This window comes from Plasmodium coatneyi, chromosome 8, assembly GCF_001680005.1.
Source record: "Plasmodium coatneyi strain Hackeri chromosome 8, complete sequence".
NCBI lineage: Eukaryota > Apicomplexa > Aconoidasida > Haemosporida > Plasmodiidae > Plasmodium > Plasmodium coatneyi.
Genome location: NC_033563.1, coordinates 7,275 through 68,222, shown reverse-complemented (window position 1 = coordinate 68,222; position 60,948 = coordinate 7,275). Strand labels below are relative to the sequence as shown.

General features: G+C 35.4%; 8 protein-coding genes across 8 annotated transcripts; 4 read left to right on the top strand and 4 right to left on the bottom strand.

Annotated features, from left to right (window-relative positions):
• Nucleotides 1-10,892: 10,892 nt before the first annotated feature.
• PCOAH_00019400 (KIR protein) lies at nucleotides 10,893-12,702 on the top strand (the record flags this gene model as incomplete). Its single annotated transcript, XM_020058749.1, has 4 exons — nucleotides 10,893-10,904; nucleotides 11,103-11,888; nucleotides 12,172-12,420; nucleotides 12,694-12,702. The coding sequence occupies 4 exons, from the start codon at nucleotides 10,893-10,895 to the stop codon at nucleotides 12,700-12,702; spliced, it is 1,056 nt and encodes a 351-aa protein (XP_019914382.1).
• Nucleotides 12,703-12,987: 285 nt separating this feature from the next.
• PCOAH_00019390 (SICA antigen) lies at nucleotides 12,988-15,374 on the bottom strand (the record flags this gene model as incomplete). Its single annotated transcript, XM_020058748.1, has 5 exons — nucleotides 12,988-13,356; nucleotides 13,880-14,010; nucleotides 14,343-14,432; nucleotides 14,681-15,263; nucleotides 15,336-15,374. The coding sequence occupies 5 exons, from the start codon at nucleotides 15,372-15,374 to the stop codon at nucleotides 12,988-12,990; spliced, it is 1,212 nt and encodes a 403-aa protein (XP_019914437.1).
• A 5,049-nt stretch (nucleotides 15,375-20,423) lies between these two features.
• On the top strand, nucleotides 20,424-22,019 carry PCOAH_00019380 (Variable surface protein Vir7-like protein; the record flags this gene model as incomplete). The annotated part of the gene is made up of 4 exons (XM_020058747.1): nucleotides 20,424-20,453; nucleotides 20,714-21,512; nucleotides 21,769-21,818; nucleotides 21,909-22,019. 4 exons carry the CDS (start codon nucleotides 20,424-20,426, stop codon nucleotides 22,017-22,019), a joined length of 990 nt encoding a protein of 329 aa, XP_019914506.1.
• Nucleotides 22,020-23,362: 1,343 nt separating this feature from the next.
• PCOAH_00019370 (KIR-like protein) lies at nucleotides 23,363-27,179 on the top strand (the record flags this gene model as incomplete). The annotated part of the gene is made up of 4 exons (XM_020058746.1): nucleotides 23,363-24,205; nucleotides 24,354-24,488; nucleotides 26,001-26,723; nucleotides 26,904-27,179. The coding sequence occupies 4 exons, from the start codon at nucleotides 23,363-23,365 to the stop codon at nucleotides 27,177-27,179; spliced, it is 1,977 nt and encodes a 658-aa protein (XP_019914329.1).
• A 1,177-nt stretch (nucleotides 27,180-28,356) lies between these two features.
• Nucleotides 28,357-29,795, top strand: PCOAH_00019360 (KIR protein; the record flags this gene model as incomplete). The annotated part of the gene is made up of 3 exons (XM_020058745.1): nucleotides 28,357-28,365; nucleotides 28,498-29,313; nucleotides 29,526-29,795. The coding sequence occupies 3 exons, from the start codon at nucleotides 28,357-28,359 to the stop codon at nucleotides 29,793-29,795; spliced, it is 1,095 nt and encodes a 364-aa protein (XP_019914448.1).
• A 592-nt stretch (nucleotides 29,796-30,387) lies between these two features.
• On the bottom strand, nucleotides 30,388-30,659 carry PCOAH_00019350 (hypothetical protein; the record flags this gene model as incomplete). Its single annotated transcript, XM_020058744.1, has 2 exons — nucleotides 30,388-30,493; nucleotides 30,538-30,659. The coding sequence occupies 2 exons, from the start codon at nucleotides 30,657-30,659 to the stop codon at nucleotides 30,388-30,390; spliced, it is 228 nt and encodes a 75-aa protein (XP_019914565.1).
• Nucleotides 30,660-30,665: 6 nt separating this feature from the next.
• PCOAH_00019340 (SICA antigen) lies at nucleotides 30,666-33,729 on the bottom strand (the record flags this gene model as incomplete). The annotated part of the gene is made up of 5 exons (XM_020058743.1): nucleotides 30,666-31,052; nucleotides 31,604-32,425; nucleotides 32,638-32,773; nucleotides 32,900-33,519; nucleotides 33,679-33,729. The coding sequence occupies 5 exons, from the start codon at nucleotides 33,727-33,729 to the stop codon at nucleotides 30,666-30,668; spliced, it is 2,016 nt and encodes a 671-aa protein (XP_019914526.1).
• Nucleotides 33,730-35,413: 1,684 nt separating this feature from the next.
• On the bottom strand, nucleotides 35,414-36,343 carry PCOAH_00019330 (KIR protein; the record flags this gene model as incomplete). The annotated part of the gene is made up of 1 exon (XM_020058742.1): nucleotides 35,414-36,343. The coding sequence occupies one exon, from the start codon at nucleotides 36,341-36,343 to the stop codon at nucleotides 35,414-35,416; it is 930 nt and encodes a 309-aa protein (XP_019914617.1).
• Nucleotides 36,344-60,948: the final 24,605 nt, after the last annotated feature.

The following is a 60,948-nucleotide window of genomic DNA, read 5'->3' as shown; positions in this document are numbered from 1 at the left end:
GTCTTTATATTGTTTTCCAACTTCGGTAACTATCATTATATTTCTCATCGTAATTTTACAAAAATATTCATACCTGTCCAGACCTATGTTCTTATCATCGTTCACAGGATCACACAAATCTAGCATACTTTCCAGTTCCTCATACTGTGTCTTGTCATCATCAGACACATTCCTCGAAAAATGTGTGAACCATTCCCAAATCGTGACTGTTAAAGAAGAGTGAAAGATTGGGTGGGGCGGAAGGAAGGGTGCACCATATACAAGTACGTTGCACTTAACTTCCATACTTTTACACATATGGAAGGAAAACGGTAACACTATCAAATGTGTATGCATAATGTCTATGTGAGACACCACCTAATCATTCCTTACGTTCTTTCTCATCATCAAATACACTAGCGGAGGTACTCTTAAGGCATTTGTATTGAACACCTTTTATTTTTTTTTCTCGTTCATCTATTCTTTCCTTCACTTTCTGCAATACGGTTTTCACTTTTTCCTCCTTCATATATTCCCCTTTGTTCATTACATCCTGCAATTCCTTTAACTGCTTCTTCCCCTCTATCCATTCCACAAGATTATCTTTAGGTTCCGTGACAGTAATTTTCTCAAACGGGTAGGTACAGCTTTCTGAACCGGTTTTCCCACCTGCCATTAGTGAGTGTAATCCTTTTATAGCGTTTGCGCTCTTTTGGGTTGCTTTGTCCTTTTCCTCCTTTACCCATTTTTCCATTTTCTCCCCAATTAATTGTGTTCCTATTTTTTGACTATTAAAATCTACCCAACTACATCTACTACTGCTATCCCCTGCTCTGAACCCTTCCCTCAATATTGATATTTTATCAGAAATATATTCTACAAATGGTTGTAAATCACACCTCTGCCCAAACATCTTTAACATAGCCGCCCTTCCTACAACACATCGTAAATATGATTTTAAATCTTTCTCATTCCTATCTTCATCGTCCTTCTTTTCCTTTCCTGTTTTGGGATCCCACCATTCCATGAAATAGAACATTTTCATAAGGGCTTTGCACAAATCTTTGTTCCTTTTAATGAACTGCGTTGTGTTTCCGTCTTCCCCACTGCATGAGACTTGTATAATCTCAGGATCCGGAGTCATGTATGCCGCCAACTCTTTGAATAGGTCATCCAGTTCATCCCATAATTTGCGCTATAATATTAAGGAAAGAAAGGAAAAGTGTGTGTGTGTATTCCCACGAATGCGTGTATTCCCACGAATGTGTGTATTCCCACCAATTTGTGTATTCCACCAATGTGTATATATTCTACCGCTATAGAAAACTTCCTACAACACCATTAGTACACAAATACATGTATTCCCACACACACACTTTTCTTTTCTTTTCCTTTTACTTTGCCCTTCTATTCTCCTACATACCGTAAATTTCTCGTCATTCTGTATTTGCCTCTTTTGCATCCATTCTACTAGTAATCGAGACAGTAGTTCAGCCATGGTGAATTTACATTAAGATCATAAAATACACATATATTTTCCATATGAATATTATTATAGAATATTCCTATAATAACAAAATAGATCACTTTTAATTTATGCGCTCCTCCCTTTTTCCCCTTTTTCCTTCTGTAAACCTTTGTTATCCTGACTTTTCTTTCTATTTTCCTTTCTTTTTTTTTTTTTTATACCACCCTTCGGGTGTACAAAACCTTAAACAACTAAATACCAGGCCATATTGCTGTTCTTACGCCCTACCCACACACCCTAAAACCTACTCTCACAAACCTAACCCTATATTCTAGTACCCCTACACCCTACATCCACACCCATAACTCTTCATTCTAACACCCCTAGGAACCTCCCTTTCACCCCTAATACACCTTCATTCTGATACCCCCAGGAACCTCCCTTCCACCTACCACCCCCACGTGCACCATCGTGCACACTTTCCTTCTTTATCTTTTATTTTCTTTCTTTTTTTTTTTTTTTTTTTCTTTCTTTCTTTTTTTTTTTTTTTTTTTTTCTCCTTACTTTTCATTCTTCCCCTATGCCCTTCTCCTCTACGGTACACCAGCATGCACACTTGTTTCAACACTTTCCCTCTATGTGCACCCTATCACCTGAAAACTTTTCTTCTAACACCCCTTCCATCCACCTACCACCCCTAAGTGCACCACGTGCACACTTACTACCTCCCCCCCAACAATTCAATTCCACCTTCCTTCCACCATAACACCACTAACAACCTTCCTTCCACCATAACACCACTAACAACCTTCCTTCCACCATAACACCACTAACAACCTTCCTTCCACCATAACACCACTAACAACCTTCCTTCCACCATAACACCACTAACAACCTTCCTTCCACCATAACACCACTAACAACCTTCCTTCCACCATAACACCACTAACAACCTTCCTTCCACCATAACACCACTAACAACCTTCCTTCCACCGAGCACCACCCCTAACAACCCACCTACCACCCTAACCATCTTCCACCTAGCAACCCTAAGAACCTTCGTTCCACCACCCCTAACAACCCACCTTCTACCCCTAACAGTAACCACCTAACAACCTTCCATCCAGTCTTAATACACATAACAACCTTCCTTCCACCAACCACCTAACACAAACTTCCCTTCCACCTACCACCACCCTTAACAACCTTCCCTTCCACCAACCACCCCTAACAACCTTCCTGCACAATTCCCTCAACATACTACCTTCCAACCCCCAAGCCTTCATTCTGATATCCTTAACCCTTCCACCTACCACCCTAACAACCTTCCTTCCACCCCCAAAACAACGGTTCTCCTTCCACCCCAAACAACCTTACATCGACCCCTAAGAACTAAACCCCCCTACACACTATCCTCGCTTCCCTTCCTTTTTTTTTTTTTTTTTTTTTCACTTTTCTTTCTTTTCCTTTTTTCTCTTCTCATTTTTTTTTCCCTTTTTTAATATTTTCTTCTCAAAAAAAAAAAGAGCAACCTTTCCTTCATCCTAAAACGCAAATCTGCACCCCCTTGCATACTTCCCCTATCATGCTTCCTTCTTTCCATTCCTAACACTCCCTTAGTGTTCACACCACTAACAACCTCCTTTCCACCCCAAACAAATTTCCTTCCAACCTACCACCCCTCACACCTAACAACCCACCAACCACCCATCCACCTAACAACCCACCTACAACCCTACCACCTAACAACCCACCTACCACCCTACCACCCCCAACAACCTTCATTCCACAAACAGGGGCTCCTCCCAACCGTTTGTAGGTGTTTTTAACGATTTGTAGCGGTTCCGTAGCGGTTTGTGACTGTTCGTGGCTGTTCCTTAAGCGTTCCAATTTGTTCCTAAACGTACACACAAAAATATACTTCCCATAAAAGCAACAATGGCAAAACCAGTTTGCATCCATGCATAGGGTGGTGGCGAACTGCCTATAGAAAGTGCAACAATCAAACCAACACAACACAAAGCTAAGAAATACAACACAGAAATGGTCCATACGAGAGGTGATGACAAGAACGGGGACAGGAATGCTTCTCCTTTTATTGTCGCTCTTCTTTTTATAGCATACAACAATTTATTAAAAAATCCTCTAGGTCGACATCCCCTGGTTGGGAATACCCTAGGTTGGAATTCCCCTGGGGGGTGGAATACCCCTATTCTCGCTTCATGTTGTGTTTTATTTTTTATATATGGTGTTTGATAATCATCATAATGATAATCATCACTTCGCTCCTCAAAGATACTATCCATAGAACTGTCCAGGGAAGAACTGCTATCCATGGAACTCCTGTCCATAGAACTGCTATCTATGGAGCAAGTGCTATCCAAAGAGCGGTCTATTGCACCGGAGTGGCGACGGTTCTTCCAAAAGTGGTGATAGGAAGCACCAGCATAATCCGTTTTGGGACGTTCATTGTTACCATTGTTACCACTTCTTGCTGCATGGAGTCGATGAAATAATTTTTTATCGTTAAATAATTTTTTATCGTTCTGATCAAAGAAAGCGTCTATTCTTTCCGTCCTTAAAGAAACGACGTCATCGTTGTTGTTGTTTGATGTATCATCATCATCCCTCCACTTGGATTTTAGTGTTTTTACACCTGCGCCTAGAAGATTTTTCTTCTCAGTTGTGACATTTTTTGATGTGCTTATGGCAGTCGCCTAAAAAAAAGAAGGAAAGAGAAGGGTTGTTAGTGGTGGTAGGTGGGTTGTTAGGGGTGGAAGGTTGTGTTAGGGTGGTGGAAATTTTTCTTCTCTTTTTTTATTTCTTTTCAATTTTTTAGTGGAGAAAGTAAAGAAGTTAATTATATTAAATATGTGCGCCAAATATTTTTTTTTATATAGGTGTGTGTAAGAGTTGCTGTTCTTATCTTACGTAGTGGTGGTGGGGATATTGCGCCCAACAGCAAAGTATCAAGATGAATAGGAGGTATTTTGCGGAGAACGTCATTTTGATTCGCTTTTCTTTTTTTCTCTCTTTAATGTGAAAAATATTTTAATTTAAGTCGTTTGTAAAGTTGTTCGTGAAGTTGTTTGTGAAGTCGTTTTTGAAGTCGTTTGTGAAGTTGTTTAATTTAAGTCGTTTGTGTGCGCGGAATTTGATTAACTGCTTTTTCATTTCAAAGGTGTGTGTGTATGAAAATGTAACATTCTATGTAAACTTTTTCTTTTTAAAATTTTTTTTTATCTTTTTTAAATTTAAAAATTAGAATGTACACTAACACATGTGGAAGGTGTTATGTAATAATACAAAATAATGATAAAGAAGTTTATTTTAATTATTCATATAATTATAGTATTTAAATTTAGTTAAGGTGGTTAGTATTCTTTTTTCTTCTAAGAAGAGAAGAGAAAAAAGAATGTAACACCCCCACACACGGAAATGCATACTAACCACCCTTACGCCCCCTCCCCACACACATACTCTCCCAACCCCTCCTAAAAAACCTGCATACTAACCCCTTACACCTAAAAAAAAAAAAAAAAATTCCACCCTTCCACCATTCCTTTCCAACACAGTCCAACATGCAAAAAAGAAAAAAAAAAGAAGAGGGGGGGAAGAAGGGGTTAAAAATGTAGGAAAGGAATTATTATTAGTATTATTATTATTATTGGTCCACTATTAAAAGAAAGGAATGTGTATTATAAAAAAAGTTTTGTTAGTGTGGTGGTGTTTATATAATCTTTATTCATATATATAGTGAATACAATTTTTCTTTTATATATTATACCCTTCCTTTTCATTTAATAAATACATACTCTCCTTTATAAGGAATATGTATAAACATACATAAGGAACAACAGCACAACACACAACTTCCAATATAAACTTATTATATACATATATACAACGGAAGAAAATATATACACACACGAACACACGCACAAGCACATTAACAATGTCAGGAGGAGGAGATCAATTTTTAAAGGTTACTTTACATTATTGAAGGAGTGCACATTTCCATACATGTGGAATGAAATACTATAGTGCATGCTTACACCACTAATGTAATTTAAAATAAAAAAATAAAAGGAGTGGAAGTATAAAAATGGAAATAATATGTCCACATATATATAACATACATATATACATACTATATACATATATAACGGCATATATGTATGTATATTCAATTTATAGAAAGAACACGTCCAACAACTACCCTCAAAAAAAGCATACGACGCATTCGACCATACCCAGAATGGCTATAATGAATGTACCACTTATGGTGTTAATGTGGGAGATGCAGCTTCTCGACTGAGTAACGCATTAAATACCCATCAAAATATTAAAAACGAAGCCGAAAAAATTGTAAAAGCATGGTGCTATGCATCTTCACAGGCGGGGTCAGGATGGAGTCCATCCTATACTGGGCTTTGTCTATGCTTTTATTATTGGTTAGGAGGTATTGTATGGAATAAAGGGAAAAGTGTTTCGAGTGTTACTACATTTTTAAGTCTTATGGGTGACATTTACACTGCATTGCATGAATTTAAGGTTCCAAACAATTGTACACTTTTTTACAAAGAGAATAGTGAAATCACCGACGACCTCTTCCAAAAACGAAGAACTGTGTTCGACTTCTCCTTTGACTATAAAAATATAAAGCAGCAACTACAACTCCATAACCACTCCTGTGACCAAGATTATTACAACCACCTAAACCAAGCTAAAACAGCATTTAAAGAGGTCCTTGACGATTGTGAGGGCAAAATCGACCTATATTGTACCGAATTCAAAAATACATTTGAAACGAAAAACAACAACAACAATAGTCAAAACCCACTCATTTTAAAACATGGGAAAATACAAGAATCAGGGACAACTCAAGTTTATAAGGACGTTCAATTAGAATTAAAGTATGCCCCACCTAAAACTAACACAGCAATGACCGCCACCATTTCGTCCATATTTTCTATAGGAGCACTTGGATTCGCTGCTTCCCTGTTGTATAAGGTAATTACGTATATATATATTAAAAATGTGCATATTAGGAAATGCATATTAGGGGAGCAATATGTATGTATGTATGTATGTATATATATATGTGTATATATACAACACACATTTTTACACCCTCCCCCGTTAACAATTTTTAGTATAATCTTTTACCCTCCTGGTTTGGTAACTATTCTGGTGGAGGAGGAAGGAAGAATTCCCTCAGAAGAAAGAGAGGAGCAACAGCAGTTGACAGCGACTTTGATACAATAACAACAGAAACTTCTACAATAGGTTCAACCACCATAGCTGACCCATCAGAATATTCTATTCCACCGTCTAACAGAGGAAGGGGAAGGGAAACGAATAGGACAAGAGCAGGAAAACATATACTGCACCAAGTCGCCGGACAAATATACGTTATCATCCCTAGGTGAAAAAAAAGAAGGTTTCCTTCCTGCCCCACAGAGGGGACATAACTAACCATGCGGTTTTTGCTGTATAGGAAGGAGCTGATATTTTTCTTTTCTATTTTTTCCTTTTGCCTTATTTTTTTCTTTATTCTTTACTCTTCACATTTTCTTTTATTTGCATGTGTGGTCCCTTAAAATATAAGGGAATGTACTCTCCCAAACGAAGGAGGAGTGCGAATGAAAAAAAGGAAAATTTGCTGACATTTTTGGAAAAATATTTGTGTATTTAAAAAAGGAAAAAAACCATTATTATATTCAATTTAAAAAAAAGAAAAAATTGCACAAAAAAAATAAAATCTTGTAAGGAAAAAAAAAAAAATAAGAAAGGAGTTATTGTGACTTAGCAATCACATAAAAGGAAAAAAGAAAAAAAAGAGAAGGGTAGTATATAGTACAAAAAATGTACTACTTTTATGAAAGGTGCATATAAAATTGTTCCTACATACACAGCTAATACAAGTTCCATGGATTTTTTTATGTACTTTTTTCCATTGCATTCATTCCATAAAAATGTACACTCTTCCCCTCCCTTTAATTAAATATGAATGAATGTACGCACAATGTGCAAAAAGGGAGGGGAGGAAGGAAGAAAAATCTGTCGTATGGTAAACTGTTCTATATATATTAATTACTAATAATTATGAATAATTGCTAATAATTTGTAATAATCCTTTTAAGAGGCAGTAAAATACAAATTAGTAGTGTACATAAAAAAAAAAAATTTTTCTTCCAAAAAAAAGAGGAGGAGAATGATGCGCTTCCCCATATATACATAATAATCGAGTAGAATAAGTAGTAATATAATACTCAAGGGGGTGGGTGGATGGCCTCCATAAAAAAATAATAAGGTACGTAAATAAATGAAGGAAACATATATGAGAAAAAGTTTAAATCATTCATTTCCCCTTCCCCTTCCCTTTATATATTTTATTTCTTCCACTATAGGACACTTTTGTTAATATTATTGCCTGCATTATGTGTACAGTGTGATTTCATACATTTACACGTATGCGTCACAGTCACCTGAAAATTTGAACAATGTACACTATAGGAGGAAATAAAAAATTTCATATTCATAATCACTATTAAGCGGCCAAATTTCCTATACTGGCACACGCCCCTACTCTAAATACAAGAACAACACCTAACACAAATTCGTTATACACATATATATAAAGATGCACATTTTTAACGTGACAACGTAGCATAATATAATAAAGGAAAATAACAAAAATGGTAAAAACAATCGTAAGAATACCACTTCCCAGGCTAATTTTTTTTTCTTTTAAATGAAACATAAGTACATATGGTGTACATATAATATTTTATGTACACAATGTAATAGAAGTACGGCAGTACATACGTATACATTTATACATATTGCCAATTACATTCATAGGACCTGCAGTGCAAGGTGGAAGATTTACCTTCCAAAAAAATATATAAAGCATTCGAAGAAAAAAACCAACATCAAAATGGGGACATCAGTCCTTGGGTAGATGAAATAGAGAACATTTTGGGAATTACATTGAAGGACATCGTGAAATATCGTGGTGCAGATTATACAACGAGAATTACGCAAGCCCGGTGTCTTCTATCTATCATAGAGTCGAAGAAACCACCATGTAAAAAAATGTGTGATTATTTTTATTATTCTTTGGGAAGTATATTGTCTGACATTTTGAAGGGTACTGTTTCATTTAAGACTACTATGGACACAATATGCACTAAACTACAGAGTCTTGGCGGTCAATGCACCTGTGGAACTTTGGACAGCTCTATTGGTCCGGACTTCTTCAAGCAACGAAAAACAATGTTTGATTATTACTATGACTATAAAACGATATGGAGGAAATTGAAGGATTCCGGACCAGATAAGTCTTCTTGTTTTCAGAACTATAAGGACTATCTAGTTGGAGATGATGGAAATGGAGGAGCTAAACAAGCTTATGGGAGAGTAGAAGCAAGCTGTCCCGTTAATAAGGGTGATGATAACTTCTGTACCAACTTCTGGAATAAGAACTTCAAACAAAGTGGTAATGGTCATGATAGTGGTGGTAGCAACAACCCTATCCCAAAACCATCAGAATTGCACTCTAAAGCTACGGGAGGGGAAAACCCCCCTCTACCATCAACAGACGAAGGGGACGAAGCAAATCTCCTTTCCTGTTTAGAATCTCTGTCTTCACAAACTTCAGCAAGTATTGCAACAATTACTTCATCACCACAGGAGGGTGGTGATGCCGTTGCATCTGTTGCTGTTTCTAGTGGACTTGCTGCAGTAGGATTACCAACATTGGCATTCTTCCTATATAAGGTAAATAAAGAAAAGAACAAAAGAAGAACAAATTTTTTTTTTTTTGCATATATATGTATATGTAAGTAATAAAATTCATATGCATTGTCCTTTTTTATGTATAAACAATATATATAGAATAGAATGTTTGAATTTTATGTATGTATGTCCATAAATATATACGTACATATATACACATATATACATATAGGGAAGTAAGCCATGTTACACATGTTTCTACTCTTCCCTTTCCTCTTTTTATTGTAGTACAAGCTGCTACCTGATTGGTTTAGTAACCAATTTGGTAACCAATTTAAAGGAAGAGACAGAAGGGGAAAAAGATCCATTAAACAAAACTTTGACGAATTGTTAACAGAAACGAGTTCCACACTAGATGGTGGAACAACGGAATATTCTACCACCATAGATTCAACAGCAGATATAACAGACGATCCATCAGAATATTCTGTTCCACCCTCCAGAAGAACAGGAAGAACAGGAGCAGGAACAAATAATGGTAGAAGTAGTGCACGGCAACGGAATGTAGGTTACGGTCGCATGTGATGCGTTTCTCGCTAATGAATTATGAATAGTGTATGTAATGTCCAACCCCCCTCAGAACTATAATGGAGTGCAATACCTTCATATATAAAAAAGAGCATATGGTACCATTATTATGCATAAATTGTATACATAAACTGTACACATAAACTGTACACATAAACTGTACACATAAGTTGTACACATATTACAATAAATGAGCAACACTGTCCTCTTCACACACATATATACATACATAGGAACCATTTCCTACTTCACCTATATACGTACACGAATCATTCCTAATACATGTAAACCATTTACTTATTTATGTTTAGTGTGCCCGCTCCACCGCCCTCCCCCTTTTTCTTTTTTTTTTTTTTAATATTATTATTATTTGATATGCACAAAAGTGGTGTTTACACCCTTTTTTCCTTCCTTAGAACCCTTTTCTTTCCCAATCATATATATATGTAAATTCTTTATCCAAAAAAAAAAAAAAAAAGGTGACACACTAATATATATATATAATAATGGAGGGAAGTAAATATATAATTATAACATCCCTCAATAGTCCATAACACCTCCAGTAATATCCATGAGTACATAACGGGATGTATATGGGAAGAAATTGCGCCCCTCTACCCTCTTCCCTTTCCTTGCCCCTTATTTTGTTATTACATGCCTACTTATTCCCATTTCTGTATTAACTGTATGTATGATTGCTCACTGTGCACATGTAAGTAATGTGTCATCTATGCCTTAAAAAATTGAACCGTTTACATAACTTTGTGTAGGGGAAAAATAAAAATTCCATATTCATTTATTCACCTATAATCATATATATAGAGAGAAACGGAGGGACGGGGAAAGAATTTTATAATTTCTTTGTTAAGTGATTAATCAATTCCTAAAATATAACATATATACAAAGAAGAATGTTTATATATACCACAAAAGGATTAGAGAAGAAAATGAAAATTCCACAATCACACTTACCATTCATCCACACTTCCACATTCCATACACTTACAATCATAAAGTGGGCAAAATTTTTGCATACATTCTTTATATTAAATATATAAGCAATATTTAAAGTAAAAAATATATACAAAGAAATATATGTGTACACATATAAAACATGGCAGAGAAGGTAATGACCATTACAGGTTTGTCCGCCTTTTGTGTACAGTATAAAAGGAAGCATAATGAGCATGAAGCATTTTATACATGCTGTCATGTAAAATAAAGGAAAAATATACATATATATACACACACATATATATATATATATATATATATATATATAAGGTATATATATGTCCCACACACATAACACCCACCTCGGCAGACGTGTAGAATAGGGTCAATTACTGAGACATTAACCTTAGATAACTCTTTCTATTCAAATTTCGAGAGTAACACGGAGGGATATAGCGGTGATGGGGGTACCGAAGGTAGTGGTGTTGCACAATTAAAGTCCCAATTAGGGATTACCTGTTCGCACTGTACGAAAATTATTGATGATGCTGCAAAAATCGACAACGCTTACTTATACGCATGTCAGCAGAATGGGAAACAGGATTACGGGGATGCACCCTGCCGCCTCTTTTATTATTGGTTCGGACACAAATACTGGCCTCACTTAAATGGTAAAACACTTTCGGAGATTTTGGATAAAATTTACACTACGCTGGAAAACACTTCTTCCTGCACTAGTGGAACGAAGTGTAAATTTAAGTACGAAGAAATAGACGAAACTACATTCGAGCAAATGAAAGGAGTGTTCGGTTATTACCACGATTATAGTGAGGTACAGAGGGAACTAGGTACAACTGCTATCTCCTGCGCAAAGGAATGGGCCAACTATTGGACCACCCTTTCCACAGCATGCAAAACCATGAAGGATAAGTGCACAGGTGACTCCGGCCATAACGTGAAATCATATTGTAAAGACTTCAATACTACCTATGCTGTACATTGTGATATAGCTAATCTCCACCAAGAAATGGAAGTACTAATAAAAAAGATCCAACGTGAAGCAAACGAAGCCCGAAATAAAGCCACCACCACTTCCTCCCTTTCTTCTATATTCGGCATCTTAGGAACAATTGGTGCTCCATTACTTCTATATAAGGTAATAATTGCACATCATAATTACAATTATAATTAAAATTGAAATACTAAAAATATAACACCCCTAACAACCTTCCTTCCAGCACCCTTACAACATCATACTACCACCATTACAACATCATTCTACCACCTAACAACCCACCTGCCACCCCTAACAACCTTCCTTCCAGCACCCTTGCAAAATCATACTAATACCATTACAACATCATTCTACCACCTAACAACCTTCCTTCCACCCTACCACCCACCACCCTAACAACCCACCTACCACCCCTTCCCTTCAGTATAAACCATGGTCTTCTTGGTTTGGTAACCATTCTTCTGGAAGCAGCGGAAGAAGTAATAGAAGAAGAAGATCCACCATCAGGAATGGGTTCGACACATTAACGGAAGCTTCAGCCACAACAGTTTCAACCATAGCAGATTCCACAAAAATGTCTACCATATATGATAGATCACCACCCAAAAGGGGAACAAGAGCAGGAACAAATACGACAAATAATAATACACCAGGTCATCATCAAAGAACGAATGTAAGTTACGGTCGGATGTAACACCGCCGTTGTGTAACACTTTGTAATGTAACACTCATTTGGAATGTTGAATGAGTGTGTGCCCCTTCGCTCAAGAGCGGGAGGGACAAAATAACACTGTGCACAGTTTATATATATAGTGTAAGGAAAGATGCAAAATGACCATTCTTCCTTTCTTTACCTTTCCTTCTTTTTTTTTTCCTTCCTTCTTTTCTCCATATTTCATTAATTTTTTTCTTTCTTTCTTCTTTCTTTTTTCCCTACATTTGTAAGTTTGAATAAGCACATAAGGAAAGAATACTCCCAAGTGGCTGGCGCGGAAAAAGAAAAACGTTGCTCACCTTCTTTAAAGAAATATTCTTGTATTTTAAAAAAACAAAAAAAAAATTTATGAAGTTAAAAAATTTTATAACAGAATGAATAAGCATTTTTTTTAATCTGGAATAAAAAAAAATTATCCCAAACAAGTCAAAATGAAGCGAAAAATTTTTTTCACTTCCACTTATATCACATACACATGAACCTAAAGACTTCCGTACAATACGAAAAAAACAGGAAAAATATTTACTACACCCTAAACCCGGAATCTGAACTTTGAACGTGTTCCTTAGGAACAAAGTCTTCCTCCCTAAACCCTAGTCCCATAAATTCTTCCACAATGATTTCAAAAAAGTCCTCCTTCGTCGAATGTAGGTCCCCTTTTTGACATTCGTCTAAGACTTCTAAATGGATATCAATAATCATGCGGCGACGAACGGCACGTTTTTTCCTCCTGGTTCGAGCTGATCTTGGTTTGCGTTCCTTTCCTAAGGTATATGCATGTGGACCATTTGCCTGGTCGTCCACATGAGCAAGCGTTTGTTCTTGTACTGTTGGACCACGTGCTTGATAAGCTCTTCTGTAACGTTTTCTTGACTTACCAACAAGGGAAAAATACTGAACCAAAAAAAAAAAAAAAAAAGGAAAGAGAAAAAAAGGTTTCTTTAATAGGGGTGCGATATGTTTGTTCACACGCAACAGTAATTACTCCTTCAAACCCTAAAATGTAAAATCCTACACATACACCCCTAAAATGCGAAATCCTACATACACACACCCTAAAATGCGAAATCCTACATACACACACCCTAAAATACGAAATCCTATACATACACCCTAAAATGGGAAATCCTACATACACACACCCTAAAATGGGAAATCCTACACATACACCCCTAAACCCTGAAATCCTACACAAACACACTCCTAAATTGTGAAAAACTCTACACATACACCCCTAAAATGTGAAATCCTACAAACATCCTTAAAATGCGAAATCCAATACACTGAAACGCGGAACTTAAGCGCGGAATCCTAAACCCTTTTTTTTTTTTTTTTTTTTCTTTTCTTTCCGAAAAAGTATATATATTTTTTTATTTTTTCGCGGAAAAAATATTATTTTTTTCTTTTGTTTTCTTACCTTCCAAAGGAGATAACTCATAATAGAAATACCAAGCACGGCAGGAGCAAGAGGAAGGTATGAAGTAAGTTTAGCGTGGTTTATCCGATGACTGAGTTGGGCAGGAGCAGCTGGTCCTGCAAGAGCAGTTTCTGAAGTTGAAGTAGTGAGTGAAAGGAAGAAAATGGAAGGGTGGATGTGTTGTTTTCATATAGTTCAGTGCCATAGTATGACCCTAAAATGTTGTAGGTGCACCCTTTCCTGGGTGCACGCAATTCTTGCGCAAGATCAAAGGAAGTGCAGGTTCATAGGGGTGGTAGACGGAAGGTTGTTGGGGGTGGTAGAATGAAAGGGTGTAAAGAAAGGAAGTATTCACTTCCTTTCTTCTTCCGTTCCTTCCTTCCTCCTTCTGAGGAAGGTTTCGTTCCCTTTCCCTTCCTTCTCTCTTAGGAAGGTAATGTTCCTTCCTTTGAAGTAATATTACCTTGATCATTGGGTTGAGGAGCCGGAGCTTCGGGACCATTTAGGGAGGTGTCCTCACCGGATCCCTTTGAATTTGGATCTTCACTGGTTTCTGCAAGGAAAGGGGCCATGATTGGAAGGATCGGGATCATTGGTAACATGAACTTTTTCTCCTTAGAATCTGTGATAATGTCGACCTGAATATGAGCACGCACCACCAGACTCAATCATCCAAGGCACACAACAGGATCATCTTCCATTTTTGGGGGGTGAGCATGTTTTGTTATTATCGACATTTCCGAAAGTTCACAACCCCCCCCCACACACACTCATCCCCTTTTGAACTTCCACTCTCCTTACCTGTTTCATCGGGTAGCTGTTCTTGGTTTGTGATAGTTTCTGGGCTCTTAGACTGCGCCTTCGCATTCTGCTTACATATGTCCTCCAGAGTTTGTTCTATTTCGCTGTTTTTGCTATTGTTCTCGAATAATTCTTTCAACTTGATCCCTAGGTTCTGTTCACCTACTTTGCAACCTTCATAGTTTTCTTCCCTCTGGCAGGGAACACATGGGTAAGTTTTCTCACATTTTTTTCCTTTAATTTGATTCATGAATCCGAAGGCCTGTTTTATGCTATCCTTCGTGTTAGGACACTTATCTTCCATTTGTTTTGCGAATGCATTTAATAAAAGACATGCCATAGTTTGTTGAAACCATTGGTTCAGAAAAGGGTTCTGCTGATCTTTCTCATCATGAGACAAGTCAATACCATAAATATGCGTTAAACCTTTAACAATAAGTTGGCATGCTTTTTTATTTGCATCCTTCTTTCCACTAGATTTCTTTGCTATGCCTTCACACAGACCATCATCATCTGTGCTTTCATCAGTTATAGCCTTAGACAGCTTTTCCAATATATCTGGGAAGTCAACCCAAACTGCACTCTGTACATGTAGGACGGGAGAGGGGAACATGTACATATATATATTTAATACGGGTACAAAGTATTAATTCACATTTCCTTCGAACATGCATTTCGCTCTTTTTATATTCATTGTGTATTGTTAGAGTGTAAGGAAAAAATATATAAACTGCCCCCTTCTGACCTCTGGCTTCTCTGCGCGTCCATGTGATCTAATTTTACTCCATGTTTGTGTTACACATTGTGCACGTTTACATAAGTTACCATCGTTACACTCTACAACTATAAGAAGGAAGTAAGACAGGAAGAAACGGATTGAGTGAGTGAGGGAAGGAGTTTGAAGGAAGGAGTGTGCGTATGAAAGAGTGGTGGTGGTAGGGTAGATTCTTCTTTCCTTCTTCTACCCTCCTCTCCTTCTTTCATCTTCTTCCTTTTCTTCCTTTCCTTTCTTTCTTTTCATTCCTGCCATTTCCTCCTTCCTTTCTCCTTTCTTCTACCTTCCTCTTCTTTCATCTTCTCCTTTCCTTCAACCTACCTTTTATCTTACTCTTTCCTTTCCTCCTTCCTTCTCTTTTCATCATTCTCCTTCTTCTTTCCTTCTCCTTTTTCTTATTTCTTTTTTCCACATGCACCCTTTCCAGGGTGCACTCCAAATGTTGCTTCTTGTCCGGTTGCTCCTTATCCGGTTACCCCTTATCCGGTTGGACGCGGTGCCTGGTTGAATCCCCCTGTCCGGTTTCTTTCCCCGGTTTTCCGGTCTCTTTCCCCCCTTGTCCTGTTTCCTTTCCTCCCTTCTTCCGGTTTCCTTTCCCCCTTTGTCTAGTTCTCCACTTCCCCTTGTCCGCTTGGACACAGTTTCTGGTTGCCCTGTCTGCGAGGAAATATTCCTGGCAGGCTCCTCTTTTAAATTATCGGAGGTTGGTTTGTCTGCGAGGAGATCTCCTCTCTCAAAAACACCTTTTATTTTTTAAACACCAGGATAAAAAACCCTGAAACCAGAACCCTGAACCCTATACGCAAAAACCCAGAAATCCTAAATCCGAACACTAAACAATTAACTCTAAACCCTGAACTCTAATCAATGAACCCTATCCTCATAACCTAACACCTACTCTTACATACTCAACCTTCATTCTATACCCGGAACACCTAATTCTCCACGCTGAACCTTAACTCCTATATCATTGAACCCACTTCTACATCCGGAACCCTACTCTCACACCCTGAACCCTTCATTCTAATAACCCCAAACCTACTCTTACGCCGTGAACCTTCACTCTAACAACCTTCAACCTTATTCTCACACCCGCAAACTTCACTCTAATACCCTTACACCCTAGTCTCACAACCTCAACCCTACCCTCATATCATAAACCCTATCTTAATACTCTAACCCATACTTGTACTCCCTGGACCCTAGACCCTGAACCCGAAGTCTTATTCTCCATTTTTCCACTTATTCTCCACACAAGACACCTATTTTCCACCTTACCCTTAACCCGGAACCCACCTTCGCTGAACCCTAAATCTAGAACCATACTTCCTTTTTTTTCTTTCATTCCTTTTTTTTCTTTCATTCCTTTCTTTCCTTTCGTTTTTCTATCTTTCTTTTCTTTCCTTCCTTCCTTATACCCATTCTTTCTTCCTCCTCCTTAGACCACTTCATCCCTTCCTCCTCTTTAGACACCTTCTTTTACTTCCCTCCTTATTCCTTCTTTCCTTTTTTCTTTCCTCATTCCTTCTTTTTCCTTCTTTCCTTCTTATTTCTTCTTTTCTTCTTATTCCTTCTTTCCTTCATACCTTAAAATCCTCTCCCTTCTGTATTTGCCTCTTCTCCACCCATTTTACTAGTAGGTCCACTAATAGCTTCGGCATGATGAATTTACATGGAGCTGATAAAATACGTAAATATTTTCCCTATGAATATTATTATAGAATATTCCTATAATAACGAAATAGTTCACTTTTAATTCAAGGGCTCCTTTCCCTTTTTCCTTTTTTCCTTCTTTAAACCTTTATTTTCCTCAATTTTCTACCTATTCGTTTTTCTTCTTTTCTTTCATTATTACAACCTTCGGGTGTGCAACCCCCTTAAACATTAAAATAGCATGCTATATTGCTGTTTCTTAACCTAGTAAGACCCTACCTCAACACACTTAACCTTTCATTCTAATACCCTTACACCCTATCCCTCACACGCCTAACCCTTCATTCTAATACCAATAACCCTCTTATTCTAATACCCTTACACCTACACACAACACCTCTAATCCTTTTATTCAAATACCCTTACACCCTGCCCACACACCCTAAAACCTACACTCACACCCCTAAACCTTCATTCTAATACCCCTAGCAACTTTCATTCTGAAACCCTTACACTCTACACCCATAACTCCTCATCCTTATACCCCTATGAATCTCCCTTCCACCCCTACACCATAACCACAAACCCCTTATACCCTTTCATTATAATGCCCCTAGGAACCTTCCCTACACCTACAACCCCTAAGTGCACCATCGTGCACACTTTCCTTCCTTTTTTTTTTCTTCTTCCTCTTTTATTTATTTCCTTCTATTTTTTTTGTTTTCCTTCCTTTTCTTTCTTTCTCTGTGGCTATCTTCCCTATCGTGCACCTTTGTACATACTTCCTTCAACAACTTCCCTCCAGGTGCACCTTCCTTCATACTTCCTTCCACGCCTAATACCCAAATCTGCACCCAGCTGCACACCTTCCTCCCTCCCCATTTTTTTGTTCTTTTTTTTTTTTTTCTCCTTAAAGGAAGTGCCCTTCCTTCCATTCCACCCCTAACAGAACCTTACTCCTACCCGAAAGAACTGCACCCCCCTACACACTATGCTCGATTCCTTTTTTTTTCTTTTTCCTTTTTTTTCTTCTTTTTTTCTTCTCATTTTTATTTTACTTTTTTAATATTTTCCTCTCAAAAAAAAAGCGAGCAACCTTTCCATCCGCCTAACACAAACCACCTAACAACCTTGCTTCTACACCTAAAAAATCATTCTAACGCACCTAACAACCTTCCATTCCACCAACCACCCCTAACAATCTTTCCTTCCACCAAACACTCCTAACAATCTTCCTTCCACCCCTAACAACGGTTCAATACTGTTCAGTGTGGTTCGACACGGTTCAGTTAACGGTTCCTCCGAAACGGCTTGGTTCGGTTTGGTACGGTTCATTTTGTTCCTAAACGTACACTCAAAAGAATACATACCATAAAAGCAACAATGGCAAATCCACTTGTCATCCATGGATAAGGTGGTGGTGGACTGCCTATAGAAAGGGCCACAATTAAACCAACACAACACAAAGCTAAAAAATATAACACGGAAAGAGTTAATACGATAGGTGATGAAAAGAACGGTGACAGGAATGCTTCCCCTTTTCTTGTCCATAATCTTCTTTTTATAGCATGCAACAGTTTATTAAAAAGTCCTCTACGTCGAAATCCCCTAGGTCGAATGTTCATGGGTTGGAATTCCCTAGGTTGGAATAACACATTTCTTCTTCTGTTATTTGCTTTTCCATTTTTTATATGTGGTGTTGTTGAATAATCATCATAATGATAGTCATCACTTCGCTCCTCAAAGAGACTATCCATGGAGCAAGTGCTGTCCATGGAGGAACTGCTCTCCATGGAGTAAGTGCTTTCCATGGAGGAACTGGAACTGTCCATGGAGCAAGTGTTGTCCAAAGAGCGGTCTATTGCACCGGAGTGGCAACGGTTCTTCCAAAAGGGGTGATAGGAAGCACCCTCATTATCCATTTGGGGGCTTCCATTGTTACCATTTTTCCGACTTCTTGCTGCATGGAGTCGGTGAAATAATTTTATATCGTTCTGATCAAAGAAAGCGTCTATTCTTTCCTTCTGTAAAGGGACGTCATCCTGGTATGATGTATCATCATCACTCCACTTGGATTTTAGTGATGTTTTTACACCCATACCAGGGGTGGTACTTCTCTTCTTAGTTTCGACACCCTTGGATGATGAGCTTAAAGCGCACACCTAAAATAAAAGAAAAAGGTTGTTAGGGATGGTAGGTTGAAGGAAGGTTGTTATGGTCGTGGAAAATTTTTTTTTTTTTCTTCCTTTTCTTTTTATATTTTTAATAAGGACCATAGAAGTTAGTTATAATAAATGTGTGTGCGTCGAATTTTTTTATAGGTGTAACAGTTCTTATCTTACGTAGTTGGGATGTTGCCATAAGCACAAAAACAGGAAGGATAGGGTACAGGTGAGTATTGAATGTTTTGTAAAAGGAGCCATTTTTTTACTTTTGCTTCTTTTTTGTTTGTTTTATTCTTTTTTTTAATGTAAAAAAAGAATGTTTAAAAGTGGCGATGTTTTTATTTTTTATAATTTTTTTTTTTTGAGTGTGTGTGTACAAATATATATTTTTTTAAAAGAAAGAAGTAATTAAAATGTGCACAATAAATATGCATATAGGATTTATGGTAATTTGAATCAGGAGCGATATGGTTTTTAGTTCTATTCTATACAATTTATGATGATAACATCCTTAATAATTCTATTCCCTTTTATGAGAAAAAAAAAAAAAAAAAAATGTAACACCCCCCCCAGCCACTACACAAATACATACTAACACCCCCTACACACGAAGATGCATACTAACCCCCCATACACACTCTCTCCCACCCCCTCCCAAAAAACCTGCATACTAATCACCCTTACACCTAAAAAAAAAAAAAAAAATCCACCCTTCCAGCATTCCTTTCCAACACAGTCCAACATGCAAAAAAGGAAAAAAAAAGAAGAGGGGGAAGAAGGGGATAAAAATGTAGGAAAAAAATTATTGTTATTATTATACATTATTATATATTATTATTATGTATTATTATTATTATTATTGTTGTTGTTGGGCCCACTATTAAAAGAAAGGAATGTGTATTATAAAAAAAGTGTTGTTAGTGTCGTAGTGTATATATATATTTCTTCCTATATAGTGAATACAATTTTTTTCTTTTATATTATAACCTTCCTTTTCATTTAATACATACATACTCCTGTATAAGGAATATGTATAAACATACATAAGGAAGAACAGCACACATACAACTTCGAATATAAACTTATTATATACATATATACAACGGAAGAAATATATACACACACGAACACACGCACAAACACATTAACAATGGCTGGAGGAGGAGATCAATTCCTAAAGGTTACCTTACATTATTCAAGGAGTGCACATTTCCATACATGTGGAATGAAATACTATAATTTATGCTTACATTGTGGTAGAAATAAAAAAAATAAAAGTACATAAGAAATGAAATAATACATATGTGTAAAACACACATATACATATATATACACATATATATATACATATATATACACATATATAACTACATATATATATATACATATATATTTATGTATACATACATATTCCTACACTTCCAACCACCACCTCTACAGGTAGGGGATTGGGAGAAGCGAGATTCAAAGATCCGTTTCTATAAGGACCTCGGCGAAAATTCATCATACTGCATTTATACTGATGAAAAAGGAAATGTGGAGTCCAAATTAAAGGCATGCCAAGAAATTAAGAGTGAAGCCCAAAAAATTGCAGATGGCCTCTGCTATATACATTCAAAAAGGCAGGATGAGTCGGACGAATCAGTGCGGGATGCATTCTGCCATGCCCTCTATTATTGGTTAGGGGACTTTGCATGGAAAAGTGATAGAGTTTCGAGTGGTACAAAATTCATAGAGGTTATGGGTGACATATACAAAGCACTTTCCGAATTCGGTGTTAGTGACAATTGTAAAAATATGTACAAAGACAATAGTAACATCACTAAGGATCTCTTCGAAAAAAGAAGAACTGTGTTTGATTTTTCTTTTGACTACAAAAACATAAAAGAGAAACTACAACTTCATAACTACTCCTGTGAGAAGGAGTACTACGAACATCTTGAAAAAGCACACAAAGCCTTTGGTGCTGTAAGTGAAGATTGCCATGGCAAAATCGACCTATATTGTATTGAATTCAAAAATATTTTTGAAACGAAAAACAACAACAATAAGAAACAAAACCCACTCACTTTAAAAAAAGGCGAAATGCAATCATCAGAGGGAACTACAATCTATAAAGACGTCCAATTAGAATTAAAATATGCCCCACCTAAAACTAACACAGCAATGATCACCACCATTTCGTCTATATTTTCTATAGGAGCACTTGGATTTGCTGCTTCTCTTTTATATAAGGTAAGTAATAAGTACACTTATAATAGAGCTATATATAAATGCATATATGTATATGCACCTACATATATGTTCATATATATATATATATATAACATATATATACATATGTCCATACATATATGTGTATGTATATATATGCACATACAGATATATATAATTATATACATACAGTATATATATGGAATATATGTGTACATAGTCCCCCCCCTTTTTTTCGTCCCCTTCTTCATTCAGTACGGTCTTTTACCCCCTTGGTTTAGTAACCATTCTTCAGGAAATGAAGGAGGAGGAACAAGGAGGAACAATAGAAGTAACACAAGAAAAGGAAGGTCCGTCGGAAGGGACCTCGACACATTAACAGCAGACAATTCAACAATATATTCCACCGAGTATTCCACAGATGGAGCATCTACCATATTTGAAGGGCCATCTCAAAGAAGAAGAACAGCAGCAGGAACATATACTGCACCAAGTCATCACCGGACAAATATACGTTATCATCCCTAGGTGAAAAAAAAGATTTCCCTAACCAATCAATAGGGTATAAAAAATTTCCTTTCGATTCATATCAATTGCAAAATAACATGTAAACACCTTCATACAATACACAAAAGAAAGAAAAAAAAAAGTTAAGAAATAATAGAAAAATAGTAAAAAGTAAAAAATTAAAAAAAAAAGAAAAAAGGGGAAAGGGAAGGGGAGTAACTCAAAATGGCACACAATGTATATACATATATTACATGCAAATAAGTTCCTCATACATTGTACTTATCGAAAGTCATATAAAGGGGAAATAAAGAAGAATTATATTTAACAAATGGGAAAAAAATGGTTATTATTATTACTACTATTATTATTATTATATTATTATTATTATTACTATTATTATTACTTATTATTATTACGTAATCACAATAAAAGGAAAAAAGAAAAAAAAAGAAGAAGGGGATGGCATATTGAAAAAGGAATTTACTACTCTTATATGGTAAGGGATGTGTGTGCGCACGTTCAAATTTATATAAAGAAAAAAAAAAAAAGAATATTGTACTCCACTATTATATACGTAATAATTGAATGGTATAAGTAATAGTAGTACTACAGTGCTTCCAATCGATCAGTTATACTATTCAAAAAAACTGTTAAATTAAGGGAACGAAGAATATATGTAACGGGATTTTTCTTTTTTTTTTTTTGTTTTTAATCTGAATAGTAGAATTTTTTGGAATTTGTTAAATTTTTCTGCCAAAAAAGGGAAGGGGGAAACATCCTCCGTCAATATGAACTGTGCGCAATATGGTATGTTAATAATTTTTAGTAACATCCTCCCCTTTTAAAATAATACCAATAAAACATTCACTAGTAGCGTATGCTGAAATTTTTATCATGGAAAAAGGAGAAGAAAAATTAACACTTTCTTATATATGAGCAATAACTCGAATAGTGTGAATAGCAGTAGCACGACACTCCAAATAATCACATATACAAAATACAACAATGCAATGATATAACAATGTAACCATTACATAAGGAATATTAAGGAATGGAAAGAAAATAAATAAGTAAAAATATTTGACATGTTCATGCCTATCCATAATCATTCTGCAGAATAAGCGAGCGTAAATTCCTGTACATTTGCACAATTTGCATATGAAGACATGCATGTATGAATACATAGGAGCAGAAACACATTACAGTACAAAATTAATTGTGTAAAAAATATGTACACAAACATAAAGAAGCCATGACAGTAATAAATATAAAAAAAACTGCATTAAACATTCATCCTCATACTGAAAAGAGGGCAATATATGTGTGGAATATATATACGTACATATATATTCCCACTTATAGGGCATGTACGTGGGTCAACTACCATCCGAAGGAACGTATATAATATTTAACGATGCCGCAAATAATTGTAACCACTATGATATTGAACCGAAAAATACAGAGAGTGAACTGAAAATCGCACTAACTGGACACACTAAGGTTCAGAACGAAGTAGAAAAAATATTAAAAGCATGGTGCTACGCATTTCACACGGGAGGAAGTAACGCACGCTACAGTTCACACTGTAGTATCTTTTATTATTGGTTAGGTGATAAAATATGGCAAGATGGGACAGATGTAAGCACCTCTGCTTCATTTCAAGACATTATGAAAAATATTTATGATATATTGGGGAAAATTAAGCCTGGACAAGGATGTGACAATATATATCACAACAGTAATATTGATAAGACCCTCTTCCATAACGGAAGAATAATATATGATTTCTCCTATGATTATAATAATATAGAAGGAAATTTATCAAAAAATAGAGCTACATACTGTAACGCATATAAAGATTATCTGGAGAAGGCTTCTAAAGCTTACACTGAATTGTGCATAGGAAGTGAAAGTGAAGGGAACTCCTTCCAAAAGTCCGTTTGTGGGACATTTATAAGGGAGGGTAGTGACAAACTTGACCCACAACAGTTACTACAACAGTACTGTCAATCAATACTTGCAGAGAGGAATGACGTTCCACAAGTGGAAGCTGAAAGTAGGCAGGAAGTATGTTCAGGAGAAGAATCGCACACAGTGTCCACAACAGAACAGACACCTTCCCCATCTAAAGTAAACATCCCAGCCATCTTTTCTGGACTCGCTTTAACAGTAGGACTTCCTACAATCGCCGTTTTCTTTTTATACAAAGTAATAATTACTATTGAAAGTAATAATTATAATTACCACTATGTATATATATTTATATATATATGTATACATAGTTGTATATATATATAATGTACAGTACATATTTCTACCCCTCACTTCCACTCCTTTCCTTTTATTTTATTTTTAGTATAATCTTCTACCTTCTTGGTTCCACAACAAAATTGGGAATAGCAGCACTGGAAGGAGCAGAAGAGGAAGGAGGTCCACTCAACGTCACCACTTTGAAGACAACCTAACAGAATATTCCACAGATGTTTCAACAGTAGGTTCTAGGGCAGACACTTCTACTGTATATAATATACGACCACCTAGAAGAACAAACAATAAAACGCAACAACATCAACGAAGAAAGAACAACATACGTTATCATTCCATGTAGATCATTCATATATATATACATAATCATTCCACATATATATAATCATCCATGATCAAATATGATCATGATCATAATCATAATCATATATATAATCATACACGATAATACATAATATCATCCATGTGTGCATGGATGACCATGTATAATGTTGTGTGTGTAGAATGTGATAATTATTTATATATAAAAGTAAAAAAGGAAAAAAAAAAGAAAATTACACAAAAATAAAAACGTTCTAAAGGAAAATGTAATGAACATATATTTTGGATCGTCCTGGTGTAAAAAAAGAAAATATATCCGCAACGAACGAACGAACCAACCAAACCAATCAAACCAAAACAAGTCAAAATAAAGTGACGTGAAGGAGGAAGGGATGAAAAAAAAAAAAAAAAAAAGGGTATTTTTCTTTTTTTTTTTCCTTTGATTTGTACTGAATAAGCGTGAACGTAAACACTTTAGCACAATACAGAAAGGGAAAAAAAAAAATAGAAATAAAGTAAAAAAAAATAATAAAAAGAAAAGTAAAAAAAAAAAATAAAATAGAGAATAAGAACAAAAATTAGAAGTAATACATTCATATATATGTGCAAAAATAGAATCTGCATTAGGAAAGGGGTAAAAAAAAGCTCAAGGAGCCTAATGCTCATTGCTAATATGAACCTATTGCCCACAGTATACATAATAAAAAGAAAAAAGGAAAAGAGGAAAAAATTATAAAAAATTGAACGCTCACGAAATAAAAGAAGGAAGGAAGGGTGGTGGGTGTACCACCAAAGGAGAAGGAGGTATTATTATTATTAATATTATTGTATATTATTATTATATATTATTATGTATTATTATTATTATAAAGGGGGAAGGGGTACGCGCACATACTTTTTTCAATTTTTTTTTCTTTTTTTTTTCTTTTTCTCTTCCTTTATATGTGGAAAGGATGATGATTCCATACAATACACATATATATGTGCATACATAATTTGTTATCATCCCCCCTCCGTTAGAGGTTGAATAGTACATGCATTTTGACAAACAAAAATTTTAAATTCAACATGCATTTTCCTTTAGTAGTTTTTTATTGAACAGATAAAATTTTTTACACATATTTATTATATATACATGTGGGAGAAAGCACATATTTGAAAAAAAAAAAATTTCATCCACATATATACAGAAAAATATGTACACATAAAAAAAAGGTACAATGGCACCACAAGTAAGGAAAAATACTGCACATTTTTTGTGTTCGTTTGTATTTTATACAAAATGGAACTACATTACTACAAATACAATACATTATTCCTTAAATAGTAGTTCATATATAATGTAAATAAAGTGTAAAAGGAGCATATAGAAATATGCATTTATATATATTTCATCCTATACTAATTACATTTACAGAGTTCATGTTTGCAGAATTTACCCTCCAGGAAAAGTTATTATGATAAATTTGAAGGGGCCAATGATTCCTGCCCTAGTGATGGCATCCCGAATGGAATAGAGGATAAATTGAAGAATCATGTTGGTGGCTCAGACAATGCAAAGAAGATTGTAAAGGCCTGGTATGACAAAACTATATTTGACGAACATTCCATATCAAGCAGTCCAGCTTGTACTTTCTTCTATTATTGGTTAGGAGATAAAATACCAAGGACTACAGTAGGAAGCAATTCATTTCCAAGTTCTATGAACAAAGTTTACGAAAATTTAGGGTACACTTGTTCTAATCAGAATTGTAGCATCTTATATAGTAACATTGAGCGGGACATCTTCATTAGTATGAAATCAGTATATGAGTACAAACAGAATTATGGAACTATAGATCAGCACGTAAAGAGTTCCCAGGCTCCAGAATTCCCATGTACTGAAGCTTATGTCGATTACTTGGAAAAAGTTGTTTCAGCTTACAACAGTTTAAGCACAGAATGTAAGGGAGGAAATGAGAATTATTGGTGTAAAGACTTTCAGAAAATGGCTAAGGAACGTGCTTATGATGAACTATTACAATTAAAATGTTCATTAAAACACACACCAGATTGTCCAAGCAACTCCGTCGCCGCTGCAATATCTGGTACATTGGCCACCACAATAGGATTACCTGTTATTGGTTATGCATTATATAAAGTAATAGACATTATAATAAGAATATATGTACTTCATATATATATCATATATATGTACATATATATAAATATATATACCATATATATATATATGTGTGCATATATGTAGGCATACACATATATATAATACATATTTCCACCTCCTTCCTTTCCCCTTTCCTCCTTTCTTTCCTTTATTTAGTATAAACTCCTACCTTCTTGGCTCCACAACAAAATTGGGAAAAACAGCAGAAGTATACGGAACAAAAGAGGGAAGGGATCCAGTGCATATCACTTTGATGACGACACATTAACAGATTCTTCTACAGAATATGGAACAGATTATTCCACAACAACCGATAATTCCACAATAGCAGATTCCGTAACAAAATATTCAGCCCCGCCGTCCGGAAGAAGAACAAATAAGCGGCAACAACAGCAAGGGCAAAGAAATAATATTGCTTATCAACGTATGTAGAACGTTACATAGAACATTGAATATATGGGCGTTACACTCCCTTCCCATCTCTTCCAAGAACATGTATAATCGCAAAGTTGGAAAAATAATGTGAAAGCAGGGTGACCTTCCTTTTCCATTCTTATTTTGCTTTTATTTCTCTCTTCTTATTTATTTTTTTTTTCTTCCATCTTTTTTTTCGTTCCTTTAATTTCTTGAGTTCGTTCAATTCCTTTAATTTTTTTAATTCCTTTAATACTTTGAACGCCATTAACCCTCTCAAAATTTTTTGAAATCTAATGAATTAGAAGGAAGTGTATTAATATATATGTACAAAAAATATAATGTGTACAGTTTTAAAAAAAAAGAAAACGAAAGAAGGAAGAGAAAAAATGATAGATGTATAATGAAGATCCTCTTTTTTTTTTTTTTAAAAAAGAATATAGTGCACGTAAGGAAAGGGAAGAGGGAAGGTTCTTCTTTCTGCATACATAATTAATACAGTTCTCTTCTTATATTATATTATATGCTTCTTCCGATTCTTTCCCTACTTATCTTATAAATTCATATTCGGCTCATTAAACATACTTGCATGTACACATTGCAAAGGAGGTAGGAAAGGGAAGAAAGAAGAGGGATACATATTGTACATATATGATATGTGTACACTATATGGCACATGTGCTGACAATTTTTTAATATAATCCTTTGCATAAGTTTAAAGCACAAACTCATAATGCATGCTAAAATATTTCCTCGAAAAAGAAAATTTACTCTCCATCGTATATACACAATAATTGAAAATAAGGAAGCGGAGTGTACAATATTCCAAAGAAGCCCACTACAATCCCAAATGTACCATATACAAAAAGAAAAAGTACCATCCAAAAATTTTGGGTTCCATACTTTCTCCTTTTTTTTATATTGCTCTTCCAGTACATTTCATTCCTTACTTTTCCTTAATTTATATATATATGTAATGATTTTGAAACATATATGTAACGTCCTATCATCATTTGTTAATTGAACAACATGTGTAATTTTTGTGGGGAAGAAAGAAAAATAAAAATTCCCAACATTCCACTATGCATGATCATTATAAAATAAGCATAAGTGCTTGCACACTCAAATTTTAGTAAATGTATGAACAAATACAAAAAAAAATCTTTGGAACAGTATGCATAAATATATATAAACAATGGAAGAGGTACTCACAACTATTTTATATTCAATGGGAATACATTATTTCTTCTATTTAATACTCTATGTGTGTTGCAATAGGGGAATTGGATTATTCACATATAAATATATATATATACTCCATTAACTACACCTATAGGTGCCCACTTTAGAAGAAACCTTACCTTCCTATCAGGATTACTATAATATGTTCGAGGAAAACGTAGATGCATATAGGGACCAGTGCAACGCACAATTAAGTGGCCTGGAAACTTTGAATGGCAAAATGGGAGAGCAACCTGATAAAATTCTGGACGCCGCATGTTATGTTCACAGGGAATATGAAAAAGGCAGATTTTTCACAAGGGAAGCCTGTTACTTCTTATACTTCTGGATTGGGCAAACATTATCTAAGACTTTTCAAGATGACAACTTCAAAAATAACCTAAGTGAGATTTGTACAAAAATGATGGAAATCAACATATTTAAGACTCATGGTTGTAAAGATATATGTGATAAAGTTGACAAGGACCTCTTCCTTAAGAGAAAAACACTATTCGATTTCTGGTATGACTATGGTGCTATACGAACATTATTAGAGCACAATGCGCCTTTGGATGTTGATAAATGTGGTAATTACTTGCAGAACGTCGAAGCAGCAAATTCACCTGGGGCTGTAAACTGTGCAGGGGGAACCGGTCCTAGTGATAAGTACTGTCAAAATTTTTGGAGGGGCAATGGGAACAGCATCAGTTTGAACCTGAAGAAATTGCAGTCTAAATTAAAATCTGTACAAGAAAGGATGGACCAGGAAAAGGAAGCAGCATCCGCCAGGGCGCATGAAGCAGAGACAAAGTTACGTAAGGCAAAGGACGAAGCTATAAGCCAAGCCGTTCGTTCAGCTACCACCACTTCCTCCCTTTCTTCCATTTTTGGCACCTTAGCAACAATAGGTGCACCATTCCTCCTATATAAAGTAAGTAAAGTAATAGTACCAAATTAAAAAAAAGAACTACATTATTAACAGTATAACTAATATACACTCCTTAGACCCGTTCCTTCCACCTACCATCTTCCCCCTAACAACCTTCCTTCCACCCTACCATCTTCCCCCTAACAACCTTCCTTCCACCCTACCACCCACCTAACAACCCACCTACCACCCTTAACAACCTTCTATCCCTTCAGTATAAACCATGGTTTTCCTTGTTCCGTAACCACTCTTCTGGAAATGGAGGAGGAAGAAGGAGCAACAGAAGAAAGAAAAGATCAACTGGACGCATATTTGATGCGTCCACAGAAGACACTTTAACAGAATACACTACCGATAATTTCACAATAGGTGTCTCCAGAGAAAATTCCACCCTACGTTCTCGTGCTGAGCACACAAGACAATCCAGAGGAAGAACAAATAATACATCGAGTCACCGGAACAATGTAGGTTATGGTCGCATGTAACATCTGAAAGAGGAACGGGAAAGGAAGGAAGGGAACATAAATAAGTGAGCTCCAGGTCCATACAAATGTAAGAAGCAAAAATGACCATTCTTCCTTCTTTCACCCCTTACTTTCTTCTTTTTTATTTCCTTTCTTACAATTTTTTTCATTTGTTTTTTTTCTTCTTCCTTTTTTTCTGTTTCCTTCTTTTTTTTGGCTTCCTTTTTTTTTCCTTCCTACATTTGTATGTGTATGAATAACTCTGCATCAAGGGAAGGAGGTACTCCCAACGCGGATGCGGAAAAAGGTCTTGACATTTTCAAAAAAAAATGCTTAAAGAAGAAAAATTTTTGAAGGTAAAAAGCTATAAGAAAAAAATATTTAATGAACATATTTTATTTCATCAGTAAAAAAAATTTTACCAAACAAATCAAAATAAAGTGGGGAAGAAAATTTTTTTTTTCCCCGCTTATATCGCTTACACATGAACATGTAAATATATATTCGTACAATACAAAAGGAAAAAAAAAAAAAAAAAATATTTACTACACCCTAAACGCGGAATCTGAACTTGGAATCTGTTCCTTAGGAACAAAGTTATCCTCCATAAACGCTAAACGTGGAACCGCAAACCCGGAAACTGAACTTGGAATCTGTTCCTTAGGAACACCTTCCTTAGGAACACCTTCCTTAGGAACACCTTCCTTAGGAACACCTTCCTTAGGAACACCTTCCTTAGGAATAAAGTCTTCCTTCTCTAAACCCGGAATCGGAATACGAAACCTGTTCCATGGGAACACCTTCCATTGAACCACTTTCCTTAGGAACAAAGTGTTCCTTCCCTAAACCCGGAATCTGAACATTAAACCTGTTCCTTAGGAACATCTTTCCTTAGGAAGAAGGTCTTTCCTCCCTAAACCCGGAATCTGAATTTTGAAGCTTTTCTTCTTTTATAAATTTGCTTCCCATAAATTCTTCAACAATAATGCCAAGGAATTCCTCTTGAACCAGTTTGGTGTGCCCCTTTTGACATTCGTCTAAGACTTCTAAATGAATATCAATAATCATGCGGCGACGTACACCACGACGACGACGGCCGGGACGTTCCCTTTTCCTCCTTTTTTTAGCTGTAGAACGGGGTTTGCGTTCCTTTATTAACATATATTCATGTGGACCACCTTGGTCGACATGAGCAAGGAGTTGTTCTTGTAAGCAGGGATCACGTACTTGATAAGCTCTTCTGTAACGTCTTCTTGTCTTGCGAAGCATTCCAAAGTACTGAACAAAAAAAAAAAAAAAAAAAAGGGAGAAAATGTTTCTTTAATAGGGGCGTGAAATGTTTGTTCACACCCAACAGTAATTACTACTTCAAACCCTAAAATGTGAAATCCTGTACACACACACCCTAATATGCGAAATCCTACACATACACACCCTAAAATGCGAAATCCTACACATACACACCCTAAAATGCGAAATCCTACACATACACACCCTAAAATGCGAAATCCTACACATACAGACAGTAAAATGCGAAATCCCACATCCACTTACGGAATCATTCACTTTTTCTTTCTTTTTTTTTTTTTTTCCTCTTTTCTTTTTTTCCTTTTTCTTTCTTTCTTTCCTCTGTATTTTTACAGGTCCTTCTTTTTCTTTGCATCCACGCTTTGGGTGCACGCTATTCCGCTGAGCAGCTAAATAGCAGGCCACATGGTTGTTCCTAAACCCTCAAAAGTGGAACCTTAAAAGCGGAACCCTAAAACCCTTTTATTGTTTTTTTCTTTTTTTTTTGCGGAAAATATATTTTCTCCTAATTTTTTCTTTACCTTCCAAAGATAGTAAGTCATGGTGATGATTCCAATGGTGGCAGGAGCAAGAGGGAGGTAAGGAACGACGGGGTTGTCCTTCTTTTCAGTAAGTGCTTGAGCCTTGGGTGCTTTTAAAGCAGCTTCATCTACTCTTCCTCCCCCACCTCCACCCTCAGCACCAGAAGGACCAGGTGGAGGAGCTGGACTGGATCCTTTTTCCGGCATCTCAGCGTTCGATTGTTCATCCTCCGGACATATTTGCTCTAGAGTTTCTGTTATTTCTTTATTCTCATTGAACAACTCTTCCAGTTTTTTCATTACATTTCTTTTGTCCTCTTCACACTTTTTTCCATTTACTGTTAAAGGATACCATAGATTATCGTACACGTTTAGTGGGCAATCTTTATAGGATGAGTCCCTTGTGCATTCAAAGCAAGTACCATCACTATTACAGGGAGATGTATTATCTTTAAGATATGAACTTTTATCAAAAGCATGTTTTATACCAACCTCTACCTTACAAGATTGTAATTGCTCCAATTTATCTGCGTATAAGTTCAAGCTGATGCATCCCATAGTTCGATAAAATTGTTGGTTGTTATTCTTCTTCTTTTTTTCCTCAGCATTTTTCCCGGCCCAACCCCCATATGGCCTAATCTTATATATGTCTTTCAAGCCTTTAACAATATAATTACATGCTTTTTTATTTGCCTCTGAGGACGTACCAGCTGGCACTGTAATGCCCTCACACAAACTATCGTCCGCTTCGCTCCCACTTTTCATAGCATTAGACAGGCCAGTCAATACTTTTCCGACGTCTCCCTTACCCCAAAATATACACTGCGCAGAAAAGAAAAAAAAAAAAAAAAAAAAGAGAAGGAAGAAATGGAATATATATGTATGTATATTCAGCATGTGCATGTGCACATATAGGGTCCATGGGACGTTCTTTATTCTTTTTTTTTTTTTTTTTTTTCCTTAATTATATATGAAGGTACACTGTTCATTGGAGTGACCTTGAATACAGTGAAAATATATTGTTCCCTTCTTACCCAGTCCCGTCTTCCTGTCCCTTCATTAGTTAATCTGTCCCTAAACCAATTATGTGCTACACAATTGGCGCGTTCACATAGGCTGCTACACTTGCTACAGTCTTTGCCTGAGGATCCCTGCCTTGGTGTGGAAGGTCTTCTTGGGGGTGGTGGAGGGGGAGGTCGAGCTGGAAGGACGGGAGTGGGGGATGTTGGTGGTTGGGATGGTTGGGGTGGTTTGGGCGTTAATTCCTTCTCAATTTCATCAAATATGGGACTCAACTTCTTTATTTCTTCGAAAACTTGTTCAACTATATTCTGCACTTCGGAACTTATATTTTCCACATTCGTCTTTGGAACTCCACTATCCTGGTTTTCCGCCCTGCTCCCTGTGTTACATGCAGTCTCGTTATCTATTGCCTCCATTAGGGTTCTATTGTCATGATTCATCAAGAACTGAATAATATTTTTGAATTTAATACCTTCCTCGCCTTCGTTTATTGTAAATTTACCTGTATATATACAATCCTCAGGTTTCATAAAAAAAAAATCTTCCAAATTAGTTATTGCTTCGAATGCATACATAACATGCTCACTCTGCACCTTATATTTCAATACATATAAGAATAACCATAAGTTTAATAAATCACATCGTGCATCCTGTCGAATATCACTGACATTTTTCTCCTTACCATTGTACATATACGTGCTGCTGCTATTTGTTACTTTCTCTAAATTTTTTATAAGAATCTTACAGAAACATTTGGGAAAGTTCTTCTCCTTTGGAGCAGGACTGTCCGCAATTTGATTACACACAACCCCCAAATTACTCGTATTATCATCCTCGTCCACTTTATTAGAAAATTCTTGGAATAAACCATACACTTTATCCTTACCTACACTCTGAAAGTAGGATAAAGGACATGCATACATATAGGTGTTCTACACACGGAATAAAATGCTTATTTCACTTAATTTGTACTCAAAAGTACAATTTCCTATTGTATCTCTCCCTCCTCTTTTTTCCCACATTTAAAAATTAGGAATCATATAATTTTTTACCCATTTTCTCTTAAAGAATGCGTCCACTTTCTGTTCCACTTTGTTGTCCATTTTCTCGTCTAATTCAGAGGTGGTGTGCCTGCTGGAAGGCAAGTAGATGGTATGTAAGTCATGTGCTCGAAATAATGATGATGATGAAAGAATACCTTGGAAATTTTTTGTTCCTTTCTCATTCAAACAATCACTATCACCATTACAATCAGCCTTACAATTAGTCGAACTTGTTGATTGGGATTTGGGTTTGGGGGGTTGTAGATTGGGTCTTTTACTTGATTATTTTTGTTTTTTTAATTTTTCCTTGTGTAATTTTTTTTTTCCTTCTATTTCATTCGCTCACTACAGGTCTCTTAATTCATGTATTCTCTTCTAAGAAAAAAGAAGAAAATACTAACACCTTCATTACTTTTTTTTTTTTATTTTTATTTTCCTTTTCTTACTTGTTATCAGAAAGAAGACGAAAATCTTTCCTCCATACAATATGCTCTACATTTCTTTCTAAAAAGAAAAAAAAAAAAAAGAAACAATTAAACACCTCTTTTTTTCTTTCCTATTCTTCTTTTCTTCCTTTCTTCCTTAAAAAAAGGAATGTGAGCAACCTTCCTTCCACACCCATAACTATTCATTCTAATACCCCTAGGAACTTCCCTTGCACCCCTACACCTTACTCTCACACCACTTATATCCTTTCATTCTAATACCCGTAGGAACCTCTCTTCGACTTACCCCCTTCCCAAATGCACCATTGTGCACACTTTCCTTCCTTCTTTTTTTTTTTTTTTTTTCTTCCTTTTCCTTCTTCCTGTATGCCCTTCTGCGATAAGATGCACCCGCCCTGCACATTTCGTTCAACAACTTCCCTCTAAGTGCACCCTTCAGCGCACTTATTAACTTCCACCCGAACAATATAATACCACCCTCCGTCTACCCTAACACCTAACAACTTTACTTAGGGTGCACCCCTCTGTACACCTACCTTCCTTTTTTTTTTTTTTTTCTACCTAAAGGAAGTGACCTTTCTTCCTAACACCCTAACACCTAAATTTACACCCGCTGCACACATTCTTCAACACCCAAAATTGCACCCCTCCGCACAATGCTTTCAACACCTAAATCCTCATCCCTTTGCGTACATTCCACCCTCCCTTCCTTCAATTTTTTTTTTTTTTTTATTTTTTTTCTTACCTTCTTTCATTTTTTTTTTTTTTTTTTTTTCTTACCTTTTCCTTCTTTCTTCCTGTGTGCCTTATTTCCTAAATCGCACTCCCCTGCACACTTCCCCCAACATGCTTCCTTTCTTCTTCCCTCTAACCTAATAACCTTCCTTCCACCAACCACCCCTAACAATCTAACACCTCCCCTCCACGCCTAACGTGACCTTACTCCTACCCTTAAGAACTGCCCCCCGTTGCACACCATCCTCCCTTCCTTCAATTTTTTTTTTTTTTAATACACCCTTCAGGTGTACTTCCCCCCCAAGGGGGAAAATACTCCCCTTCACTTCCTTCACCCCCTTCCTTCCACCTACCACCCCTAACAACCTTCCTTCCACTTACCACCACGCCTAACAACCCGCCTACCACCACCCTAACAACCCGCCTACCACCACCCTAACAACCCGCCTACCACCACCCTAACAACCCACCTACCACCCCTAATAACTTTCCTTCCACCCTACCACCGCTAACAACCTTCTTTACACCCTACCACCACTACCTAACAGACCTTCCTTCTTCCATCATCTAGATGATGATGAGGTATATGGAACCGAATATTCGGATGAATCTTCCGTTGTTGAGGTGTAGTCGTCGTCTTCGTCCCCCTCAAAATCATTAAATCCTCTCCTAAGGGACCTTTTTCTTCTGCTTCCGCTCATTCCTCCGGCAGAGGAGTTATTCCCCTTAAGAAAGAAGAGGTGTGATTTATACTTGTAAAAAAAGTATGCTAAGGCAGGTAATCCTATTGCGGCAAGTCCACCTGACACAGCAGCAGGTATAACAGCACTTCCACCAAGTTCATCTTCCCCTTCTTTTCTGTGACTATCACCACCATCACTCCCTCCTTTTCCTTCTCCACCAGAGACACCATCCACTAAATCGGCATCAGAAAAAGAACCGCTGCTGCCGGCTTGATTTGGGTTTGGACAGGGACCTGGACTGCAAGTTCCCGTGGAACCTGGTCTTGGACTACCAGTGTTTTGATTACTAGTAGAACCTCCCACTTTTTTGCATGACAATTTTTCCAGTTTTTCCGTAGCACAATATTGCTGTCCTTTCTCCTTAAACCAGGTGCAATATTGGCCACTAGCATTACTACTTCCACTCTGACAATATGTATTTATAGGAGCACATGCCCCTTTCAATTGTGCTAAATGGTCGTAATATTCTTGAACACAAGTTTCTTTTCCTGTAGGTGTATATGCCAAAATAGACAAGTAGTCTTGAGTGTAATCATACATTAGTTTTCTTTGGTCGAATTCGTCCTTCGTAATATTCTGGTACACGTTAGTGCATACACCCTTCGAGGCTAGATTCTTCTTCAGGTCCAGGTAAATTGATTTCATAACATCGTAAAATGAATTTGAGCCATTTGGGCTCCTGGATACCATACCTCCCAACCAATAATAGAATTGATAACATAACTCATCATTAAGACTACTGACCCTCATCGTCTGATGTATATAACACCAGGCTTGTACAATTTTCTTAGGTTGGTCCCCTTCATTAAGATAAGCTCTTACTCCACTCTCAGCATTTCCCACTTCGCCCCCATTAGTACAATAAGTTGTTTCACTCCTTCCTCCCCCCGGTAATTTATTGTATAAATTTAATTTTGAAGGAAACAGAGCCAAATGCTTCTCCTATAAAGGGTAATTAAGGCAACATACATATGTGTATTACTACACATTTTACATTCGTCATTTATTATATTTTATATGAGGTACTATATATTCACACTACTTAAAGCTATTTTGAATAAGAAATGTATCTACCGTTGCTTGTGCCACTGTCATGGTTGTTATTGTTCATGTGCATATGTGTATGTTTATATATATATATATATATATGTTTATATTTTTGCCTTTCCCCCTTTTGCCTTGTATTAAGGAAATTTTTGTGTTATAAAAATGTGGTGTGTGTTGTGTGTGCTGTTTTGTGTATGCTCTTTTCCCCCTTTCTTCTTTCGACATATATATATATATATATATACGTATATGTATATATATATATTATATATGGATATATATATATGTATAGGTATATATGTATATATGCATACCATTTATATATATTGTTATATATATAATTATATATATACATATATGTATAGTTCTATATATATATACCTATACATGTAACCTACTATTTATGTAAGAATGGTAATTTTTTGCTTCTTCTTTTTTTTTCTTTCTTTTCTTTTTTTTTTTCTTTTTTTTTTATTCTATTTTTATGATAAGTACGTTATATAGTTGTTCATTTATATATAATATATATATATGTATACATATATATGTGCATGGAAGGGAAAAGAATAAATACTCTCTCCCGAAACGAAGGGGTGCGAAGAAAAAAAAGAAAAAAGGAGTACTTACCTTCCTTAAAAAAAAAATATTCATGCATTTTAAAAAAAGAAAAGGAACGAAAAGGAAGAAGGAGTATGAAGGTACATGAATATATGTAAAAAGTATAATGTGCAGACTTAAAAAGTAGGAGGGAAAGAAGATCGGAAAGGTAGCTCAAAAATAGTACATAATATAGTGCGCATGCTATATATAACTTATTTATAGTGTATTTATGGAAAAAAAAAAGAAAAATAATAAAATAAAAAATTAAAGGGAACATTCATATATGTATCAAATGTGATCTATGTTGCAAAGAAGGAAAGAAGGAATGAGAAAGGAAAGGAAGGAATAAGAAGGAAAGAAGGAAGGAGGAAGGAAAGGAAGGAATGAACAAAATAGAAGTAAACGTTTGATATATATATATGCCCATTAATTATAATCATTATGAAATAACTGAAAATTTTTTTTTGTACTACTTCACATCTCAAAAATATAAGGTGTACTTTTTAAATGAATTTTACGCAGAAATAAGCAATATTAGAAATGGGTCGCACACATGTGTGTGGCAGTTTGTGGAAAAGGAGGTGGAAAATACTTGTAATCAAGTAAGGAAAATTTAAAAACATTTTGTAAAATATTACATTTCGTAAAATATTACATTTTGTAAAATATTACATTCGTCAAAATGTAAAAAATGGAGCAAATTAGGAATGTGTATAGAATGATGCATACTATTTCTCATGTTCGTATAGAAGATGTTTGGAAAAGTTGAATTCGAAAATAGCGTTCAACATTTTGGAATATGGAGGAGGAACCGGAAATAATTGTAATAATAAACATACATAAATAGAAGTACAGGTAGGAAGTGCATTAAAACCATATGGGGATCTTTCAGGTTATAAGGACAGGATTGTGAACATTCTGTGTACATTCAGTTCATTGTATATAGGGGGGAACATGGAGCCAATAGTCTATTCTGTTATATATTCTATATTATTCGTTGGGAGATATATAATAGCAGCGATAGGAGCGGAGGTAACAGGAACCCTATTCCAACACCATCGCAACTGCAGTCTAAAGCAGAGCCAGGAGAAGGCCCGCCACCAGATGGGGAGGAGGACGGCGAAATGGGCCTGACTAATTGCTTAACACAGTTGCTTTCACAACCTTCAGAACTTGCTGCTGCATTAATAGGTGTCCCATTAATCACTTTCCTTTTATATAAGGTAATAATTACAACAATTATAATTACCATTTTGTAAATATAATTATAGCTGCAAAACATAAATAATATAGAAAATAATAATTGCTATTGTTATTTTTTTCTTACTGCCCTCCCTCTTTTTTTCTCTTCAGTACGGTATTTTACCTTCTTGCTTAAGTAGTCATTTTAAAGGAAAAAGAAGGAACAGAGGAAAAAGATACATTGGACGTCAGAACATTGATACACATACAGATGACACCTCCACAATAGGAGCTTCCACATTCGACTCCACAGAAGATAATTCTACCATATATAAACTGCCACGTGGTGAGGGAAGAGGGGCAAAGAATAATAGACGACGAACCAATGTAGGTTACCATCCTAAGTGAAAAAACAAAATGTCCTTCTCCATTAATTATAAATGAATTGCGTAATGTCCCCCTTTTTTCCATTAATTATAAGTAGCTTGCAATGTGGAGTCCGTTATCAACATCAATAATTATGTAAATGAAGGAAGTAAATATAAAAAATTTCGAAAATTTTGGATAATTTGATAATTTCAATTTTTTCACATGAATAAAAATTTTGATAATTTCAATTTTCCATGAATGCATTTTTCATGAATTACACTTTCATACTAAGCACAATTTTCACAAATTTATAATTTCACAAATTAACCATTACAATTCCATATTTTTGTATAAATAGCATGCAATGCCCCAAAAGTATGTTTGTGCAAAAAATGTGTGTGGGAAAAAAATTTTCATACTCATATTTACAACTTTGATTTAATATATTTCTTCATTTCCTCCCGAGTAGTATAACCCTAATAGCACGCCCAATAGGGCAAGTCCTATGATTACAAGAATTAAGACTACTGCTGCCACCGGTATAATCAGAGTATTGGATGGAGTTACAGTGAGAGAACTTAGTTTAATGTTCTTACCACCAGAGTATAAAGCGAATGAATAAAGAATAGAAGCAGCGCATATAACGAATAACAAACTTTTACGCTTAATCCTGCAACATTTACAATTCTTCAAAAATGTGTTAAATTTGTTCTTTAGGTTCGTATTTTTTCTGTTCTTATTTTTTTTATTCTTTTCATTCCTCCCATATGGTACATTTGGCATATCAGTGTTTTTAAAGGGGTGGTCGTCCTCATTATTATAACATTTATTATGAAATGGACTTCCGTGCAACGCTGTTCTAATGCTAGATTCACCACTTGTTATTGATCCTTGACTACTTGTACTGCTTGAATCGCTTCCATCTAACGAATCATATGGGTTGGTTGTTCCACTACTACTACCACCATACCGTGATGGTGATGTGCTTAAAGCAGTCACCTAAAAAAAAAAGAAAAAGAAGTGTACATTTAGCATTTATACATTGCACAATTGTTATAATGAAGGAAGGAAGTATTCCCCACCCCCCCTCTAGAAAAAGTAAAAATTTTTTTTATTCATAATAAGTATGTGTGTACGTCAAATTAAAAAAAAAAATTTAATAGTTCTTATGATGATCGTCATCATACATGGTGATAGTGGTTAGGGTTATATTGTGCCCAACAGCAAAGTATCAAGATGAATAAGAGGAATTTTGCGGAGAACATCATTTTGCTTTTATTCTTTTTATTTTTTAGAGTAAAAAAAGGAAAAAAAAGGAAATATTTCCTTTTTTTTTCCTTTATTTATATTAATAGATTCTATGATTATTTCTTCTTTTTATATTATTAGGTAACGTTAATAAAATAGTTTGTGTGCGGCGTGCTTGCGATATATACTGCTGCAGCTTCTTTTTCATTATAGATGTGTTTGTGTAGGTGTGAAAGTGTAACTTTCTATGTAAACTTTTTACCTTTAAACTTTTTATTTTTTTTTTTTTTTTTAATTTAACAATTAGAAATATAACATACATATACGTGGAAGGTGTTATGATAATAATTTGTAATAATTAAAAAAAATATATTTTAATTACATAATTGTATGTTATTTCAAAAATTAACATTTAGAGCTGTCAATATTTTTATAACAGAGAAGAAAAAAAAAAAACGTAACACCCCCACAGCCTAACACACATCCCTCCACAACCGTTCCCTCACTTCCTCACTCCCCCACTCCTTCTAAACCCTTCCTTCTAACACCCCTTCCTCTTCCTTTCATCCCCCTCATATCACATCCTTTACACAACATCCATACACTCACCCACACTTCTTCCAACCCCTTCTTCCTTTAAACCCTCCTTCTTTTAACCCTTTCTCCTCCCGCACTAACAACCCCAATATTAAACCATACACTCCCTACCTTCACTCTCATTCCTCCCTTACTCTTCCTTTTATAAGCCATGCTTCCATACTCTTCCTTTTATAACCCTTCCACACCCCTTCCCTCACTCTCTTTCCTCCACACTCTGCCCCTCATACGCTTCCTTTCACTCTCATTCCTTCCACACCCCTTCCCCTTCCTTCAACTTAACAACCTTCCTTCCACCTAACAACCTTCCTTCCACCTAGCAACTTTCCTTCCACCTAACAACCTTCCTTCCACCTATCATCCCTAACAACCTACCTTCCACCATCCCTGACAACCTTCCTTTCACCCCTAAAACCTTCCATTCTAACACGCCCAACAGCCTTCGTACCACCTACCACGACCCTAACAACCTTACATCCACCAACCACCTAACAACCTTCCTTCCACGACCCTAACAACCTTCCTTCCACACACCTAACAACCTTCCTGCCACCATCCTAACAACCCACGTACCACCACCCTAACAACCATCCTTCCACCAACTAACCCAACACAACTCTCCTTTCACCAGCTAACAACCCTAACACAACCTTCCTTCCCAAAACAACCGTTCCGTAACGGTCCGTGACGATTACTAAAAATTTTTGTAGCTATTTGTAGCAGTTTTGTAACGATTCCTTAAGCGTTCCAATTCGTACCTAATTTTACACTCAAAAGAATATATACCATAAAAGCAACAATGGCAAAACCACTTGCCATCCATGCATAAGGTGGTGGTGGACTGCCTATAGAAAGTGCAACAATTAAAACAACACAACACAAAGCAAAAAAGTATAAAACAGAAAGGGTCAATACGAGAGGGGAAAAAGCTCTTGTCGCTCTCCTTTTTATAGCATACAATAATTTATTAAAAAATCTCCTAGGTCGAATGTTGATGGGTGGGAATACCATAGGTTGGAATTCCCTGGGTTGAAATTCCCCTATTCTTCTTTCATTTTTTTGTGCTTTATTTCTTCTATATGGTGTTGTTGAATAATCATCATAATGATAGTCATCATTTCGCTCCTCAAAGAGGCTATCCACAGAACTGTCCATGGAGGAATTGCTGTCCATGGAGCAAGTGCTTCTGCTGCTACTGTTGTTTGTTGATAGGGAAGTAACACTTCCCATGGAACTGCATGTTGTGGACAGTGATTGAATACTTTCCATGGAACTGCTGTCCAAAGAGCGGTCTATTGCACCGGAGTGGCGGCGGTTCTTCCAAAAGGGGTGATAGGAAGCACCATCATTATCCATTTTGGGGCGTCCATTGTTACCGTTGTTACCAGTTCTTGCTGCATGGAATCGGTGAAATAACTTTTTATCGTTAAATAATTTTTTATCGTTTCGATCCATGAATAATGAATCGTCTATTCTTTCCTTCTGTAAAGGGACGTCGTCATCGTTGTTGTTGTTTGATGTACCATCATTATCACTCCACTTGGATTTTAGTGTTTTTACACCACCACCAAAGGTGGAAGTGCCAGAGGGGGTACTTCTCTTCTTAGTTTCGACACCCTTGGATGATGTGCTTAAAGCAGTCACCTAAAACAAAAGAAAAAGTAGTGTACATTCACAAATCATAGAGCGTATAAGTATTATGGTACAAAATGGAAGAAGGGGGTGTACGGGGGGAAAGTGGAAGGTTTTCCCTTCCCCCAACCTCTTTGCTTCCTCCTCCTAAGACCCATCCTTCCTTCCTTCCTTTTTTCCTTCACTAAGCAAAAATGAATACAATGTTCATTAATCATAATAATGAATGTGTATGTGTGTGCGTCACAAATTTTAAACAAATTTAATAGTTGTTGTTATCTTACATAGTTAGTATGTTGCGTCCAAAGGAGCAGCAGGGCAATGGTGAGTATGGAAAGTTTTGTAGGGAAGGGTGCCATTTTTATTTTGCTGTTCTTCTTCTTTGTTTGTTTTTTCTGTTCTTTTTTTTTTTTGTTTGCTTCCTTTATGAGTGTGTGTTACATATATATATTTTAAGTTGAAGTAATTAAAATGTACAATAATACTAATTAAAGCCAATTTTATGTGGTCATTTGAAATAAAAACAACATGGTTTTTAGTTATATTATATACAATTTATGATGATAACAATCTTAATAATCCTATTTCCTGCTATGAGAAAAAAAAAAAAGAGAATGTTACACCCCCTTCAACTATATGTCGCACCCTTCTTCTTTTGACGGTGTAATTGAAGGTGCAGCAGCAAATTATTATGCACATTTTTAACAGTGAAATTTTTATACATGTATACACTAAAAAATTCTACACGTTTTTTTTTTTTTTTTTTCTTTTGGAGATAATGTTAAATATAAAAAAAAAGAAAAGGAGAGAAAAAACAATTTATTATTACTGAACAATGACATAAACAGAAGGGAAGGGGGAAGGATGTACTGTCAAACATATACTATAAGGATGCATATAGTTCTCCCTTTGTATGCATAATTAATGGAAATTCTATGTATATTACATACACTTCTTTTTATTTATTTCATATAAATTTACCCTCTTCACAGTATATTTATGAATATACACATCCAGGAAAGGGGAAGGGAAAGGAGGGGATGGAACGTAACTCCTTATACATATATATATGAACTGCACATAGGCATGTAGATGAACTGTATACAATATATATATATATGCATTAAAAAAAAAATTAGGAGGTGTACTTTTTTCCTTTGGGGCTTAATCCTTTATATATTTTTTTTACCTTAATAAATATATGCACCTATGGAATGATATTGATGTACACATTTGTGTATGTGGCATATTACTACTATTCAAAAATTCAGGAATATATATTATTTTTGAAGAAACAAGAAGTGAAAATTCCACAATCACCCCTACACTTACAAACCCATCCATACAATCATCATAGAACAAACATAAACAGGCAGGCAAAAATAAGCAGCAAAAAATTTTTTGCATACTTCCCTTATTCAAAAAATATATGAGTACATAAATAAAGGACAATTAAAATATAAATTCGCACCATATAGAAAAAGTGTACATAAACAATGGTTGAGGTAATACTGGTTTATTCTTTCCTTAATTTTAAAAGGGGAGGCCATTTGAATAATATGTGTCCACATATATATACATACACATATATATATTCCACACTCACACCCTTCCTTCTTTGACAACAATTATTCATATTTGCAGCCGCTGAATGAAAAGAGCTTGGGCTCGTGGACGGAGTACTATAATAAATTCGATTCCGCTAATAAGAGTGAATGTACTAACGCTGGTGCCAACCCTGATCAGTTAAAGACTAAATTAGAGAGCAGTCCCTTCAAGGATTGTACAAACATTATTAACGACTATGAAAAAATTGCGCATGCGTATTGTTATGCATGTAGAATATACAACTCATCAAGCTCCGTGAACGATGATAAGACACCCTGTGAATTCTTTTATTTTTGGTTAGGAAATAAATATGGAAAGGATTTAGGTAATAAGACTTTGTATGATCTTTTGAATAAAATTTACCAAGGGCTGAATATAACTTCTTATAAGAATCCATGTAGAATTCTATACGATGATGTTTCCTGGGACCTCTTCAACCACAGAAAAACAGTATTCGACTACCAATACGACCATGAGAAAATAAACGGGTGGTTACTGAAGGATGGGCTCAACTGTGAGGAAGAGTTGCTCACTTACGTGAACAAAATTTCCTCAGGATGTGATGCTATAAGAACAAGTTGCAAAGGGAAGGGACAGGGAAGTGATTCCTATTGTAACGACTTTAATACCAAGTATAGGGTACATTGTGATTTAGCGGAAGCATTAAACTTATATTGTACAGAGGCATCTACCTTAGGGGAAGGTGAGATATATTCTTCCGTAAAGGAAAAATTAGAGGACGAACGGCACTTCGCACAAAAGCAAATAGAACAGGAGAAACAAGAAAAACAATCCATATCCACCCAATTAAGCAACGTTCTCCATCAAGCAAACAAGGTTTCTACTCTTTCTTCTGCTTTTGGTACCTTAGCAGCGTTAGAATTACCAGCAGCTCTTTTCCTTCTATATAAAGTAAATACAATTACAAATACAAATAATAGTACATAATTTTTCCTTTCCTTCCTTAGATCGTTCCTTCCTTTCTTTCCTCGTTAGACCGCCCTTCCTTCCTTTCTTACCCTCTTTCTTCTTTTTTTTTTTTCTTCCTTTCCTTCCCCTCCTTAGAACCTTCCTTCCACCTACCACCACTAACCACCTTCCTTCCACCTGACAACCCACCTAACAACCCACCCTAACAACCTTTCTTCCACCGTAACACGCCAAACAACCTTCCCTTCCACCTACCACGCCTAACAATCTTTTCCTTTTTAACCCTTCCTTCCCTTTAGTATAAACCATGGTCTTCTTTGTTTGGTAACCATTCTTCTGGAGATGGAAGGAACATGAAGAAAAAAAGATCAACTGGACAAAACTTTTATGATTTAGCAGAAACTTCAACAATAGGTCCAGGAGAGAATGATTCAACAGACTTGTCCGCAACAGCGGATGATTCCACCACACTACGTTCTCGTGCTGCGCACACAAGACATTCTGCCAGAGGGCAGCCTACCAGAGAAAGGGAAAGAAGAAATAATAATACACGGGGAGGTCGCGGGATGGTAGGTTACCAGCATATGTGACGTCACTTTTGGAATGTAACACATTCAATGTAATGTGTCGCACAATTGATATAAAGCGAAGCTATGTCCGCACACACACAGTTTATATATATACAGCGCATACAATGTATGAGGAAAGAGCAAAGTGGCATTTTTCTTTTTATTTTCTTTCCTACATTTTTTTTCATTTGTTTCTTTTTTTTCCTTTTTATGGTTCCACTACATTTATTCTTCCTTATTTCTTCTTTAATTATATATACATATGATATTTTTGGTGTATAAATATGACGGAATATAACTACTTGAAAATTTGAACAATGTGCATGCATATAATAATTGAAAAGGGAAAAGGGAAGAAAGTACAAAATGTTTAATAAAAATAACTGAGAAGGGAGGGAAGGAACAGGGAGCAAAATTTGTAAAATTTTTTCCCGCTACTTCCATACTACTACAACCCCTTTGAAAATGAATACATATATAATGTGTATTCTATAATAAATGTGCATTGCTTTAAAGAGAAAATAATAATAAATGTGTATTCTATAATAAATTGCTTTAAAAATGAATACAATATAATGTGCATACTATAATAAATGTGTATTCTATAAGAAATGTGTATTCTATAATAATAATTGCATGGCTGCTTTAAAAAAAAAGCAAAATAATTGCATAGCTTTAAAAAAAGCAAAATAAATTGCATTAAAAATGAATACACATATATTGTGCATTCTATAATAAATGTGTATTATATAATAATAATTGCATTGCTGTTTTAAAAAAAAAGCAAAATAAATTGCTTTAAAAATGAATGAATACATATAATGAACACAATTTTTTAGCATAATTATATATAATAATAGAAAGGAAGAAATACACAATTAGAAGGAAAAAATGGCACCAGAACCGGTATAAATACATTACTTTTTTTGATTTAAAATAAATACAATATTATAAATGCAATACTCTGTGTGCGTCATGTATTGAGAATATAGAAATACCTATATATACTTTCTTAATTATATATTTTTTGGAAGGAGTTTCAAATATGTTGCCTTCAGACTTAATGTACGCTCCTTTTAAAGAATCCAGTGCATGCCTAGGAAGGACTGATGGGGAAGGGTGTAACGAAGAACTCGCGGGAAATGTGAATACAGCATTAAAAGCACGCCAAATTGATGACCCAAACTTTGCCGAAAAAATTGTAAAGAACTGGCATTATGCATGTAAAAAGGGGAATCAGGGGCAACCTAACAGCGACCTTTGTTTTTTCTTTTATTACTGGTTGGGTACTCAAATAATAGCGAAGAAACCTGGCAGCGGAGATTTTGCGGATGCCATGAGGGCAGCTTACAAGAATCTACAGAGTTCTGTGTTCATCCATCCGTGCACCAATATATATGAGGATATGAGTGAAGTCTTTTTCGACTGGGCTAAACAACTATTCGACTATTATTATAACTATGAAATCCTAACGACACAATCAGCAAATTATAAGTATTCTGACCGTGCGAAATGTGACCAATGTCTACGGAAAGCTCAAACAGCATATGAGAAATTAGAAAGTATGTGTGATGATAATAGTACATACTGTAATGAATTTAAAAGGAAAAAGAAGAGCAAAGAATATCCGGAACCGAAGAAATTAGATTGTCCTGGAGCACCTGACACGGAGCCCGAAGACGAGGAAGAAGAACCTACATCCTGCCCCGCAGAACTAACGGAAGATCCCTCCCCCGATATTGTTCCAGCAGACGGGGAACAACCACTTACCGTAAGTAAAAACAAAAAAGAATAAATGCTTCCATTCGAAATGAACATTGTGCATGTTGTGCATGCATGTATATTATTTTTCATATAATATGGTTTATACATAATACAATAATGTACGGAAATATGGCATACATAAAACTTTATATATACATATATACATACCATATATATGCCTATATGTATATATATATATGTAGACATATGTATATGTATGTACATATGTATATGTATATATATACATATGTATATATGTGTGTGTATATGTATATGTTCCACACTCTTCTTTTTCCCCCTGCCAACTGCATGTTTGCAGGACGATCATTTGAAAAAATTACCTTCAAAATTGTTATATCAGAAATTTGATAATGGAGATGGTCAAAGTAAATGTGAAAAGAGTGAGATGGAGGGCGTAAAGACTGCATTGGAAAGTGCACTAAAGAACTATGAATGTGATGACGTCTGTAGGGAGAAGATTATATATGCCTGGTGTTATGTAACTAGGGGGATAAAGAAAAAATGTGAACAATTGCGTGATGAAAGTTTAAAATTTTTCTATTTATGGTTAGGACAAAAATTGTTTGGGAAAAATAGTAGTATTAGTGAATTTTCTGCTATTATGGATGATATTCAAGAGAAACTGAGTACAATAGATTCAGGTAATAAGTGTGGCTTTCTATGCAAAGGTGATGTTAAAGATAAAACCATTGTCGAACAGAGAAAACTAGCATATGAATATTATACAAACTATAAACGTATAAAGGAACATTGGGGCAAGCATCAGTACAAGTGTGATGGAGCATATTCCACTTACCTTCAAAGTACTTATGAAGCATGGGATGCTATGCGTACACTGTGTAAGGGCAATACTACGCCTGGTTCATATTGTGTCGAATTTAATACAGACTATACGAAGCATGAAGATAAGGACTTAATACAGTTGACTTGTACTCTAGATCCTAGTATAGACGCTAGGGAAAGGAAGACAGAGAAGGAAGGTTCTTCTATGGAAGGGGAACCTGCATCCGTAGGTCCTATCGTATCTTCCGTATTGGGAGTAGTAGGTCTCCCTACCATCCTTTTCTTTTTATATAAAGTAAGTAATTAACATAATTAACATAATTACAACAATTATAATAGACATATATACTTCATATATACATCACATATATATATGTACTTATATGTATATGTATATATTGACATATTTTCCTTCTCTTCCTTTCCATCATCCCTACACCCCTTCACAATTTACAGTACAATATCCTACCTCCTCGGATAGAAAACACCTTCTTTGGAAGCAGCAGAAATAGGAATAAAAGGAGGAACAGAAGATCAACCAACTCTAACTTCAGTACATTCACCGAGAAAGACACCTCAACAGAGTACTCTAGCACAACAGAACATTCCACATCAGATCTAACAGAAACTTCTACCCTATATGATCGTGGTAGGTCAACACCATCCAAAGAAAGAGGAAGAAACAATAATAAAAGACATGGAAGGAACATTGGATACGGTCGTATTTGATGTAACATTGGAATGTAAAACGTCACATTTGGAATGTAACACACAATAAAAACATTGTGTGAAATGTGTAACAACACAAAACACACCACACATTGTGCGTGTGGAATATAACACCCATTTGGAATGTAATGTAACACACATTGTATGTGAAATGTAACACAACACATATACATCTGTGTGTGGAATGTGGAACACACATTATAATTATTCATATAAATAAGGAAATAAAAAAATAAAAAATAAAAGAAAAAAAGAGCGCCTTTGTATATGAAAATATAATATAAATTGAGAGCAAGGAAAGGGAAGAGGAATAGCTCACAATAGTACACAATGTACCTATATATGTACTCTCTATATACATACATATATATATGTCTATATATATATTATATGGATAAGCTACATTATATTCATCATGTGAAGAAGAAAAAGAAAATGATAAAAAAAAAGAAAAAAAGAAAAAAAGAAGGGGAACGAACACATTACTATTACTGAGTCATCATAAACAAGGGAAGGTATGGCGTGTGCTACAATGTAGGAAATAATACTACTACTACCTAGCCACGTGAATTTCTCCCTTCGTACACATAATCAACACACAATTCCTTTGCATAGGCACTTTTCGTACCATTCCTTATTGATTTCATTCCCATAAATGTGACCACGCCCTCTTTAATTAAATATGCACTAATAAATATGTACACATATTCGAAGAAGAGAGGCAAGGTGCAATTTGTACACCATTCATATATGCATATATTATGTACGAACCATGTAATATATGTACATATTAACAATTCTTAAATGAACGACCCTTTCAAAAAAAACAGGGTAAAGTAATATAGATTAATAATATATGTCCGTGCTCAAAATTTTATGTTTTTAAGGGGGGGGGGGTTTGCGGAGGGGTAGGGGGGACAGAAGAATTACATTTTTTCTATATTCTTAGGAGTTGCATGGTATAAATAATAATAGTACAACTGTTAGAATAATTATACACAATGTACACAATGCAATAATGTACAAAATGCAATAATAAACAGTGTACACGCATGAGGGATATGTATATAGAAAATTTAAGTTCCTTTTCTTTGTGTGTTGTTATTTCAGCATATTCATCAGTATTTTTTTTTTTTTATTTATATACATATGACGATTTAATATAGGAGCATAGTGTATTACCACTGTTTAAAAAATTGAGTAGTGTGTAATGTCAAGAAAAGTAGGAACTTGATATTTACTTCCTAATCACTGTGGAATGGGTGGAATTTTCACATGTTTATTCTATATAAATATAAGCGGAACAACACACATTTTTGATCATAAAATTCAAATTATATATGAGGAAAAGGATATACAATAACAAAAATGGTAATACTACTACAGGGAAAACGAAAATTTTTTCTTTTTTCCTTCCCTTGCTTTTTTGTCCTCCCACATTCAAAATAAATATATAAAGGATGAGCACGCATATAATACTCCTTATGTACATAATATTACTTCCCACACACATAATAACATTCTCTATGAGCACAATGTAATAGGAGTAGGTTAATATATGCGTTACAACTTTTTCATTTATAGGGAATGGACGATCCATCTTTGAATCAATTACCTTCAGAACAAAGGTATGCTCTCCTCAACGATGGCTTAAAATGTCATATGCAAAAGGATCGGGATGACTGCTGCAAGCATAATGGGGACAATTTAAGGATAATATCACAAGTGTGGTTGGGGAATGATATAAACTTGGCCAAGGAAATTGAGCAAAGATATTGTTATGCATGTAAAATGAAACAGAGGGAGCCCAATGGTGAGTGGTGCCACTTCTTTTATTATTGGTTAGGTGATAAAATTAGGGGAAAATTAAATTACCGTTTATATAGGGACATCATGAAACCAATTTACCATGGACTGGACAAATTATCAACTGGGAATAAATGTACCAATATATACGATGATATTGGCGATTACATTTTCGAACAGAGTAGAATATTCTTCGACTGTTATTATAACAATAGTGCTATACGTGTGAAGCTGGACTCTAGTACATATGCCCAATGTAAGAAGTATAACGAGCAGCTGGTAAAAGTTAAATCAGCATATGAGAAGTTATGTGAACAATGTAAGGACAGTGGTGATAAGTATTGTGAACAATTCAGAAGGACGCAGGTAGGTTGTGAGACGCAGAATCTACAACCATTAATATGCCCCGAAGAAGAGACCGTATCGGACAGCGGCTCATCAGATGATGACGATGAAGGTCATGAAATATTAGGGGTACGTCCACTTCACTCATTCGTCCATTCATTCCTTCCTACATGTCTATGTTTTTCATTTTTTAATTCCTTTTATTCCTTTAAATTTCTTCTTAAAATTAAAAAAAAAAAAAAAAAAAAACATATATAGAACTCCCTCTCTCTATATCTATATATAGACATACATATATATATACATATGCCAATTACGCATATATATATACATATAGTATATATGTATATATTTCTGTTCATTATACCTGTAGGGTGAACAGTTGGAAGAAGTGAAGTCAGAATTAAAGGAGTATGATGAGTTAAGTACAGCCTCTGAGGAATGTGGCGATAGTGATAACATCCTCAAAAGTGTAAAGGCCGAACTGAAGGCGCATACGGACGTTGAGAGGGGTGCAGAGGAGGTTGTAAAAGGTTGGTGTTCCGCACATAAGAAATGGGAGAAGAGGAGTTTACCAAATAATGACTATTGTAATGTTCTTTATTATTGGATAGGAGGTCAATTATTGAAGAATGAAGGGTATGTCCGTAAAGTAGGGGATATTATGAGGGACCTTTATCCAAAAATGACAGCGTGGAAGTCTATAGCGGGTTGCAGCAATATATACCCAAATATTGACAATGACCTCTTCAAACATAGAAAAAAAGTGTTTGAATACCTTCAACAATGCAAAATTTTAAAAACACAATTAGAAAAGAGCAGGAGAAGGCCTTCGCCCCCTGTTATGCCAAAATGTACGAAGGACTATCATACTCACTTAGAAGATGTGAAAAAACATCTTACAAATGAACGTACTCAATGTACAGAAAAAAAGGATGATCCATATTGTACCAATTTTTTAACAATGTGTTCACAATGTAGTCCCGAACAATTGTCCAATTTGAAATGTGAAGTACCCAAAACTGAGGAACCTGATTCCCAAACTTCCCAAACTCAGAATCAGGCGTCCGCAGCGGGAATGGCTGCTTCTATAACCAACACAGCAGATCCAACAATTCCCGCTGCCATCTCCTCGACCATTGCTACCACAGGGATTGCGGCCCTTTCTTTCTTTTTATATAAAGTAAGAATGACAATTATTATTACCACTATATATATACATATCATGTATGTATATGTATATATATATATATATATAGATAGATATTTGTGAATAATAATAATAAGTATGTAAAAAAAGAAAGTGCCTTTAGTTACACACATATATATATATATATATGTTATATGCTACATATGTTTAATTCCTTTCACTTTCTTTCTTTTCTTTCTTCTTTTTTCCTCTTAGTATACCAATTTGTTTTCTGTATTACGAGGCACTTCCCCTAAGGGCAGAAAAAGAAGATCGGTCAGCTCTAACTTTGACAACAGTCTAACAGATGACACCTTAACATACAAATCAAGCTATGATTCAACCGACATTTCTACAGTAGCATCTATAACAGATGCGTCTATCATATATAAGGTACCACCACGTGCAGGTGGAAGGAGTAATAATAGGCAACAAGAAAGGCAAAGGAATAAGCACAATAGAAATAATATACGTTACCAAGCAATATAACATTTCTTCCCTACACACGGAAGGAAGGGAGCAATAAATGACCACCGAGCACACAGTTCATACAGTGTAATAAACAAAGTGACATTTTTTCTTCTCTTTTTTTCATTTTCCCTTCCACGTGTATGTTTTTCAATAACTCTCTGCTTAGAGGAACAATATTCGCAGAAAGGTGTAAAGAATAAAAAAGAAAAGGACGAAGAAAGAAAAAAAGAAAAAAATCCTAACCTCTTTTGAAAAAGGGTGTTTTAATATTTTAACAGAAGGAAAGAAAAGAAAAAGGAAAAGGAAAAAAAAGTAGGAACATTATTACTAAGGTACTATAAACGGGGAAAGGAAGGAATAAAGTGCATACATTATGAGAAGTGTGTTTGTTCTTATAAAAAAAATATGTAGATTGCTTCTCTTTTTTCTTTTTTCTCCCTTATTTTTTCCTTCTTGAACACAATAAACACACAATTCCTTCTGCATTATATTCTACTTCCTTCTTATTCCTTCATTTTATAAATTCATGCTCCTCAGGGAAGGTACGAATAAGTATGTGGATATGTATAGAAGGGAAGAAAAAATACATTTCTCATATAGAGGCTCAACAATATGTACGTTAAGGAAAAAATTATACCTTCATAATACATTTAATAATAACAGTAGAATATAAATTCATAGTGCATACTCAAATTTTATATTAAAGGAAAGAATTTCCGCTTCTTTGTACATATGTAATAATAAAAACGCGCATGAGGTATAAATAATAATAATATAACATAATCGAATATTGCGAATAACCCTTATACAAAGTGCAATAATATCATAGGGGTACATGAATAAGGAAGGAATGTATATAAAGGACTATGCTCTCCGTACTTTTTTTTTTTTTTTTTTTTTTTTATTCTCACCCTAATTATTTCTACTTTTTGCTTTACATATATGCGTATACTGATTCTGATACATATGTATTGTGTATTGTATCTAGTGAAAAATTAAACAATATGTGCCCTATTAAAAGAAAATAAAAATTTCATAACAATTCAAAATGAAGGAACAGGCAAAATTAGCGTGCATATGTATTCTGCATGAACATATGAAAACATTCTAATATAAATTTTATTACATATACCAAATAAATGTACACACATGAACAACAATGGTGCAGGTAATACACGCTTCATTTAATTTCCATAAAATAAGGTGTATATTAATGTGGTGAACATAATATTCTCTATGTATAATGTAATGAATGTAATATAATGCAAAAAAAAAAAAAAAAAAATTAAATTAAAAGTACACATTTATATACATATTCTGCTAATTATGTTCATAGGAGTGCAGTGTAGATCAATTACCTTCCAAACAAATGTATAACAAATTCAAAGAAAGCAATAATGGCAAACATCATCAACGTAGGGAAATCAGCACCTGGGCAAAAGGAATAGAAGATATACTAGGAGATAAGTTTAAACAGAATCATATGGGCGAGGTTAGCGATACACAAATTGCAAGCGCTTGGTGTTTATTATCTTCAATGAATACAGAGAAGGAACCATCGCCAACATCACTATCATGCAAAGAGAAGTTGTGCAACTTCTTCTATTTTTGGCTAGGAGACCAGCTGCATGGTAAATTGGATGAGTCCAAACTTCGACTTAAAAGTGCTATACATCAAATCTATACTAAATTGAGCGGTGATTCCAACAACGGTCCATGTGCTAACACTTTTTTGAGCAGTAACATGGACACAACTTTCCTCCAACGAAGGAAAAAAGTTTTTGACTATTACTACGACTACCGAACGATATGGAGGAAATTGAAGGACTCCCAAGCGGGCATGTCTTCTCCGTGCAGTAATGCATATGACACATACATAAATGGAACTGGTGGAAAGGGTGGAGCTGATTCAGCTTATAATCAAGTAAAAGCAAACTGTGGGAGTAGTAATCATGAAGACTTCTGTACAAAATTTTGGAAGGAGAACTTCAAGCAGAATGGAAGTGATGGAAACAAAATTCCAACACCATCAGAACTGAAGTCTAAAGCTGAGTCAGGAAAAGGGCCCCCATCAGATGGGGAGAAGGACGGCGAAACGGACGTGAATAGTTGTTTCACACAGATGTCTTCAGCAGTTTCTTCACAACCTTCAGTAGTTGCTGCTCCACCATCATCACCACAGGTGGAGGGAGGTGATGATAGTGGTACTGGGATAGTACCTGCTGCTGTTTCCTCTGCTATTGGATTAGTTGGATTACCAGCGGCTGCTTTCTTCTTATATAAAGTACATAATTATAATTACACCAAAACCACTACATATATATATGTATACATATATATATGTTATATCCATGTATATATATGTGGTATATATGTCTACATGTATATGTACATATTCCTGTGCCCTTACACCCCCTTCCTTCCTTTTCTGTCTTAGTATACCAATTTATTCTCTGGATTAAGTGGAACCCTTTCCCCTAAAAGAAGCAACATTAGAAGTAGAAGAAAAAGAAGATCCATGAGGCAGCACAACTTTGATACTCTAACAGACACTTCCATAGAAACTTCCACAATAGCTTCAACAACAAATTCCACAGATGGAGCATCTACCGTATGTGATGGTAGATCACCATCTGGCCAAAGAGGAAGGAAGAATATAAGTTATCATAGTGTCCATCATTAAATGTGTAATGTCATGCCCATCCTACTTCCTTCCCTTCCTACTCCATTAAAATTATAAGTAATATGTAGTATCCCCATTCCCATATGGACTGTAGTAAAGTGCAATACCTTCATATGTAAAAAAAAAAAGAAAGAAAAGTGCTGTTTTAATATATAGAATGTACATACATACATTGTGCAATTCTACAGATGGGAAGTATTTCCATGGTATATGTTTGTAGGTCGTTAATATATGATTGTAATGTATAATTCCTCCACATTACTGTTCATATGTATGAGCGCCCATCTTTGAAGTAGATGTGGTATAGCGCACAGCGAGCACCTGCAGAGTTATGAATGTGGCACATAATTTATATGGACCACTCACAGAATGAATTAAGTAGGTTCCATATACCAAACTGTTATATGCATATTTGGTAGAAAGGAAAAATGGAGCGAACATAGCATAGCATACGCACCACCATCATAGTAGTACTGAGTATATATATATTTTCTTTTTGTCCTTGATATAATTTATTCCAACAATTGTCCACTATAATAATTCCAACATGGTAATTCCCACTTTTTTTTTTTTTTTTTTTTTTGTTTTTGCCACATTTACATTTTTGAATAACTGTGCATAGAAAGGAAAAAGTATTGCAGAACGGAGGGAGGCAGAAAATAGAAAGGAGAAAAAGAAGTATTGACCCCTTTTCAAAAAAGAGTATTTATATGTTTTAGGGAAGAAGAGAAAAATAGAAAAAATAAAATAAAGGAAATAAATGAAAATAAGGAAAAATTAATACGTGCAAAGTAATCTGTGCTGCAGAGTGGGGGAAAAACGCAAATGGAACATGATATAATGTGCACGTCATTCACATAAATGAGCCATCTGTTATGTACTCATTACGAAATAGAAAAAATAAGGGAGAAAAGGACTAAAGGAAAGAAAAGAAAAATTTTTTTTGTTCCCTGAGAAAATTCCGTCCCTTCTGCTCTACATACACGTAATAGTGGAAAGTCCGTAGGTAATTATATATATTATTCTAAGTACTCATGCACAATACACCAATACAATAATAAACTACATGAATAGAAGGAATGCATATGAAAAAATTCGTTCCCCCTCCTTCTTCTTTTTTCTTTCCTTTTTTCTTTTTTATTCTTTTTTTTTTTTGTACATTCTTCAATTCCTTAACAAATTGCTCCTCCAACATTTCTGGCTTTAAGTATGTGTACATATGCCATAAATTTCATACCTATATATATATATGTGTATATGTATATATTCGTACATTGTATAAACAACGCTCATTGTATAAACAATGTTACTTGAAAAATTGGAAAAAAATATATGTACATTGTTTGCTAAGAAAAATATAAGAAGTGGAATAATATGTATTCGTACGTTGTAACCATTCTGGACAGTTATGTACAAAAATTTATGCATTTGCACATTCTACATCTATGGACACATATAAGGAAAAACACATTCTTTAACATAAATTTTATTACATATACAAATTACTTACGTGAACTATAACTATGGCAGCATCAACAAACGTAAGCGGAAGAAAAAAAAATTTCAACTTGCTTCTTGGTTGTTTAGGATGTTTATATATATATATATATAATGTACATAGTACGGCAAACTTCAATGCGCAATATAGTAGAATCGCAGGGAAGACATAGAAAACGTGTAATTACATATTTTCTTTCCTTCTGCCAACAATTATATATATTTGCAGCCACTGGATGAAAAGAGTTTACCTGCACATGTATATTTCTATGGTCCATTTAAGGAAAACAGAGTCACCAGCGACTGTGAAGATGACAGCGGAAACGGTATAACGAGCAAACTGGCTTCATGCTGTAATGGTGAAAGTGCAAATGCAATTAACACTGATCAAATTGAAAAGGCTTTCTGTTTTGTATCCAACATGAAACCATACAAACAATATCCACACTACAAGGACCGTTGGTATTTTTTATATTATTGGGTAGGAGATCTGATGTGGAAAAGTCTGAATGGAACAGAGAAGAGGGACCAATTCCCCAGCTGCCTGAAGGAGGTTTGTGAATTTATAAATACTAAATGTAAAAGTGAAGGAGATAATGGAGGTAAGGAATGTGAAATTCCTTGTTCTGAAAACCTGGACGGAAAAAACTTCGTGAGTAGGAAAGAATTCTTTGACTTTATCCAAAATTATAATGCTCTAAAAGATTACTTAGATATGGATTTTAGCGATTGTAAAACAAATTGGGAGAAGTATAAGGCCAGTATACATACAGCATGTACTGCTGTGACGGAAGATTGCAAAGCACCAGGAGGGCTACATAAGGATGATGAATATTGTACTGGTTTCTACCAAAATAACAGTGTTTACTGTACGAATTCGCTATCATTGTTAATGTGTAAATCAGAACGTGAGGTGCAACCAGTAGAAGAGGAAGAACCGGCATGTCATGTCCAGAATTTAAATACACAACTTCTCGAAGAAAAGATACGTTCCGCCATCACCAAAGCAACCGCCTCCTCTATACTTGGCACCTTAGGATTAACGGTAGTTCCTTACGCACTATATAAGGTATTAAATACAATTATCACTACACAATTAAAAGTGATATAATATAAATAACAGTATTTCCTCCTACCAACCCACCTACCAACCCACCTACCAACCTTCCTTTCACCACTACCACCCCTAACACAATCTTCCTTCCACCCCTTCCCTTCAGTATAAACCATGGTCTTCTTGGTTTGGTAACCACTCTTCTGGAAATGGAAGAAGAAGAGGAAAAAGATCTACCGAACGGAGCACCTTTGATACACTCACAGAAAGGAGCTCAACATATGATTCAGCAACTGAAGGTTCCACAATAAGTAATTCGGCAGCAGAAAGTTCCACGGTACGCTCACCAGATTACAGAAGACCTTCTACAAGACCGTCTACCAGAGGAGCAGGATCAAATACACCGAGTCGCCGGAATATAGGTTATCAAAACCTGTAACGCCTGAAGGAAGGGAAGAAGGGAACATAAATAGGTGAGCACAGTTCATACCAATGTAAGAAGCAAAAATGACCATTCTTCCTTCTTTTACCCCTTCCTTTCCTTCCTTCATATTCCTTTTTTCCTTCCTTATTCCTTTTATTTCTTCTTTCCTTCCTTATTCCTTCCTTTCCTACTTTCCTTCTTATTCCTTCTTTCCTTCCTTCTTTCCTTCTTTCTTAGACCCTCCTTTCCTCATTCCTTCGTTCCTTCCTTTCCTTCTTTCCTACTTATTCCTTCCTATTCCTTCTTTCTTTTTATATTAATTATATTTTCTTTCTTCCCTTTCTACTTAATAAGCACATTATAAAAATGACACACACTTTTATATATATAGGTGCAGTTTGCTCTATATTATATAAGCAACCCCGACCTTCTTCCTTTTTTTTATTAGAATACATTTGTTCCCTATTTTTACTTTCATTACATGCAAGTGATAATTTTGGTATAATAAAAATAATGTGCATTCTATAATAAATGTGCATTCTATAATAAATGTGCATTCTATAATAAATGTGTATTCCATAATAAATGCGCATTGAATAATAAATGTGTATTCCATAATAAATGCGCATTGAATAATAAATGTGCATTCTATAATAAATTGGTTCAAAAAGAATAACTTCATTAAGAAGGAATAATTTCTTTTAGAAGGAATAATTGCTTTAAAAAGGAATACATAATGAACAATTTTTTCTCCTTAACACAAAAGTATATTATATATAACTACGAAGAAGAATATACCATTAGAGGAGAAAAAATGGCACCAGCAAGGGGGGTTTGTTTTCTTCTATTCAAAATTAAGGAATGTGTATATTATTATGCATTCAGTATTTCCTTTGTAAATGCAGTAAAAGAATATGGAAGAAAATGAGCATATCTACTTATATGTTTTTTTATTTGTCATTAATTATACTTCCAGGTAGCAAGTACAGATAAGTTGCCTTCAGAGTTAATGTACGCTCCATTTGAGCAACCGAGTGCATGTCTAGGAAGGACTGATGGGGAAGGGTGTGACGCAGCACTTGCGGGAAATGTGAATACAGCATTAAAAGCACTCCAAATTAATGATGAGAACTTTGCCGAAGAAATTGTACAAAAGTGGTATTACGCTTGTAAACAGAAGGGTGAAGGCAGCCCGCCGGAATATAACCCGTGTGAATTCTTTTATTATTGGTTAGGTACTGAAATAATAGCGAAGAAACCTGATAGTGAGGACTTTGCGAATGCCATGAAGGCAGCATACAAACATTTGAAGAAAGAAGAATGTGAAAATGGATGCACCAATTTATACCCAAATATTATTGAAGCCTACTTCAAATGGGCTAAACAACTATTTGATTATTACTATAACTATGAAATACTAACAAAGCAATCAGCAGGGAATTATACATATTCTGACAGCACGAAATGTAACAAATGTCTTCAGGATGCTAAAATCGCATATAACCAACTGAAGGAAAAGTGTGATGCTAAGGACAGTAGTCTATATTGTGAAAAATTTAGGGGAAAATACTGGAAAAATAGTAAATGGGAACCGCAGGAGCTATCAACATTAGCATGTGCAGCAATGTCTAAAGTGGAGGAGGAAGATCAATCTGACGACGACACCGACGAACAAGACGTCGAGGACGGAAGCGACTACCTCGACATCAGCGAACTGTCTGAGGAGGAAGGGGATGAAGACAGCTTGCCGGAAGGAACATTAGGTGTATGTTCACTTACTCAGAATAGATATGCAGCTACGCATATAAAAAGTGTGCATATGCACAAAAAAAGTGCTCTACATGCACATATATAAAATGAATGTATATAAATGCACAAATATGTACATATATAGAATGTATATACAAATGCAGAAATGCATGCAACCATATGTACACACATATATGTACATGTTTTGCGCACACTTTGTTAATTACCTTTTCATATTTTGTAGGTGAAAAATTTAAAGGGATTACCATCATATACAGATTTCTACAGTAAATTCAGTGAGGATTCGAATCACTGTGACGAAGGCTGGTCATGGCCAAATCAAATAAAGCATAAATGGGACACAGAGGATCATATTAAAAAACATGAAGGCAAAATTATAAAGGGCCTATGTTATGTGCAAAAAATGAAGGGGGAGGTCGAATCGTCCAATAAAAAGTATTGTGATTTTTTCTACTTTTGGGTGGGGAATATGTTATGGAAGGAACTTCAGGGTAATAAAACATCATTCAATTCTGCTATGGAAAAAATAAGGAGCGCTATGGGGAGCAGTGAAAGTGATCATGGTTGCTCTTTTACATGCAATAATGGAAAGCACAGTAAATTTTTTGCACAAAGAAAATTGCTATTTGAATACCTCAAGGACAGCACAAAAATAAAGGAACAAATAAATAATGGTGGTGGTTCATCGACCCGCCACTGTACTGCAAAATATTCTAATTACCTCCAACAAATAAAAAAAGCTTATACAAAGATGCAAACACGCTACGACCAGCTGCAGGCACAATATAATTTGTGCAAAGAGCTGGGGGACAAATTGGACCAAGGTGGGGAAAAATTTAGTGAAGTGGACAATTTGAAATGTAAGGTAGTAACTACACCGGACCATGCAGCAACATCTGGTAGCTCCCCCTCTGAAACGAACACCACCATTCCTACTGTTGTTTCTTCCGCCGCTACATTAATAGGATTACCATCGATCGTTTTCCTCTTATATAAGGTAAGTACAAAATTACAATGAAACTGAACATATGAATAAT